The sequence below is a fragment of the Lytechinus variegatus genome, chromosome 6 (genome assembly GCF_018143015.1).
Source record: "Lytechinus variegatus isolate NC3 chromosome 6, Lvar_3.0, whole genome shotgun sequence".
NCBI classification, from domain to species: domain Eukaryota; kingdom Metazoa; phylum Echinodermata; class Echinoidea; order Temnopleuroida; family Toxopneustidae; genus Lytechinus; species Lytechinus variegatus.
Window position 1 is genome coordinate 16,885,994 of NC_054745.1, and position 72,089 is coordinate 16,958,082.

Genomic DNA, 72,089 nt, shown 5'->3' on the forward strand with positions numbered 1-72,089 from the left:
ACATCAAACCCCCGTTTGGAGAAAGACCGCAGGTCAGATTGCAAACTGTGGTTCTAGACCCCAATTTTCATTTGAAAATCTTAATAACATTTCCAAGCCCCGATAAACCCTTCTTGGCCAGGTAATCCCCGTTGTCTCAATTTCACCTCCACAGGCCAGTAAATTGAGCCAAGGCCGAAATGATAAACAAGAGCTGTGCTATTATGTAAGACTTCTCTGCCTGTAGTAGGACCATCGGAATGAAATTATTGTATTCGATATTTAATCACGTTTTCAAAGGCATATTGTATTCAGAAATCCAATGTTAGTCCATTTTCAATTTCGGACGAAGAAAATCAACCTCAAATAAGGAAAGTAAGTAAATAAAATGACAGCATGCTTTGCAGGGACCGCGCTCGGGCTGTTGTGTTATCTTCGGACCGAGGTCAAGAAACAGGTGTTTTGATACTTAAACATTATTGCTTGCTTAGGCAGTGGGTTTGTCGTACTTGGAGAAGAGAATTGATTGAGGGAAATTGGGGCATAGTGTTCTCAAATGGAGGTTTTCGTTATGGTAAATTCAATATCTCAACACCACAAATACGGTTACGAGCTCAGTTTTAGAGGAATGCATCGCCTGACTATATTTCAGCATGAGAAATCAATGTCATCAAACAAAATTGAATGAATATCAATCAAAATCCTTTTGGGGGGCATCATGGTCTAGTGGTTGTGACTCTTGTCTTTCAATCTGATGGACGAGGGTTCAATTCCCAGCCATGGTGTATTTTCCTTCAGGAAGAAATTTACCCAACTTGTGCTCAACCAAGGTCAGGTAAATGGGTTATTGCAAGAAAGAAATTCCCAAGATGCCAGAGCACCTGTAGGTGGCATGGCTATAAGCGGGGTAATAATAGCAGTGCTTTGTATACTCGGGCAAAAAGTGCTAAATCCAGCTATTCTTCATACAAATTAAAACAATTGAAAATATTGAATTACGTGGAGGGTGAATAAAAATAGTACATGGATAGAAAAAGGAAGTAGGCATAGATCTCTGCATGATAAAATACAGTAAATTTATATTCCATCATAAAAAAAATCACCCACACACATAGTGGGCATTTAATTCTTTGGAGTATAGTTGATGCCAGTGGGAGATTTATTACCTCAACTATGAATGGATGGCTTTGAAGAGAAAATATGGATGAATAGTTGAGGTTCGGGGAGGGCTAGTTGATATGAAAATCTATTGAAAAGGTTGAATAAAGGTACAATGTGGATATATGAATGAGCAGGTCATTTGGGAATGACCTTGCTAACCACTGAATGAATGGAAATGACTGGGACTAGGTATAGGGAGGCAGAGTGAGAGAGAGGGGGGTGGAGGGAGAGGGAAGGAGAGAGAAAGGGAGAGAGAAAGGGGGAGAGAAAGGGAGAGAAAGAGTAATAAAAAGGTGGGAAGGGGAAAAGAAATGAGAGAGGGGAAGGGGGAGGAGAGAGGAGAGGAGAGAAAACGGACAGTTAGTGAGGGACAAGGTTAGCAGGATATATATTGAAATATTGCACCATTTATTTCATAATTCATTGTGTTCTCTCATCTTTCTAAAAGTCATCTGTTACCTGCAAAGGATTTTTAAAGCAATTTCTAGCGCTAAAGCAAAGATAAAATGGGTATTAAATTGTACTTTTACTTGATTTTTTCCTCACATATTTTCTATGATTTTTAGGGCTCTTCTGTACAGCATGAAACCATAAAATTTGGTAACTTGTTTTGTATGTTTTACATTTTACAATTTGTGTGAGGGAGGTGTGAGGTAGGAATGGGGGGGGGGGATGTCTACCGTGATTGCACGTACATGTAGGTGGAATATCAGAGAGAGAAAAAAAGGGAGAACAAAAGTTGAAAAACACAAATAAATCAAAACTTCATGCCAATAAGTCCATTTCACGTACGGGTAAACAGAGACATTGCCGTATAAAAACAAGAAATCTGCTCGCATAAAAAAGAGATCAAACATCGTGCTATTGTGCATCACAGCAATAAAACTGCAAGTCAGAAATAAACACAATACCCTCCCAAAAATGGTCTCTGTTTAAAACCAAAAACCAGATCGCAGCCATTAATCATGGATGGGTTGCCGTGTGGAATTTTCTTCCTTGTTATTCTACTTTTCTAACGCACTATACTGCCCCCGTATCATAGTAAATTGGCAGCAGTACATGAATATAAAAGGCATTAGAGAGGAATATAATGTTTTTCAATAACTTCACGCATACTGTGGGTGTTTGTTCAAAGGGAATGCTCAATTCGAACTACATGTACCAACATTTCGGAGGAAGCTTTACAAAAGGCATCGCTGATGTTTAAAAGATTTCCTTTTCTGTAGAATGATGGGAAGTTTTCTTGTCCACTATTACAGTGTGTAATAATGGCAAATCAGGTTACGAGATGAAACAAAGTATTCTTTTAGATAACGTTTGAAGCTTAGAGTGATGGTATGAGCAATCGCGGAGTCCGTCTGTCCGTCTTCACTCCTGGGGAGCATTTCATCAATATGTTCATCCGACAAGTTGTCAGATCTGACTACTTTCCATGATTTTGATTGGCTAAGAGGCACAGTTCCTATGGAAACTGTCGGCTAAAATGGGACTTGTCGAATAAAACGTCTGACAAGTCCTTTCATGAAACGCCCCCCTGAAGACGGACAGTCAACCTGCCCGAACCATTGAGTCTACTCCCTGCTCCTGCTATAACTCTCTTCGCCGACTCAAGCCAGCCTTCTCTCACCTATTAAAGTCTTTTACCCAAGCCTGCCTACTACTCAGCTTTCCACTCCTGGTTTACAGTCCTTTTTATAAGCACCACACTCATTTTGAAAAGAATACTTTACTTTCAAATCATACTTTCTCACTTTTCCAATTCACCTCCAATTTTATCTACTTTTTTTTATCTGATTGATTGGTTGTGGGAGAGCGGAAATACTCTCATTTATTTCTTTCAATATTATATACAAGTAAAAACATACAAATATCATACATTATTTTGAACATACAAATATAATCATGAAACATTAAGATTAAAAAAAAAAATAATGAAAGAAAAGGTATCCCAAAAAGCCTCAAAGCCTACAGGACGTTACACATGGTGTCCCATAAACCTCTTTCGCGCAAATACATGTATTTCTGAAGTTAGAAATAATAAATGACAGAGAGGTAACAGAAAATGAGAAAGATAAATTACAGATGTGAAGAAACAGGGTAAAAATATATGGAAGATAAACATCCCAGATGTTCAAATTACCCATTACTTTTCTAGTATGTAATTGGTGTCGACTTATACCATGAGACAGGTAGGTTTTTTTTTTAGTCATTGTTCAAAGTATGATATCAGAAAAATGTATCATTTGATTTCTTACGATATATCATTTGATGCTCGGTGATTTAGAAATCATTTTATAAAAAAGAAAGTGAGCAAATAATTATGCAACAACTAAAATCCCCACTCGAAAAATAAATGTTCCAACTTCCAATGCGAAGGTCAGTGGGGTAGTCAGCCAAAAAATCACGAGGGGGTTCAACATGGCAAATGGAGCGAAACTTAAACATTAGTGAGCGAGAGAAAATATTTATCTCTTTAAAATTAAAATCCAATGTGACAGATTTTGATAAATTCACCCTTTTTCCTTTCACTGGCTATCTCTTTTTCCTTAGCTATGGAACTTTTGGGATCCACTGAAACCCCCCCCCCAAAAAAAAAAAAATCTACATGTATTCATCAGAGATGAAGGCATACTACTGAATGGTGAATACCTGCACATAATTTGTTTTCAAGCACCAGTGATTACGAAAAATGTGCCATGCTCTGTGTGAAAGATACGCCAGATACATGAGATAGATTCAAACACAGATTCGGAACATTTATCCCACAACAAGATACAGATGTAGTTCCTTTTTACTGCGTTTAGTGAATAGCTCCAAACGTGCCTACCACTTTTCACATTCATTGCTTGATTAAATTAATGTGTACTTGTATGCCTTACATGTAAAACAGATATGATATGAAGAGTACACAACAGTTTATGGATAATTTGTTATTCATGTAATGATCTGATTTATAAGGTATAAATATATTTAAATTAGATTATTAAATTGTAATTATATCATTTGCTTATTACATTATGCTAAGAAAAAATGATTATACTTGTATATGCTTTTGTTATTGAAATGTGGAAATAAATAAATCAATTCAAATCAAATACATGCAGCTTTCACATTTGACCTTTGACCCAATGACCTGACCTTCATCCAGATCTCTGACCCTATAGTACACACTAACCAACTTGAACTTGTTTTTAAATTCCCTCACATTTCCTTCCTGCACCGCTCAGTGCCCACTGATGATACAATACAATAGCAACAAGACACATAAAACCATCCTCTCCTGCCCATGCGATACCTATTGTCCTAATTATTGTCCTCAAACCCCAAATTTGATGTTTTTCTCTGTGGTTTTTACACTAAAAATGCCAAAATTGTGGGATTAAGAACACAATAGCTCAATGATAGGACAGCATTATACGAGGTCATAGCCTTCGCTATGCAGCTCGCATTTTGATTTTCAATGGCAATAAGTTAAATTGAACAAGTGATAAACAATATATTGAGATACAGAGATGAGTTTACTGATAGAATTGAATTGTTACACGTACATGTAGGTGTAAGGTATTTGTTCAATAGAACCATGTACAGGATATATTGTCCTTGTATAGCGATCAGAAAGACAATATACATGTACATGTTAGCTATTTTTATAATTATTAGGCTTTGGTGGTATTTACTATGAAATAATCATGTTTAAATATTGGAATTGTACATGTACCTTCAAGTTGGGAAATGAAAGTTTCTTATTTTGTAAACCTTTCATATCAAACTTGTATACTATTGAAATGCATTGGATGTATTTGTATGGGAAATGACATTGAAGCCAAATCCAATGCATAATGATAATACAAAACGTCAAGTTAAGGAGCCAGGATATAGAGAAGATAAAACATACCGTGGAAGGAATTGATGATGGATAAAGATAAGCAATAACAGAGGATAAACAAAAATGATAAAGATAGGAGAAGAAGTTGGTACAAAAGCATTCAAAACAGAGAGTCAAGGACAAAGCAAAGAGGAGAAGAATATCTATAGTCAATAGAAAAGAAAAGGGCCACATGAAAGAAATAATAATGATGATAATAATAATAATAATAATGATAATAATAATAGCTGGATTGATAAAGCGCTGCTATAATTACCCTGGCATTAGCTCTAGTTACCATCACCGACACTCGGTGCATTCAAGGAAATAATCCTGCCGGGTACCCATTCACCTCACCTGGGTCGAGTGCAACACAGTGTGGATAAATTTCTTGAAGGACAACACCCCATGGCTAGGATTCGAACCCATTTTATTCAAAAATAAAAGGGAGATCAGAAATTGAAGGTAAAAAGGAGGCAAATTCTAAAGAGCGATGATGCAGAAAACAAGAGAAAGACAAAAGAGAAATGAGAGGGAGAAGATTAAAGACAGATGGAGAGATAAGGGACCGTCTGAACAATTCAGAGAGGCAAATAAAGAAAATAAAATTAAGAGGGATATTAAAAGGAAAATGAGGAAGAGAGAATGAAAGGAGACATGAGAAAATAGAAGAGGGAAGGGAAATGGAAGAAGGAACAAGACATATTCTGGCAGATAGAGACAGAAGGATAGAAGGAAATGAGAGAGATGAAGAGAAAAAGGAAATATTAAAAGCAATTGAAAGAAACAAGGAATAAGCTATGTTGTGTCTTGTCCACTCGTGAAAATTACAAATATCTCGATTTGCAAGGGCAGGCAACAGAATTGTATCAAAAGTTCATTGTGAAATAACTGGTATGGAGTAACATTTGTCACAAGAATCTTGCATGTAGACTTTTATGCTGACCTCAAAATGAACTCTGACCTTACCATGTGACCTCTGACCAAATAACAAGTACATCTACCATCTAAGTTTGGTTGAAAAGTGACTTATAGTTGCAGAGTTACGTGTCATAATGTTTGTGACAGACGGACAACATTTGGATCCTCAAGTCTTCCCTTCACCTCTGGTGGGCAAGACAAAGATACAAATATGGAGAATTGAGGAAGGGAAAATTGTAGAAGGAAAGTGACGTAAACGAAACGAGGGAGGAAAAAAAGAGGATGAAAGGAATTATAGAAAGATGGGAAACTGAAGGAAAAAAGAATCACATTTTGAGAGATTAAGATAAAGGAAAGTAAGATTAAAACATCAATGTGGGAGAGAAGAATAAAGAGATTACCAATCAAAATCATCATCACAAAATGTTTTTCATTTCATGACTTACCTCCATTTTCTTGACGAAGACTAGGTGTTCAAGGTATCTGATGACAGCGGTGGGATAGGCGTGTAGATAGTCAATAATAACATCCGGTCTCATTCGCTCACTAACAGGTTCATTTTCTGGTCTATCAGTGAATATCTGAAATTATCAATTCAATGTCAACTTAATTCATATAAAATATGTATGTAGGATTATATATTAATCTTTTGCTTCTGTTAATTTATTGTAATTACTGTTTGGTATGATAATAGGAAGTTTTCGCTACCAATAGGTAGGATGAATCCAAGAACACAGAAAATGTATTGAAAATGCCTGTTGAATGACAAAGAACAGCTGGGAGGATTTTGTCGAAAATTTGTGAAATGGAACGACAGTTCCGTCCTGTTTCTGAGTAGACAACAAAATTGCAAATGTCGTCTGTCAAGGACGAAACTGCCGCTTTGATTCACCAATTTTTGACAGACTTCTTGGTTGCTTTTGTCATGAAGGGCACATGACAAAACATTATCTACGTTTGCGACTTTGTTTTGAAGCGTGGGAGCGAAATCATTATTCATTGCCTTGAATGTGGGTTTAACCTTTTCCACGCTACTTCGCACCAGTGCACACTCGGTGCCACGCAAACTTCGCAAATTCACACTCAAAGAAACAATCCATCGTATTTATCCTTTTATACCATAATGTGTGAAATTAGGCTTTATTTAGGAAATTTCTGATCATCAGTAAAAAAAACATGTTATAGTCAGAAAGCTTGTGAAATTCTTTACAACTTTGCTGTGAATCATTTCCCCTCAAAATGTTGCAGTGAAAGTTAAAGTAAGTCCATTTCATTCACCTCCCCTGACCCAACCCTGAAAATAATTCAGCATAGAGGGGTTCATGGCCCAGCGCATAAAGACTTAATAATCATCTTTATCATCACCATCAGACCTGCCAACCTCTGTGAATGAAAAACTGTATTCTGTGATATAAAAAAAATTATTTTTCCCCCAAAAAGTGTATTTTGTAATAAATTGCTTGGCGCACTCGCTCATCGCGGCGATCAAGCTGCACTCAAGCTAAAATGTGCACTGCTCTTGCAGATGAAAAAAAAAACATTGAAACATGTGCATATCTTCACCCTGGTTTTAACAAAATGATTAAAAAAAAAAAGTTACCTGAAATTACATGTACATTGATCTAATAACCATATTTGTTTATTTTATTAAATAGAGACATATAAAGATGATTTTTCTCAATCACGATTTTGTAAAAAAAAAAGTATTTTTTAAAGAAAAAAATGTACTGCCGTATTTTGGTTGCAAAAACATACTAAATACGCCTGAAACATACTGGTTGGCAAGTCTGCACCATCACTCTTACAACCAACACCAAACCAGGAGTGATTAAAATCAATTGGTCATTACCTTGGTTGCACTCTCCGGTTCCTTTCTCATGACCCAGTCCACATACCTCCATACCAATTCATGATCTGATAAACTGTAAAAGAGATAATATTCACAAATTCCAAGACATATATAATAATAATATCAACATGCTTATATAGCACATATCACTGCCAAAAATGCATACCTATGCACTCAGTTGGATATTATTACCCTCTGTGTTTAGGCCCGTAGCCTTATACAGTGCGGTGGCATTTCAAAGAATAAATTCCTGCCAGGTACTCATTTACCTCACCTGGGTTGAGTGCAGCACAATGTGGATAAATTTCTTTCCAGCCATGGCTGGAATTCGAACCCACTACCCCCTATTTCAGTCAGAAGACTAATCCACTGGGCCACAACGCTCCACGTGGATGTAAGTCCGACCTCTGTATGCGTTGGATTTTGATGAAATGATTCTTCTCTGTTTTCAATTTCATGTAAAAATATGTAATGCTCTGAATGAAATTATGATATCTTGGGTTATTGTGAACATATCATTGTAACAAGTGGAATGCCTCTGGCCGTCTCACCTGCATCACGCGGTTCAATATAGCAGCAGTGCTGACTTTGAATACTACTCTAACTCGCACATGATGTTCAGTGATACTCTTATGTCCACTTTTTATGAACTAGACCAATAAACTTACAGAGATATGATGGTTATTCAACAAAAAACCCCAACATGGCCAAAGTTCATTGACCTTACATGACCTTTGACCTTGATCATGTGACCTGAAACTTGAACAGGATGTTAAGTGATACTTGATTACTCTTATGTACAAGTTTCATGAATCAGATCCATAAACTTTCAAAGTTATGATGGTAATTCAACAGATACACCCAATTCGGCCAAAGTTCATTGACCTTTGACCTTGGTCATGTGACCTGAAACGTGCACAGGATGTTCAGTGATACTTGATTACTCTAATGTCCAAGTTTAATGAACTAGACCAATAAACTTTCAAAGTTATGATGGTAATGCAACAGATACCCCCGATTCAGCCAAAGTTCATTGACCCTAAATGACCTTTGACCTTAATCATGAGACCTCAAACTTGCACAAAATTTTCAGTGATGCTTGATTACTATTATGTTTAAGTTTCATGAATCAGATCCATAAACTTTCAAAGTTATGAGGGGAAATCAACAGATATCCCTAATTTGGCCAAAGTTCATTGACCCTAAATGACCTTTGACCTTGGTCATGTGACGTGAACCTCATGTAGGATGTTCAGTGATACTTGATTAACCTTATGTCCAAGTTTCATGAACTAGGTCCATATATTTTCTAAGTTATGATGACATTTCAAAAACTTAACCTCGGGTTAAGATTTCGATGTTGATTCCTCCAACATGGTCTAAGTTCATTGACCCTAAATGACCTTTGACCTTGGTCATGTGACATGAAACTCTAATAGGATGTTCAGTAATACTTGATTAACCTTATGGCCAAGTTTTATTAACCAGGTCCATATACTTTCTAAGTTATGACGTCATTTCAAAAACTTAACCTCAGGTTAAGATTTGATGTTGACGCCGCCGCCGCCGTCGGAAAAGCGGCGCCTATAGTCTCACTTTGCTTCGCAGGTGAGATAATAAAAATGAACAAACAGGTTGCTTTAGTTTATGACACTGCCCAATTATATAAATATGTACAAATTCATCAATGTTTTAAAATGATTAGTAATAAATACCTTAAAATAATCAAGGAATGACAAAGTTCTATTTCTTTCTTCAAATAATGCTTGAATTTCAAATGAAGACATTTGCTACCTGTCAGATTTACTCAACATTCTTTTTCGTTTGAATCCCAGCCATGGCGTAATTTCCTTCAGCAAGAAACTCATCCACATTGTGTTGCACTCAACCCAGGTGAGGTGAATGGGTACCGGTAGGAAGAAATTCCTTGAATGCTTGAGCGCCTAGGCAGCTCAGCTAAAGCCGGGGTAATAATAATAGTAGGGCCCACTGGTAGAACAGTTTTGGAAACTGAAGTAGTTACCCTGGGTAAATATACCATATTACTATTATCATTATTATTACTATTCGTTGATGATCAGTCAGACATAAATAAGTCTTTTGTAAATGATGTGATAGCTATGGTAGGCAAACAATGAAAATGCATTATGTTCAATGAAAATATGAAATTCCAAGCATCATTTTACAGAAACAGAACTTAAATCCTTGGTTATTTTCTTTGGGGTATCGTATCAAAGAGTAGATATTTAATTTTCTACACATTTTTTTTCTTCTTTCAGATGCAGTCTGCCAAGTGACTTTCAATATCCCTTCTTCAGATAGTTTTTTCTCACTCACTAATGCCTGAACAAATAACATGGAAACAACTACATGGGGCTCGAGGCAAAAGGCTGAAAAAAGCCCTGGAAAATCCCTGTTGATTGTTAAAGATAAATTCCAGTTTGGTTACGATCTCAAAATGACTTTTGACAGAATCTAATATAATGACCACCCAAGAGTCTGTTTGTATGAATAAAAAATATGTGCCAAAGGATTCTGGAAGAAATCGTGTAATTGCTGAGAAATGAGCAAAATAAGCGCGGATTCGGTCACTTTCGTCGGGTCTTTATTCCAGCATTATTAATACACTGTCCCACGTGTGCCTATCTGTGTTGGTGATCTTCAGTGTGAACATTTTTCAACGTAGATTTCAAGATTTCACAAAGTTCAGTTTATGTAACTGTACCAGATCTAGATCCTCGATGATATTCTGACAATTAAACCTGATTTTACAGATTTTCTCATGAAATCAGTGTTTACTGCAACTACTGGCATTTCTCTTTAAAGCTTATCAATTGCATCAGATTTAGGCAGTAGGCTATGAAAAGAACCCCCCCCCAAAAAAAAAAAAAAAAATTAAAAAAAAAACAATAAATTAAAAAACAAAACAAAACGAATAACCATGTAATGTATACCAGATGAAAGACAATACTCGAAGTTTTACAATCATATATCATCCGTCTATTATAGTTAAAATTAAGTTATAAATAATAATAATTTTTGAATATATATAGTGCTTAATGCTTTGTGTTTCTAAGTGCTTCACATTGTAATTATCATTAGTACCCTGATCATGAATCATTGATTCTCAGTTTTGTTTAATCTGGTTCACAATGTACATTAATATAAGAAGAATGGTGTTGAAATTGATTTTAATTAACATAAATAGAATGGTGTTGAAATTTATTTTACTAAATATAAGAAGAATGGTGTTGAAATTGATTTTAATCAATATAAGGAGAATGGTGTTGAAATGATTTTGATTAATATAAGAATAGTGTTGAAATTGATTTTAATTAATAAAAAAAGAATGGTGTTGAAATTGATTTTAATCAATAAAAAAAGAATGGTGTTGAAATTGATTTCATCAAATATAAGGAGAATGGTGTTGAAATTGATTTTAATTAATATAAGAAGAATGGTGTTGAAATTGATTTTAATTAATATAAGAAGAATGGTGTTGAAATTGATTTTAATTAATATAAGAAGAATGGTGTTGAAATTGATTTTATCAAATATAAGGAGAGTGGTATTGAAATTGATTTTAATTAAAATAAAAAGAATGGTGATGAAATTGATTTTAATTAATAAAAGAAGAATAGTGTTGAAATTGATTTCATCAAATATAAGGAGAGTGGTATTGAAATTGATTTTAATTAATATAAGATTGGTGTTGAAATTGATTTTAATCAATATAAGACTAGTGTTGAAATTGATTTTATTTAATATAAGGTGTTGAAATTGATTTTAATTAATACAAGAAGAATGGTGTTGAAATTGATTTTATTTACCTTGATAAGAAATCAATCACAAATCCTAGTCCAGGGAAGGTATCATCAGCAATGTCTCCATCAACTAATCTAAAATGGTTTATAAAGATAAAAACATTATCTGAAACATATTTTTAATGATAGTGATAATGAAATGTGACAAGAACATAAGAATTAAGTCCTGTTACACTCAAAAAGGTGGTGATAATAATGATATTCATAGGCATATACAAAGCTCCTTCTTTCTAGAAATATCATATTCCCAGGCGCATATTAAAGAAAACAAATGAACACTAAAGTGCTTATACATATGTAAAAAAATTTATGTGCCAAATGATTGTGGTAGAAGTATGTAATTTCTGAGAAATTGCTGACAAAAAAGCATGAAATTCCAGTCCAATGTCACATCTTTTTCAAGCCATCATAATGCACTGCCCCACATGTGCTTATCTGTGTTGGTGATTCCCAGAATGGTCATCATTCAGCTTTGAGTGATGTTTTCACAGGGTTAAGTTTAGAAGACATGGATCTTTGTCAAAGAAAATCATGGAGGGAAAAATGAAGGAAAAAGAGGAAGGGGACGTAAAAGAAAAAGCTGGCTTGGAAATATTGAAGAGATGACAGGCAGAATCAATCAGTGATTCCCGCACAATGTGTGCACACTACATTGCTTTTATTTGTAATGATCCTAACCCTTTGATATCTTATAGTTAGACATACATTTTAACTGATTGCCATTTTTTTTCACTTGATTTTCTATTGTGCCAGAATTATTTCATTGTTCATTGTTTTTATCAGCGAATAAATCATACAATTAGTAGTATTAAAATTAGTTACTGTTCCCTTTTAATAATTTAAAATATTTCAGTTTGACTAATATTACCATTTAAGTAACAATATTTGTTTATATATGTTACTAAGTATTGTTATCCTTGATTTAGATTTTGACTTTATTTTCATGTATGATGTGATGATTTATGTTATTCTTTATGTTTTCATCAGGTCATTGATGATAAACAGTTTTATACTGATCTTTTGTACCTGATTAAATACGTTCAAAAAAAAGAAAAAAAAGGATAAACAAATGCTGCAAGAGAGCACTAGACAGAGACAGATAGAAAACAATGACATCCAACCTCTTTAAAGAGATGGAACAGTGGTAAGGGTAAGGATTTGGTTAGTATAAAACCAAGGGCCCATCTTACAGAGAGTTACAACTGATCCAATCAATCGTAACTCTATGGAAATCCATCAGTGTCATGTGTTTTTCTACAGGAAATGTGCAAAATGTCCTTTGTAAACAAAGGAGAACACACCGAGCTTTCAAGAAATCAATGAATTTATGGATATACATTCATATCTAGGAAAAAAATGAGCAAACATGCATAGAAAATTTTGATTTTGGTGGCTTACCATAGTTGCAATTGATCGGATCAATCTTAACTCTTTGTAAGATGGGTCCCTGATCTACCATGATGTGATGCCAATTTGACCTTGGGTCTGTTGCAGAAAGAGTTGCGTTTAAACGCAAGTCAAAAAATCAATTGCAAGTCCCAAATGCGCACTGTTGATTGGCTGAAAATCAAGTTACGCATGATTTTTAGAGTTGGGATTGATTGCAACTCTTTCTGCAACGGGCCCCTTGACTTTATAGACTTCCTCATGAAATCCATGATCGCAGCAAATACACTTCTTTGCCTTTACCTACAGTGAGACAGAGTCATTACCTTGACCATATGACCAAAGCCTGTTCACTGTCCCCCTGGTACTTATGGAGAAGCGCCAGAGCATGATGGCGACCGAATCGCTGAAGGTATTCACGACTGTCTTCTGGGTCAACCGAGTTCTCGCTTGAGATGAGGGTAATTAACTTGGATGGGTTGGACTCGGCGTAGAGCTTCATTAGGGCTGTATCTACCTCCTAATGCAAGGAAAAGGATGGAGAGAGAGAGAAAAGAGAGAGGAGAGAAACATTAGTCATTAATATGGATGGATTTGATTCAGTGTAAAGCTTTATTAGAGCAGTATCAACCTCCTAATATGAGAAACAAATGGAGAGAGAGAGAGAGAGAGAGAAAAGGAGAGAGAGAGGAGACAAATGAAAGTATTTTTATTGCTATTGGGTTAGATTCAGCGTAGAGCTTCATTATATGAGAAACAGATGGAGAAAAAGAGAGTAAAGAAGAGAGGACATAGAGAGAGAGAGAGACAAAGAGATTGAGAAAGTGCTAACAAAGGTAAGCAGGAGGGATGAAAAGAGAAACAAAGAATGGAGAGGATATTATTTTCTTTTTAAACAAAACTAACTTTAAGGCCTAAGATACCCATATGTCGAAAGATGGACCGAGGCTAGTCCAAAGGCGGCTCAATGTGTGTGTATATGCTCACTATTTTTTATTGCCGAACCGGACTGAGTACACCTAAAAGACGGCTTAACCACTGAACGAGAAATAGGTATAACAGCAAACAATAGAAAAAGTTGACATGAAAAGACAGGCACACGTGTCACTTGAGTAGTCGTCATGGATAAAGAACCTCAAAGCAGTTCCAGTTTAGTTCTGGTGTATGTGTATACGCACCAAATTGCAGGCTTGAGGCCAGCATCGGAGGTGGATTCAAACAAGACGAATGAGTATCTTCAGCATACTAACCCTCCCCCCTGGTTTCCTGAAATTATGTGCAAATTAGAATTCCTTCCAATGTGAAAGCACACTGGTTAAAATTTTTTACTCCATTCAATCACAAACCCGATGATAACAATGCGCTTACTTTCTACACCACCTTACCAGTTTCATTCCCACTGCTAGGTCAGTCTCCCTCACATCCTCAAGGAAGTCCATGAGAAACTGCTTACACTCTGTCGCCTTGTCAGGCTTTCCTCTCACAACCTGGCTAATATCGGCAAAGTCGTGAAGCGGAGGAATCGCTCGGTGGAAGTTGGAGTTGGAAGGCAGCAGGTTTGGGTAGAGGCAGATCAGCTTTGCCAATGAAGAAAAGAAAAAAAAATTACAAATTATATCACCTTTTTTTCAGGAATGTTTTCCACTGTAACAAGGGTGGCACTACCTTGCAGGCACAGACCCTGATTATTGAAATTTATTAAACAAAAGGGTCTTCACAAGAGACTAGCACAATTGAAAAAAAAGAATAGTATTTTTCTTCCTTCTAAATGATTTTTTTCCAGATTCCAGGTAAAAAAATCAGAGCTGCCACCCTTAACACAAACATTTTAGTATTTGAAAAGCTGAAATCAGGAATTTAATATTACAGGAAATAAATATTTTCAAAGAAATGCCATAAGACAACACACACAACTGAAACTTTAGAAATCAGTATTTTGTATGAAACCATCAGTATCGCAACTTCTGCAGGTTTCAATGGCGAGGAAGAATAGTGTAGTAGTTTTCGCGGTACACCATGTATCTTTCTTGGGCAAGTGTTGGTCCTGAAAAGGTGGTCCTTGTTAGGACCAACACTTGCCCAAGAAAGATACATGGTGTACTGTGAAACCTACATGTACTACACTGCCATCAGTACTACTTGGATGCTCTGAAAAATTGTACAACACCAGCGTATGACTAAAAATGTCTTTGTTATTGCTTATTCACATTTTCTCTGATTCCGTTATGATCCCAATCGAGTTATCTTATGGGATATAGATCTTGGATAGAGATATAGAGTAGTTGAATTTAACTAGGCACATCATTGCATATAGAGAATAATGAAAACTGGGCCCTGTATTACAAAGAGTTACAATTAATCCAACCAATCATAACTCTATGGAAATCCATAGGTGTCATAAATTTTCTTTAGGAAATTCGCACCTTTGACCTTTGTAAACAAAGAAAAGCACAGTGTATTTCATGAAAACAATGAATGCATGAATATACATCACAGTTAGACAATATTTTGAACAAACATGAATAATAGATGTTGACATTCCTGGCCGTCCATAGTAACGATTGATCGGATCAATTGTAACTCTTTGTAAGAAGGGACCCTGGTGACACATAACAGTTTTTGGTAATATCATTTCTTTTTAGCTGCTCCCCGGTGCTTACCTCTCTCACATCAAGTTTAGCTTCTTTGAATAATTCCATGGAGTCAGCGAAATTGAGCTGGGCAAACTGAATAAAACCTGCCTGTTGCTGTATGCGATTGTACATCTGAAAAAAATAATATTATTGGGAGATGCCAAGTTGTAGGATATATCTAAACAGAATATTAATGAGAGCTTATAAGTCCTTATCATGATATTTGGTAAGAATTGTAAAAAGAGTATTTTTTTTTTATATATATACACAAATTAAATCTGTCATATTACATGCAACTCCTCATTCTATTTCTTTTTATACTATTATAGCATTTTATACATAATGTTTTTTCTTCTTTAATGTTCACTGCATGTTATGTATTTATTCATTTCTTTGTTATGTATTTTTAAAATGTAAACTCACATTGTTAGTCCTCGGACTTTTTGATGAGTATTTTTTAATAAAACCGAATTGAATTGAAAACATGTATACATTGTAGCTCTAAAGGACTGCTTATAATATGCAAAAAGTATCAAAGTATACTTGCTTACTTTAATTATTAAAGAATTCGTTCTTACTTGTACATGTACATGAAAAGCGAAACACGATTAAAAATGTGCAAAATTAACAAATCATTCCATAACAAATAAAGGACTTGAATTTTACTGTACTTTGTATTGGGATCTTTAACGTGGAATACATGCTTCAAAATGACTTACTTTCGTGGACAACTCTATTTGTTTCAGATTTCACCAATTATATTTTAAATTGTATCTTTCCTCATTCTGAGCTTAACATATGTCATGGGAAAATATAATTCACACCACATATGTGAAGGTCAGGAGAAATATGTAACATAAAGGCAAAAATCCGTGAAAAAAACAAATCAGCCCTTTTGATGCATGTTTGCCAATTTGAGGATCACAATAGAATATCTTGAAAGACTTTTCAGTCTTCCATAACTGTCTGATTTTCTAACCAACTTTGATGTAACTTGTTTTAAATCGCTCCTTTCATGTTACTCTTTCCAATCAATGGTCCTCTCTCTGGGTCATGGTTCTTTCAATTTTGATTATTTTTGAGTGAATGGGTTTGGAAATTATCATTACCTGCATGAACTTATCCTTCCCAAGTCCAGCTTTCCTGTAATTCTTGGCAAGGTTCAGGGCTTCTTCTACTCGTTTGTCAGCAAGCAATGCTTGTACCTGTTATATAAGTGAAGAGGGTAAAAACAAAAAGTTAATCTGTTACCTACTGGAACAGAAGGGTTCCTACACATTGAATATGAAGTGCAGATATTGGTATTCAACAGGTTAAAGCTAAATCCCACTGGAAAAATGATAACAATATGATTTTTTTCAGGTTCTAGAAAAGAAAATCCAAGGAAAAAAATTTCTTGGGTCGAACCCAGACTTATATTGAAGGCTTTTCGGAAAGATTTACTGTCTGTCTTCAGGGCGGCGTTTCATGAAAGGACTTGTCGGACGTTTTATCCGACAAGTCCCATTTTATCCGACAGTGACCATATGAACAGTGCCTCTCAGCCAATCAAAATCATAGAAAGATGTCAGATCTGACAACTTGTCGGATGAAAATATTGATGAAACGCTCCCCAGGAGTAAGATTGTGAGGAGTATGAGACACTTCAACTTAAATATCTCTCATATATCATTGAGCCTGATTGGCTCGGAGCACATCAGTTTGTGTAAATCACCAACTATTTGTTTTGTGAAACCCACCTGCTTCTCAACTGGAAGTGGAACCAATGCATAGACCTCTTTATTGGAAGCGACAAACATCTTTCCTTCAAAGTCACCCAATAACTTCCCTCCCTGAAATGGAATGGTCTGCTTCTGCTGCTGGTCCAATACACTGTTGAATGAAAGAGTGTAAAGTTGACAGGGTGGTTCCATTCGAGATGAGGGGTGCAAGAACAGAAATTAAATTGTAGATTATTATTCAATATTGAGAGGTGAGATGCTATCAATAAATGTACATCATTTGATTAAGTTAAAGTATCTAACAACTAAAACATTAAATCAATAGTCACAATTTAAGATCGAGCATTGTGCTGTCGTCATTCACATGGGAACAACAAGAACATAAAGATTGAAAATTTGAGAAAGAGGAAAAACGACAGTGCCTAAATTGTGGAACCAATATAGCTAACAAGCTTTTGAGTGATTCGAAACAAGGCAGCTCTAAGAGTGCTTTGAAAACTTTGTTCTTCATGAGGAATTCCTACAAATGATTCAAAACATAGTGGTTAAGTGGTCCCGAATCTCAGATTTTAAGAGTCAAGGGTTCAAATCCCAGCTATAGTGTATTTTCCTTCAGCAAATTTCATCCACAATTGTGCTGCACATATAAATATTATTGTTTTTGTAGGGCAAAAATAGAAGCATGGAATTCATTTACCACAGGGAGTATTATTAATACGTTGGTCAGCACGAGACTGAAAAAAATTCTGTAATTCAAGTATTTGACTGACATTTGATGCAATACCTTTTCCATTCCAAAGGTACCAATCCCCTCTCTGACAACTAAAATACACTACATCCAAGGTAGTGTTAGCAACTTCTATGTGTATATTTCTAACATTAAATCCCTTAAACCCACCTCATTTTTGTCAAATGTTCAGTTTTTTAAATTTCTTCCATCAAAATATTCCCAGGTGACAACACTGCCTCTGAACTAAAAATAATGATAATAATAATAAAGGGTATTTTCATAGCACACATATCCACTTTAGGTACTCAAGGCGCTGTGCATTACCCTGGCTAAGCTGGTCTATAAATTGGGTTGGGTGCAGCTGAATCAATTTCTTGTTGAAAAACATGGCTTGGTATCAAACCCATGACCCTGCTTCAAAGTCCGGGCCCCTGTTGCATAAACTTTGACATCCAATGGTGACTTCCCTGAAATCCTTGATACTAATTGGCTACCATGTTAGTTACCTTTGGATGGAAAAGTTACCAAAATGGTATCTTTCATGCAACGGGCCCAGGAGACAAATCCACTGGGCCACATTATCATTATTTGAGAAGAAACCACATTATAATCATTATAATTATCTGAGATAAAATATATATATTTTTTTTTTACCTGTGGACTGTAAGGAATTCATCATCCAGCGCCACCACGTAAGGAAAGGTGTAACTGACCGCTGAAACAGACTCCGCCCACTTCAGTGGCGGCCTCTGAGACATGCCCCCGGAGGTGACAAACATTCCAAGGGCACCGGGACCGGCGAGTAAAAACTCCTCCTACACAGAGAAAAGAATGAAGGAAAGAAACATTAAAATCCACTGTACCAGTGATTGCAGATCACATGTTAATGGAAACAAAGATTAATCTTGGGAAGTGTTCCATCAACATTTGTTGTCTAGCAAGCTGTCTGGCGCCCGTTGCAGAAAGAGTTGTGATCAAATGCAACTCAAAAAATCTTGCACAACTTGATTTTCAGCCAATGAAGCACCCGTATTCGGGGACTTGTGCTTCATATTTTGATTTGCCTTTAAACACAACTCTTTCTGCAACAGGCCCCAGATCTTACAACTTTCCCTGAGTTTGATTGACTGAAAAGTACTTTTACTTTGGTCACTGTCGGATGAATACAAGACTTGTCAGATAAAACATTAGACGAGTCCTTCCAAGAGACACTCCCCAGAAACTATCACGCCATTTTATTCTTAAAAAATGGCTTGATAAGAAAAAGAGTGGCTATTTCCAAACAAAGTTTTACGTAACAAAATTACAGAAACTGGCTAAAGTAAACATTTACCTTGGGATTACCAGCAATTTAACCTATAATGAGTATGCTGCAAGGTTGCATAAAAGGGTACTAGGGTATGTTTTCCTTTGATACCAGTATATATCATGAAACAACGAGTCAGTGATTTTCACTTTCTATTAAAGCTACAGCAAGTTCATGCGTCTGATTTGTGTACACCAAATTAGTGAGTGAATATTATTGAGTATTTGTTTTACAAAACATTCCCCTGATTTTGTGAGTGAATGTGAGGCCCCGTAACACAATAATCAATGAAATCAATCTTAGGAATCAGCACAACAATCAGTCACAAAGCTTCATGTACCAGGGCCCAGATTAAAACCTACCCTTCCAACACGCTTGATGACAGGCGTGGTATGCTCCGTCTCGATGGGAAAGAGGTCCGTGATTTGACCCGTGTCATAGTTCACCAGGATGTACTGGTTGCTAAGGGCAACACAGACGCAAAATGAATCGATGCCCTATGGAAGATACAATCAAATACATTTCGATTTCAAAAGGGTGAAGATTTTGCAAATGCAGAATGTGTACTACTTAGCTTGTGCACCTAAAACCATAATATTTCTACAGAGACAGCATTGTAAAGCCTACTATTATCATACAGACGATATTGACAGAAATACAGTATGTGATATGAAATGAATACATCATCATCCTAATCAGTCATCTTCATCATCATCATCATCATCGTTATCATCATCATTATCACCATCTACATCATCATAAATTTAATTCTCATAATCACCATCACCACAACCACTACAACCCCCATCATCATTGTCATCATCACCATCGTCTTCATCATCAACACCATCATCATCACCGTCATCATCAACACCATCATCATCATCATCGTATACTCACAATATTGACACTCATATCTGGTATGGATACATCTTTAACCAGGACCATCTTGTCTTCCGTCACAGAGTAGACTTGAACCAGACGCCTCTTTGTGGCCACAGCGATCTGATTGGTGAGAGGGAAGGGGAAAGTATGCAGGGATACAGAGAGAGACAGGGAGGAAAGAAACAGAGAGAGGGAGGAGAGAGACAGAGAGGGGGAGAAGAGAAATGGAGAGGGGGAGAAGAGAAACTGAGAGGGGAGGAGAGAGAAAGAGAGAGGCGGAGAGAAAGAAAGATAGGAAAGGAAAGAACGAGATACAGGGACAAGGAGAAAGAGAAAAAAAATTACATTACATTTGAAGCAGCCACTCCTATATGACGTCACAAACTCATATCTTTGAAAATTCTTATTTCTCTATTATTTTTGATAAATTTGTGTCAAACCTTACCAATATAATCCTCATTTTTTCCTGCTTTTATTATTACGTCCTTATCATAAGGATGAACGTCCCCTTTAAAATATTGTACCTACCTCAACGCTGAAAGGACTACCACTTCTTGGATTCTCATTTACACAGAATGATGTCACCTTGATATAAAGAGAATTGAAGAAAGAACAATAAAAAGAAAATTACCACTATTAATGTTACTACTACTAGTAGTACTACTGCTGCTGGAACTACTACTACTAAAGCTTCTACTGCTACTACTACTACTTCTGCTGCTACTACTTCTGAAACAACTTCTTCTTCTCCTCTTCTCCTTATTTTCTTCTTCTTCTTCTACCACCACCACCACTACTACCATTACCACTACCACTACTACTACTTCTATTACTACTACTACTACTACTACTACTACTACTACTACTACTACTACTACTACTACTACTACTACTACTATTACTACTACTGCTACTACATGTACTTCTTCTTTTACTTCTACTAATATACTACTACAGGAGATCTCTCCAGAAATGAGCAAACTACCACCATCATTCAACATATAATGATGAAATCCTTACAAACTCAGATGATATGCGTCAGGACACCAAAACGGAACTATTATGTCATGAGCTCTTCCACGCAAAAATAACGCTCTTTGAACCCTTTGCCTATTACTGAATTCGGTAAACGGGTCTAACTTGTGAGCATAGAATGAATGTTTATAACGGTACTATTTCACTCCCCATATCTGCAGCCTGTTTCATAAACTATGGTAACCTTGCCATTATTGTAACTACAATGGAAACCTTGATTGGCAAGTTGAAAATCGCCACAACTCATAATTTTCAGTTAAAATTGCTTTACATGTGGGGTAAGGAATCCAACTATGTAACATCTATTCATACTCACTCCTTTGATCTTGGCACCGCTTAGAATAGGCTAGGCAGAAAAGAAAGATATAAAAGAATGGGTAAATTACAAGGTTTGGTATTACAGCACATTTTTAAAAATTCAAATAATGAATTAAAAGTCGATTTGAAAATCATCTCTGATTGTGTTCCTCTCATTATGTCATTATGATCTTATAGTGAGTTGGGTTCTGCAAAGCTTGAAAAAAAAGCCTTTTACTTTAGTTGAAATGTCAAAGTTTATTCAAGATTCAAGATAAAAAGGTGGGTATCAGAATTGGATAAAAATGTACAGCAGAATTCTCAATGAATCAAGCCATTTATAAAGTTTTAAAATCAACAAATGAGAGTGAATAAGGGTGCACACATACCTCTAGATTGAACATATGGAGCAACGTCAGAACATTATCACACAGTACAAGTATCCTGGTTAGGGCAGAGGCTGCCTGAAGTTGTTGAATTGGTTTTCTCTGTAAAAATAATCACCAACAATTGAATTTTTTATCAAGTGTTAAATACATTACAGGGCAATTCCATGGTAACGGAATTACAAATCAGAGAAATTTTGCTGTTATTTTTGCTCACAGCATCCAGATATCTCAATATTTTCAAATTTTCTGAACCTAATACTTGTACTATGCATGGCCACTAGTGCTATATACTGAACCAAGATTTTTAGAAAACCCCTCACACGTTCAGATGTGAATGACGGATATGTGCTATGGTAACGGAATTACCAGAGAAATGAGTCATTTTGCAACCCAAAGTTTAGTAAAAGTTTCTCTGAAATCTACAACACACTAGCTCCAAGTTAATGTCTGATTCAATTCATTATAATGTCAACTATATTTTGAAAGTAATTTATTCACAAATATCATCAACAAATTTTCATGATTGGTCTTTCTTTAGGGCAAGTACATGGTAACGGAATTACACATAATGGTAACGGAATTACGCCTCTGACATTTGGGAAGGAAAATTATATTTTTAGGCATTTAGGACTGGTGAAATGCCTCAATAAAGCTTGTTTATACATTCTTCTCTAATACTTAACACAATCTAAGTACTTCACGTCTCTAATATTAAATAAAATATAAGTATATAGTACGTAATAGGTGGCTCTACCATGAATAAACATGATTTTACAAAATATTAGGGATCAGTGGTAATTAAATTTTAGTTCATTTTCAATTTTAGGGGTATTAGGACTTACTAGCCACTTTTTGCCTCCTGTACTGATGGAAAGAATTATGTAAAGGCCAAAAATCATCACTAGTAATCATGGTAACGGAATTACATGGACTACAGCCATACGTATACACATTAGGAATTTTACAAAAACTGAGGACAGCATGTTATCAGATCTGCAAATTTTGTCAAAGATTTGTGTAGATGATAGTTTAAGATATTCTAAAGTATTTGAATACTCAATAGAAACATAGTTTCACATACAATTGGCATCTTAAAACAGTTAAACTGAAAACTTTCTATTTGGTTGTTCAATAAATGATTTGAAAACAAGAAACAATGCTGAAACCTCATGAAAATAGTGTTGACATTTATATCTTGAAAAAATGTTGTGGACAACTAAGCAATAAATTGGTTCTTAATCAGTGCACCAATCTAATTTTTTTTAAAGGTAAGGATTCATTTTCTGTCTATATGTAGCTCACTGAGGACTGCAATTATAGCAGATCTGAGTATAAAGTCAATATCGGACATCTTCCTGACAGATGTATTTCCCAAATGTGACCCTAAGAAACTGCAGTGATTTGATGATCTTATGTCATATTCATGAAATTAGTTGGTTTTCTTGGGCCATGATTTTTTTTTTATTATATTGAAATTTTTATCTTTTATATAAAATATGAAAATTTATCCGAGATGCATTTTTATCTTCCGTCTCTAAAGATATGTGACAAAGCAGTGCCTAGGATATAGACATGTTTATCGCGTATCCAATCATTGCATCACAGATGATGTGCCTGCACCAAATTTCCTTTGAAGAAAAAAAAAGAACTGCAAATAAGGTGGAGGCTACATGTATTCTCTCTATACATTTTCAATTTCAGCAATATTTCTAGGTCAATTCGCTCAAGACTTTGAAATAAGAATAAAGGAAAATGATAAATCATTTAATCATTAGAGTACTACTCTAACATTATTCTTGTAGATTAAAGAAATATTTCAAATAATTTTATTGACTAATGTTGTTTATGAAATGAAATGAAGTACAAAATGATGTGATATTGACTTCATATTTTTGTTCATTTTTTTTCAATTAAATCCCTGTAGGCACAGAATTTGATTTAATGCCATCTCACTCATTTGCCAAAACTCATGGCAGAAAGGCTTTTAATTGGTTGAATGAGATGAGTGCTACAAAAAACAGCCTTTCTCATTACAAATTGGTTCAAAAATAGGTTTGTGTCACAGAGATAAAACAAAGACAAAATGGTTATTGGAATACCATTTCGGAATGAATTTTAGGTGATTTTATATCACTTATTTTAATAGAGATAAAATATTTCATTTTATATCAGAATGTATATGAGAATACTACCACTGTCTCTTAGCATTTCTCTCACAGCAGAATGCTGTACATACATTTCTACCCATTTCAAACTGAGTTACATGTATGTTGCTGTTCTCAGATGTTTTGTTATTAATGACTTTGTTGGTCTCAATATTATCACCATCCTCTCCTTAGAGAAGTGTTCACATTCTGTGTATCATCCTCACTTGAAGGGTCATCGTCGTTACTCACTTTATCTGTGAAGCAGTGATTATTGGATGATGCTGACTTTGCATGTTTCTGAGCATCCATTGCATACATGTAGGGGTGGAGCACATTATTGGTTTGGTGCTAATTAAGGCATCTTGAATATCTGTCAAATCCACCTTACTTTTGGAAATGTCATCTGTATAAAGATTTAGTATGATTTTTTGGCATGTGATTCTTGTAACATCTGTAAATTATGGATCTCACTTCAATCTTTTCCACTCATTACTTTTTACTGCTCGCTACACTGTTCGCCAATCAATGCCAGAGTCTGGTCCCTCACCATGGCTTGTTGCAAAGAATATCCAATCTTCCGTTGCAAGGACAGTTACACAGAAGATATCGCTTAAATTAGTAGGCGGTCCCTTCTGAAAACTACCCATTTCTTTGATGCAGAGAAATACTCCCAGCCATCCCGGAATTTCTTTTACTGAAAAGTTCACTAAGTCTGTTGAGGGTGAATTGATCAGAGGCAATTACAAAAAAAAAGGAATGCCATTCTTTTCCAAGGCACACACAGTGAACATGGTCACTTCGTGATTGTGCGTCCAGTAATTTGGATCTCATTAGAATTGGTATTTGGCAATGACATTTTTTGCAAAATCAATCTGAATGAAAATTTTGTTAAGATCATCCTGCATAATCATTTTTCTACTCCTCCCCAAGAATTGATTGCCCATTAATCCTTTGTAAGGCATTCACCTACATTGTATGCTCCATCAATATACTTTATTGATGCTAATGTACATTATCTTGCCCTTTTTCTGAATGTTATACTCAGGCCATATTGAATGGGACTTGTTGTCAAGTAATTGTATAATTTCATCCTGATTTGGAGTGTAATTACTAATCAGAAGGCTTTTAATGTTTATAACTGTGATCTACAGCTAAGATATCAACATGCCATTGGAACAAAATTGGCTAACGCACACCCCTTTAAAGATATGATAATGGTAATTCCGTTACCATGTAATTCCGTTACCACAGTTACAGCAGAATTAGAAATTATATTTCAAAAAAATGTTGCTCAGTCTTTAGCAAGTCACATGAAATCAGAGAATTCAGAATTATATAAAATTCAAGCAAGTATTTAGTTCATAGGAAAAACTTTTCAGTTTCATGGTAACGGAATTACATCCGTTTTTGTAGTAGATTGCAAAATTTTCTCTGAGAAATTTGAAAATACCCATGATAAAGACATTTGCTACTGGTAATTATTACACCTTCACACACAACATTAGATGATTTTGAACCAAAATTGTAAAATATTTTTTTAGTTATCAAATTTATCCAAAATAATGTAAAATACATGTTCTGTAATTGAAAATGGTCATCAAATTCAAAAGATTGCTCCGCAAAAACCGTAACAGATATTTGAAAAAGGTTTTCAGTTTCTTAAAATATAAGGTTTTGTGTAAAAAGGACATTCACATTCAGATGCTTATTATTAATTTTGAATTTTACTGTTTTTACCCTCTCCCATGTGTAAATACATTACATTGTTACAAGTATGCATCTTTCTCCAAGGCAAATTTGTGCATCTTATTTCAAATTTTCTACAAAAAAAGAATGAAGTACTTATATGAAGGCCCATTTTCATAAAACCTGGGGGGTGTTTCACAAAGATTTAAGTATGACTTAGGTCGCACTTAAATGTTGACGCGTACATGATATGCAACACGCAATCTTATTGATCAATACGCAGTAGTGCGCGTCCTCTTGGCATGATCTGACCAATACTGTCATACCTTTTATACTGCGCGCAACTAGACATTTAAGTGCGACTCTAAGTCATACTTAAATCTTTGTGAAACGCCCCCCTGTTATTTTAAAAGAAATCATAGAATGTATACCACATTCATTCTCAATTCTTTTGACAGATTATTGTAAACACATAATCCATTACTTTACACAAAACAGTAAGTCAAATTAAAGTTTATCTTCAAGAAAATTACTTATTGCAGTCTCTTTTTACAATTTTTCCTCACCTACATGTAGAATACTAGTAATCATGCATGGAATATGATTGAGCAAAGTATACTAATAAAATTACACCATTTCTTACAAATTATGTAGTACTGTTGTTGAATAGAAACTTACCATTACATACATAAAATTGACATTGATATCTTTAAAAAGATTTACAAAATCAGTAACTGGCAACTTTTGTTACAATTCTAATTCATGTCATATCCATATATTGATTTCCAAGTATGTAAATGTTGCCAATCTGAGGAGCAAATAAAAGAATGTTACCAATATGAGGAACAAAAAAAATGGTACCAATTTGAGGAGCAAAATAAAAAAATGCTACCAATTTGAGGAGCAAATAAAAAATGTTGCCAATTTGATGAGCGAAATCTGAAATAATTTTACCATATGAAAGGTGTATATCTGTATTCAAACATAAAAAAGAGACATAACATACCACAGCCAAGTATTTATGCGACTGTTTCTCAGAGAAGAATGTGATCTTGCCATTCGGCTGCGTTTTCTCTTCTATCAAATAATGGATCACGAAGCTGAAGAAAATTGGAAAACAGAAGAAGAAATATGAAATTTAGTTTCATTTCAAGTACTACTACTACTATGTTCATTTATATATAATGTAGTTCTTGTCAAGTGCACATTTTAAATGGGGAGATGTTTTTCTTCCATTTGTATGTAATTAAAGACAATTTTATTTTTTAAACCGACATATTTTTTCTCACATGTGTTAATTTACCAAAACAGAACTATTGAAATGAAAGATAAATATGATTTAAATTAATTACTGAAGGAGTTGTCGAATGATCATTCTTTATGGATAGACTTTTTTGGTTTTCTCTGTACAAATGAAGACATCTTTCTTTAGACAAGACATTTTCCTAGTCTGCTGTGCAAACCCTTCACTTGAGTAAAGGGTCTGAATTGCAGCCTACTCATTCGTTGTGTACTGAAGACCCTCTCGAATTGAAACAGCAAGTTTTGTATGTGCTAGTCTTTGCGAGGGGACACACTTGTTGATCAAAGTTACAATCAGGGTCTGTGCCTGCAGACTAATATTTTCCCTGCATTTGCTGCGTTATTTGTTACCACAATAATCATTATGATGGCATTTATTTCCATCTACATCTGTCTTTGGCAACTTGTAAATTGAAGTTGTAGTATTACTAGTCACTATGGAATTTTACCATGTCTTTTACACATTCTCTTCCTTAACATCACTTTGTTTAACATCAACTAACCTTTTCACTGTCCATTTGCCATTTTGAAGCATATTTGCCAATTTGAGGATCCCCAGAGAAAGTACAACAAGACTTTCTAAACGTCAATAACTTGCTTATTTCATAACCGATTTTGATGAAACTTGTTTTAAATGGTTCCTCTCATTTTACTCTTTCAAAAAGGATTTTTTTTTTAACATCAAATTGTACAATTGTACAGTATATATATGAATACAACATCAACCCAAGTCCCATCTCATGGATGAATTAAATTAAACATGAGATTAGAGAAAATGATATACATGTATGACCCCATGATTGGTTGTAAATTTTCCGAAAAGGCCACCTGGATATACCAAAACTGAATGAAAAACAAAACAAATCCTCACTGAACAGACAAAATCTCTTCTTGTTTCTAATATTGACTTGAAACAAACTGTCATGCACTTGGATTCTTTTGATATTCAGCTTTCCACACTCCCTTTTTCTTTTCTTTTTCATAGTATGCATAACGAACTGGAGTTGGCTTTTCAAAATGATGTTAAGGAGGTATTGTTTGACACATGTATGTCCTACCACAATGTAAGTAAACATGCTAAATTCAGGGTAATCCTTGGAAGTGGCAGGAGTATCACAATAATTCACAAGTGTTACTGGAAGAACCCACCCACCAATAAAATTATAATCTTACCAGTCACTTGTCCCAATGTAGAGATTCTTCCCACAGCATTCTATACATTCAATCTATAGGAAAGAAAGATGAGACAAAAGGAGGATAAGACAAAACAAAATGAAAAAAAATTTGTATGTATACAACCATTCTCTCATTTCCCTCAACTTTTTCTTGTTTCTACCTCTTAAACTTCTTCAATTATTCTGCCCTCCTTCTTTGTTTCCCTTTTTTCCCCCCTAAAAATATCTCCCCATCATATATCCTACTGCTGGCTCAATCAAAGTCAGGATATGTAATATAAATTTCCTGGTGATCACATTGCAATTTATTCCGAATTCTTTAAAGACTACTACACTAAAAGGTCCTTTGTGTAACAGAAGTTCCTTTTTTGTACCAGAAGGCAACAGTTTTCCTTCAGAAGGCTCAAATCATTATGAAAATGATATTTTATTGATCAAAGAAAACAAACATTATTTGCTATTCTTTCAAGCATGTTAGCTCCAGCAACATACAAACATAACATCTACATGAAGTATTTTAAAGTATTTTAAACTTACTGAAGTTTTGCTTGTTCTCTCCCCAAGCAGTTTCAACCGCTCTACGGCTGGAACCAGCTCAAAAGCTTTCACACTCATCCTTGAAGTTCCTTATGATAAGTCTGGGTAATTTTTCTATGATAAACAAGGCCAGAAAAAAGATAAAAATATTTATTCAAATCCAGGCAGATCGGTTTTAGAAGCTTCATTTAAACACTCATTCAATGCAGATGACTTTTTTGTGTTCTTTTTTTCTTTAATTAGTCATTTTGAAGGTATATTATAATACTCGCAAAAACAAGGTTGGAAATTCCAAAACTAAACCACAGATTTCTAGGTTTATTTTGGAGTTTCCAAAATTGCTTTTTTTTCTTCCTTTCTGCTCGAGTGCCCTCTTTTCGTCGATCATGTTGAGTTGTTTATGCAACTGTTTGAAACACTGTTTCTTTAATATCTGGCTAACGTTAACGATTAAGCCTCATGACACGCACTCCTAGTACCAATAAGGTGAAAACACAACAATTTTGGGCTAGAGTGCCCCCCCCCAATCTTTTTGTAAAAACAACTAAAAAAAAGAATGCCAATGTGCTTCATGCCATGTCCGGGCCCCCTTGAATTTTTGTCTCAGAGGCTCAGTCATACTACTTGAATTTAAAATTACTAGACATTACCACACACTAGACTATCAGTATCACATTGACAATAGAGGTGCTGGTCCAAAAATTGGGATTGTCCCAGAAAACAAGGATATCCTCATAAACCAAGACAGATCATGTCTTGATAAATTGAGATTGTCCTTGTTTATGGGACCTTTTGTTTCACTTACCCCAGCAGAACATAGACAGCAATTACAGGGATTAAGAGCACTTGCTTAAAATAGATTCAGTGACCTTAATCCCCTCAGTTCACTGTCTTCCAACAATCTTTTATGAAACCTGATGTTTACATTGACTAGTGCACTTAATTGGTGTCGGCACTTGACAGGTGAATGTACTTTCCTAGATTTCTTGTGTGGAGAAATCTTTGAAAATTGAGAGAGTCCCTGTTAGCTGGGACGATCCAAATTTTCTGACCAGCACCTCTACTAGACTACTTACTCACTTCCAGAATACTGCCCAACTCCTCTAAAAGGGGCCAAACGAGCAGGGGTAGGGTGCGCTAATGGTTGTTACGTGGAGGTAACAGGCATTGCTTGGTATTGGTTTTGCTTTAAAGAGAAATACCAGTAGTTGCAGTAAACACTGATTTCATGACAAAGTCTATAAAACCAGGCTTAAATGTCAGTAAATCGTCAAGGATCTAGATCTGGTACAGTTAAATAAACTGAACTTCGTGAAATCTTGAAATCTACGCTGAAAAATGTTCACACTGAACATCACCAACACAGATAGGCACACGTGGGACAGTGTATTATTATTGCTGGAATAAAGACCCGACGGAAGTGACTGAATCCGCGCTTATTTTGCTTAATTCTCAGCAATTACACAATTTCTTTCAGAATCCTTTGGCATATATTTTTTATTCATACAGACACTTGGGTGGTCATTATATAAGATTCTGTAAAAAGTCATTTTGAGATCGTTACCAAAACTGGAATTTATCTTTAAGTGCTTCTGGATTGTTACTTTGAATATTTCTTTGAATATGAAATTACATCAGTAAGACACAACACGGAAAGAGTTCCTTTTGCGAAAGCCAACCTACCTTTAACCCCAAGGTGGTTGTTGAAAAGGGAAGCCTTACCTAGTCTTGAGGACTCTGTGATGAAATTTAAAAATATTTTTACATATACTTTTACATCACAGAGCCTTGAAATGGTCCCCATACATGCCTAAGCGAGACATGTAAACACGGATGGATTTCCTTAGGGAAATCTATCTTTAGAATTAGAAATCATTTAAATTTGTGGGATTTTATTTATCTATAAACCTTAATATGCCTAATGCATATGAAGGTTTAAAAAATCTCATAGTATAGATATGAAAAGTGAGAGGTTTCTTACCAAACCCATCTTGTGGATCCATTCGTAAACATCATACAATAGGCTTGACCCTTGAACTGCTTTGTTAAAACGTAGCTTTGATGGGGTATGTTACAAAATGCTGTTTTGAAAACAATTTATAGATCTAGATGAAAATTATCATTTAACAAAAAATAAAGAATGAAGTTTGATTATAATTACAATAATAATTATTCATAATCATAATTCAAATTTTATTCTTAAAGGATAACTTTATCTATAAATTGTACCTTTGATTAACAATGTTTCAAAATGCTGTTTTGAAGAACAATTTATAGATAGATTAAATTTAATATGTGATTATAAATTGTAATCACGATTTTGGTATTGTTAAACAAAATTTTTTAGATTGTTCATCAAAACGGCATTTTGTAACGTCACTAATCGAAGGTATGTCATAACGAAGCGGTTCAAGGGTCAGGCCTATTGTATTTGCTTTGTTGACAAACAGATCGAGGGATCTACACGAGATCAGTCTGGTAAGATACCTCTCATTTTTGCCATTTGTAGCAAAATAACTTTTGTCCATTTATACGCGTTAGGCGTATGAAGGTTCATAGACATCTAGACATATTTCTTTCCATCAATAGAGAGCATACACAAAAATATGCCCCAAATTTCTTTCAAGCACTCTGGTGAATCAAAAAAGTACTCCCAAGTTACTAATGAAACATAAATTGCAACTATTATATGGAAATCAGCATTTTTGGTCACAAAAGTGACAATTTAATGATTTTTGAAATTGTGTGCTGTGTACAGTGTTGGCATACCATACTAGTCCTACCTGTTGATTCCCATAGGCAGGATGGTATTTATGGCAATGAACCCGAGTGCACCCATGGTTTAAATCATCTCGCATGCGAAGGATTCATATGCACCTGGTGCACACAAATCTTTCACACCCTTTTTACTAAAATAACTATGACTTTACATCGTAGCTAAGAATTATAATTACGCTATGACACTTACCGAACCATATGGATCATTTGTTGACTTCTCTTTGCTGTTTTTTTAATAAAATAAGAGCATTTTTTTGTGATCTTCACGAAGATACCTCCTGCTCAGCGTGGATATCAATTATTGCCTAAAGAGGGCGCGCGATATTATTCACAAGCCGGTTTGTTTACGGTTTTGCAGCTTGTACTGCTAGCTGCATTCTAGGCGATCAGCATTATTTTCTTGCTCGTTCAATCCACTTTCTTCATCATCTTGTCAAAAGATGGCGTACTTTAACTGTAAGTATATACATGAGATGCAACCTGTTGATTTTTGGTACAATTTCCTATTTATATGCGCCGACGACTTGAATAGAGAATGTTCGATACGCAAAATTGAATTCCGATTGTTGTTTGCGTAATTTCCACCGCAGTATTAAGGATAACTAAGGACGGATTGAACGGTTGATATTTGGAGGTAAGCGATAAAAACACTTTTATAAATAATTCCGTTTTTAAAATGAACTTAAAATACGAATGTAGAATTACAAGATTAACATAGTGGAGAAATATTAAAAGGTTTGGCATGTTTTATTCCCTCACATTCGTGTGATGAATGAAAACGTCAAAGTCCACTATGAAATCACATGCGTTGTGCGAGGTTAGTATTACTAACCTCGCATGTTGTGTGAGTGCCCGAGTGGTTCATAGATAAATAAAATTCACCCGTACAAACCGTTTTCACCCTAAAGACGGATTTCCTAGGTAAATCCATCCGGGTGTGTAGGTCTCACTTATGCGTCTATGGAAAGAATGTCAAGGCGTCATGATGAAGAAGTATATGTCAAAATATTAAAAAATATTATCACAAAGTCCTCAAGTGCAAGGCTAGCCAGTCAGAGACTTGCCCGAATCAAATGTTTATGGTTATGCCGGCATCTTGTTTCTCATTGTTGATTGCTAACGTTATGCGGACTCGGAGTCCAAGTAAGCATACGTTAGTAAATGATTTTTACTCTCTAGGAGCCTCCTGACTAACCGCAACACATAAATACAATTCGTTGAACCGCACCCGTCACGTGTGGCTCTCGATCTTGCACAATTGCAGTTGCAGACAACAAAGAACATACAACGCCCACTTTTCTACGCACGCAAAATTGGATACATGGGACCGTAATCAATACTATTACTAATAGAACAAACCAATTTTCAAACGACAAATAACACTCGTACGTGTACCTAGTGTCTGTAAATAGCATTCCAGAGAGAGGTAATTATAAGGAAATGAGGCTCACCTGTCCTGCGGCCTAGTTTGGCTCATAAAGTGGATCAAATTTTTTATTCTGGTTGCACAAAGTACTTTAATGTTTCATGAACACCGTCGGAGAGGGCGGCAAACATATAAAAAATTGACCCAAACTGAAGTTGAGTTTGATCTTCCTGATAATAATGTTCCTATCTGAAATCGAACTAAAAAAGGAGGGGAAAAAATGACTGTTAGTTATACCAACTGGCTCCATCTCAACAAAATGTTGATTTGAATGAGAAAAACAAAACAAGTATAATACCAATAATTTATTTTCATCGTTATGCTTGTTAAACGCTTCAAGATTCAAGATTCAAGATATGTTTCATTCAATTTAGCAGCTACGAAGGCTGAATTGACATTGAATTTACAATAAAAACATATAAATTGCACATAAACATGATAAAATCTCAATTACAATAATAATCTTAATTCAATATAACCATAATAATTCAAATATACAGTGATAATTCAAATTTACAAAAATAATGATTCTAATTGCAATACTAATTTCGATTAACCATAATTATTTAAATGAACAATAATGATTCAAAATAAGAGAAATGATAAGTTGAGTGTGTGTGTAAGGAAGCGTTTACAAGTAGAACGTAAAGAGGTAAAAACAGTCCTGCTGAACACAAAATCGAAAAGGTTCAACATAATGGGAATAAAGATATATGGAAGAGGGTGGGGGTAAAAACTATCTTTCAGTAAATTATTATTCAAGTTTCAAAATAGATGGGGCATATTGTTACAAAATAGGATAAAGCCATAATTGGTAAAATTGGCCATTGTTTCGTTCATCTGGTGTTTGGAATACAATGAATACATAATTATTTGAACATACATAGGAAATTGATAATATTCAACATGGATATAAAAAGGGTAATTAATACATTATAAGATCATTCGGGGAAATACATAGCACGTTTAAGCTTCATAGAAACATTATATGTGTTAGTCATCTATCATTTAAAAGCCTGATTAGATAGGGCATGGTACTTTTCTTGTAACATTCTGTGCGGCACTTCGTCAGTCTATATTTCTCGCTATTTCGGAGGGCTCTAAATTCAGATTGTTTGGGGGTAGCCAATGAGGAAAGAACTTTTCAAGGGACAGTGCAAATTTCATACACAAAGTGACACGTCTGTCATATAAGGTTGTAAGGCCAGAAGTTGAAAGTGCATTATCATATGAGTAATAATCATTGCCAAAAATGATACGCATTGCTCTTTTCTGGATAGATTCTATTTGTTTTGATTCATTTGCTGTTATGGACGAGTGCCACACAGGTGCACAGTACCGTCTAGTATGGGTCGTAGATAGCATGTAAAGATAGTTTGCAGGTCTTTTCTAGAGAGGTTGAACTTTTCAGACTACGAATCATGTACAGTTTTTTACTTGCTCTGGATACGATGTCAGTGATGTGAAGACTCCACTTCAAGTCATTTTGGATTGAGACACCCAACAGTTTTACATGATTTGAATTTTCGATGACTTGATGCTAATTGCTTGTGGCAATGGGGGTTTTCTACCAAAAGACACTTGAAGGGATTGACATTTGCTAGGGTTTAGCTTCATATTAGCGTTTCTACACCAAGTCTCTAGTTTGTGCACAGCGATTGAAATGATGCCAGTGGATGTTGATAGTCGACTCTCTGCCAGTGTAAGATCATCAACGTACTTCCACCTAGGGACCGATGATTCAAGGAGGGCATCATTCACGAGTGCGAGGAAGAGCAAGGGGCCCAATCGTGTCTCTTGAGGGACGCCAGCATGTGTTACTCGCTGGTCTGATAATTCACCACACCCGTTGGGTTCTTTGGCTTAGGAAACTCGACAACCATGGGATTGGTTCAGGTGTAGCTCCAAGAGAAAAGATTTTGCGAATAGCAATGTTGTGATCTACAAGATCGAATGCTTTTGAAAAGTCAGTCAGTACTACTGTTGAGGTATAACCAGGTTTGTCAGCATTGGAATGGAGGAAGTCTAACAAGTTGACAAGGTAGTGCGTGGTAGATGTCTTAGCCCTGTTTCCATATTGATTAGGGTCCAATGTGCCTTCTATGTCTCGGAGCATGGACCTATCCATGCTCGGAGTAGCCACCGGCAAACAAATTTTTCAGCAAGCTATGGCTGGTGAGGGCGATCGGTCTCAGTTTATCAATGGTAGCAGGGGAAGATTTAGGAACAGGCACTATTGTTGACTCTTTCCATTGTGGTACAATACCTTGTTCCAAAGAAGCATTGATTATTTCGCAGATCGGTGTGGAAAGTTCGAGGGCATATTCTCTGATCAAGCGGGTAGAAATGCCGTCTGGACCAGCGCTCTTTCCTACTTGAAGTGTGTGGAAAGTTCGAGGGTTTATTTGATGTCATCAACTTGATATATTTGTACCAAGCTCTAGGATTCTTTTTCATTTTATTCATAAATTTACTTTTTGTTAAGGGGGGGGGGGGTTAATTACTTTACAAAGAATATTCGTCTTTCTTATGAAATAAATAATAGAGTATCTATCTAATTAAAGAGGAAAAGTCATTTCATTTGAAAAAATATAGCCACTTGAACTTTTGGAGTCTAAAACGAAATGTTGCCCATTGGCATTCTAGATTGCAATACACTACAATATTGACCAAAGTGAGAAGAAAGCTAGATTATTTCCTATAATAAAGTGCAAAAGAAAGAGCGAATGGATGACGTCATCAGTCCCATTATTATTTTGCATACCGATCAGGATGTGCATATACCTGTTTCGTGAACTTAAGCAAAACTTTAAAATGTCATAACTTATTTTACAACCGATTTTGATGAAATTATCAATTTTATGCTTGTTGGATTTTTCTCTTCTTATTCAAATCAACATTTTGTTGGAGTGGACTTGCCCTTTAAATTTTCAACGGTTGGTTTGAATACTGTCATGAATCCCCTTGCTCGAAGTGACAAAAAAATTCAAGTCGATCACCTCCTTAAAGTCATCATCCCCATTTAAAATCATTAGTGGAATGAGCAAAAAATCAGGGCAAAACACGACATATGAGGCACATTTTCGGCACAAGTCGCGAGCGATCAGAGCTTTTGGCCTCATTATAGAGATTTTATTTCGGAATATAATATGAATTGACTGGGAAAAAAAATGAAATCAACTCTTTCCCATTCAGACTGTTCTTATTCCCTTTTCTTTCTTCTTCTTCCCCCTTCTTTCTTTTAAAATTTGGTCGTTGATATTTTTTTGGTCAGAGCAAAAAATTATACCCAATTTGTACACCTGTTTCAAAACAATTGGCGTCGCTTTATTTATTGAGAGGCTTTTTGACAATAACTTCGATTCTTGCCATTATACAAAACAAGGTAAATGTAGCAAGTGGATCGATTTGCATAATTGATCATCATGATTGTTCCATATAAGGGACCAGGGACTGCGTTTTAAAAAGATAAAGGACGGCCGTAAAAATGACGACATCTATATTCGTCTTGCCACTGACCTGTAAAGATATAATGGTCTAACTTGCCCCATGCACCATGTGCACCCCGACCCCTATGAATACACGTACTGGCCCCGCCTCTGCATGTTTCATGAATTTACTAGTGGATTTCCGTTCAATGCTCTCACGAAAAAACAGAATTCAGCATCCATTTTCCCAAACAATAATCGTAAGTCGGCATGTATCTTAGAAATAATCCCTTCACAGACATTATAGCCTTTAGCATGTTTAGACCGTTTAGTCCCGTATTTAGGCTAAGTCATGATCCGGGGGGGGGGGGGGGGCAGTCAAAATAATATATTGCTGTACACATGTGTGGCCCCAAAACGCGTTTAAAGCTAGGGTGTTTTTCAGTTTTGGACGCGGACAGGGGGTGCACTCGTTAAGGATATCAAACACATCGATTTTCAAATAACGGGTGGTTTGAAAGACTGGTCAATGGTCAAAATATTAAATGCGGATTCAAACGTATGTATATGGTATTATGTTTTTCTCTCCCGAGCTATTTAAAAAGACTAGCCAAACGTCTGTAGGGTATGTATTTTTCCCCGCGGGATCATATTTTGGCGACAACTTAAGGGCCAAAATGTGTAAATGAAGCCCGCGAAAAACTTGTTAAGGGGGTCAGTCTAGGGGGTATTAATAATTAAATAATTTGGTCACGCATTTGTACAGCAATACCTTTGACCCCCCCCCCGGGCGGTCATGATTCGACTGCGATATGCGCGGCTACTTCGACAAAGAAGCCAAGTCTGGTTTCTCACTTTTGTATGATTGGTACCAATCCCTGCTGGAAAGAACACAGTGTCCCACAGTGTGTTCACATAGTCGACTCTGTGAAGATGTGATTCACAATGTTAAAACGCTCCAATTTAACAGTGTGAAGATGATTTCACATTGTGGACACCTCCACAGTGTGGTTTACCACAGAGTGTTCACTTAGTGATGTTTGGTTTCACAGTGCGAATTTACTCGTTCACAATGTGAAGATGTGATTCACAATGTTAAAAGGCTCCAATTTAACAGTGTGAAGATGATTTCACATTGTGGACACCTCCACAGTGTGGTTTACCACAGAGTGTTCACTTAGTGATGTTTGATTTCACAGTGCGAATTTACTCGTTCACAATGTGAAGATGTGATTCACAATGTTAAAACGCTCCAATTTAACAGTGTGAAGATGATTTCACATTGTGGACACCTCCACAGTGTGGTTTACCACAGAGTGTTCACTTAGTGATGTTTGATTTCACAGTGCGAATTTACTCGTTCACAATGTGAAGATGTGATTCACAATGTTAAAACGCTCCAATTTAACAGTGTGAAGATGATTTCACATTGTGGACACCTCCACAGTGTGGTTTACCACAGAGTGTTCACTTAGTGATGTTTGATTTCACAGTGCGAATTTACTCGTTCACAATGTGAAGATGTGATTCACAACGTTAAAATGCTCCAATTTAACAGTGTGAAGATGATTTCACACTGTGGACACCTCCACAGTGTGGTTTACCACAGAGTGTTCACTTAGTGATGTTTGATTTCACAGTGCGAATTTACTCGTTCACAATGTGAAGATGTGATTCACAATGTTAAAACGCTCCAATTTAACAGTGTGAAGATGATTTCACATTGTGGACACCTCCACAGTGTGGTTTACCACAGAGTGTTCACTTAGTGATGTTTGATTTCACAGTGCGAATTTACTCGTTCACAATGTGAAGATGTGATTCACAATGTTAAAACGCTCCAATTTAACAGTGTGAAGATGATTTCACATTGTGGACACCTCCACAGTGAGGTTTACCACAGAGTGTTCACTTAGTGATGTTTGATTTCACAGTGCGAATTTACTCGTTCACAATGTGAAGATGTGATTCACAATGTTAAAACGCTCCAATTTAATAGTGTGAAGATGATTTCACATTGTGGACACCTCCACAGTGTGGTTTACCACAGAGTGTTCACTTAGTGATGTTTGATTTCACAGTGTGAATTTACTCGTTCACAATGTGAAGATGTGATTCACAATGTTAAAACGCTCAAATTTAACAGTGTGAAGATGATTTCACATTGTGGACACCTCCACAGTGTGGTTTACCACAGAGTGTTCACTTAGTGATGTTTGATTTCACAGTGCAAATTTACTCGTTCACAATGTGAAGATGTGATTCACAATGTTAAAAGGCTCCAATTTAACAGTGTGAAGATGATTTCACATTGTGGACACCTCCACAGTGTGGTTTACCACAGAGTGTTCACTTAGTGATGTTTGATTTCACAGTGCGAATTTACTCGTTCACAATGTGAAGATGTGATTCACAATGTTAAAACGCTCCAATTTAACAGTGTGAAGATGATTTCACATTGTGGACACCTCCACAGTGTGGTTTACCACAGAGTGTTCACTTAGTGATGTTTGATTTCACAGTGCGAATTTACTCGTTCACAATGTGAAGATGTGATTCACAATGTTAAAACGCTCCAATTTAACAGTGTGAAGATGATTTCACATTGTTGACACCTCCACAGTGAGGTTTACCACAGAGTGTTCACTTAGTGATGTTTGATTTCACAGTGCGAATTTACTCGTTCACAATGTGAAGATGTGATTCACAATGTTAAAACGCTCCAATTTAATAGTGTGAAGATGATTTCACATTGTGGACACCTCCACAGTGTGGTTTACCACAGAGTGTTCACTTAGTGATGTTTGATTTCACAGTGCGAATTTACTCGTTCACAATGTGAAGATGTGATTCACAATGTTAAAACGCTCCAATTTAACAGTGTGAAGATGATTTCACATTGTGGACACCTCCACAGTGTGGTTTACCACAGAGTGTTCACTTAGTGATGTTTGATTTCACAGTGCGAATTTACTCGTTCACAATGTGAAGATGTGATTCACAATGTTAAAACGCTCCAATTTGACAGTGTGAAGATGATTTCACATTGTGGACACCTCCACAGTGTGGTTTACCACAGAGTGTTCACTTAGTGATGTTTGATTTCACAGTGCGAATTTACTCGTTCACAATGTGAAGATGTGATTCACAATGTTAAAACGCTCCAATTTAACAGTGTGAAGATGATTTCACATTGTGGACACCTCCACAGTGTGGTTTACCACAGAGTGTTCACTTAGTGATGTTTGATTTCACAGTGCGAATTTACTCGTTCACAATGTGAAGATGTGATTCACAATGTTAAAACGCTCCAATTTAACAGTGTGAAGATGATTTCACATTGTGGACACCTCCACAGTGTGGTTTACCACAGAGTGTTCTCTTAGTGATGTTTGATTTCACAGTGCGAATTTACTCGTTCACAATGTGAAGATGTGATTCACAATGTTAAAACGCTCCAATTTAACAGTGTGAAGATGATTTCACATTGTGGACACCTCCACAGTGTGGTTTACCACAGAGTGTTCACTTAGTGATGTTTGATTTCACAGTGCGAATTTACTCGTTCACAATGTGAAGATGTGATTCACAATGTTAAAACGCTCCAATTTGACAGTGTGAAGATGATTTCACATTGTGGACACCTCCACAGTGTGGTTTACCACAGAGTGTTCACTTAGTGATGTTTGATTTCACAGTGCGAATTTACTCGTTCACAATGTGAAGATGTGATTCACAATGTTAAAACGCTCCAATTTAACAGTGTGAAGATGATTTCACATTGTGGACACCTCCACAGTGTGGTTTACCACAGAGTGTTCACTTAGTGATGTTTGATTTCACAGTGCGAATTTACTCGTTCACAATGTGAAGATGTGATTCACAATGTTAAAACGCTCCAATTTAACAGTGTGAAGATGATTTCACATTGTGGACACCTCCACAGTGTGGTTTACCACAGAGTGTTCACTTAGTCATGTTTGGTTTCACAGTGCAAATTTACTCGTTCACAATGTGAAGATGTGATTCACAATGTTAAAAGGCTCCAATTTAACAGTGTGAAGATGATTTCACATTGTGCACACATCCACAGTGTGGTTTACCACAGAGTGTTCACTTAGTGATGTTTGATTTCACAGTGCGAATTTACTCGTTCACAATGTGAAGATGTGATTCACAATGTTAAAACGCTCCAATTTAACAGTGTGAAGATGATTTCACACTGTGTTTCACACTGTGGGACACTGTGTTCTTTCCGGCAGGACGTGACAGCTCAAGGAACAACTTTTGATTGGGTGTGATTTGTTTAATGGTCATCTTGACCATTTCAGGGGCCAAAAGTGGGTCAGTATAAGGGTCGCTTTTGAAAATGTCTTGATCGTGCAATGATTGACACGTCAAATTATATCAACGACTGAAAAGAGACATCGAAAGGGGCAATGGGTGAATGTGAGTTCATACAGGATGAAGTCCTTGTCAAACCACACGCTTACATAGCAACATATTTATAGCAACAGGGGTATAAGAAATAGCTGCATAATAATGATCTGTCGTTGATACTCCTCACATTGACCATTTTTTCCAACTACTATTTTTATCATAGAATCCATTTCAAGCAATATACCCATACCAATGGGCGACGCACAGTGGGCCAGAATGAGTTGAAAGTGTGCCAAAATTATACTCCGTGTTATATATATATTTCTATTTTGTTATATTGATTAAGGGTCATTATGGGCGTAGAATCGACTGACAGAACATAATTTAAAGCCGATATAATTATAATAATAATAGGCATTAATATAGCGTCATCTATCTAGAAATATTCTATTCCGAGGCGCGTTGTTATTATTATTATTACCCCGGCTTTAGCTCGAGCTGTCTTTCAGCGCTCATGCATGCTAGGAATTAATCCTGACGTCACTTTGATACCAAATTTTGTTTGGCTACTTAAAACCTATATGTGAAAAGACAAATTATGCTAAAATGTGCAGTATATAAACTTTGTGTTATGTACTGTTACTTTAAGATTGACCAGAGTGAATGTTGGTTTATGCTTCTCACATGACTAAAAAGTGTGTATGAGATCCTGATAATAATGTAATGGCATCAAAATGATCATTAGATTTAAAAACATACTTAAAAATCTGAAAAATATTGCTTTATCAAGCGGCGTATAGACTTGAGTAAAACGCAAAGTATAACACCGCGAATATTTTACTGCGAGGAGGGTTTTTGGCTGAAATTATTCTACAGGTAACTTTTATCTCTGGAAGAGGGGCGTGTAGCCATAATATGCGTTATCAACATATTGTTTGCATTATGCCCGGAATTCATGTCATTTTCATGGAATGGAAGTCGTCCTTGCCGTGCAAAAATGAACGGCAATATATATAGGTACACCCCACACGGTGTGCTGCGATGACTGCGCGGTATAATAATGACCGTTTTTTAACAGGTTTTAGGGATGTTGTGTCAAGTAAAATCGGCTCTATTATGAAAACGGGCAGCTAGATTAGGTATTGACTTGAAGCTTAGACATCTAGTAAAATGATGATGATAGAATATAAACGGAAATATCCACGGAAAATCTAGACATGTAAATGCAAAAAACATGGATTATCAGCCTATTTCGAGGAATAATTATCCTATAAACCTCCTAAAATGTGTCTTTTATCTAATTTGAACCCTTTCACACGAAAAAAGAATATATCAGGAATATGTGGGTGCCATTTCAGATTCCGACTTGAAAAACCTCATGTGAAATGGCCGCTGTTGTAAGTTTTCAGTACGCGGCATTTCGCAAAATGTCACATTTTACGATTTGAGATAGGAAATTAACAACCTTTATGCAAATTTCCGAATGAAATATCTTGCTGAAGTATTCTTCAAAGTGTTGTCTTTCAACTGGGCATGATAAAAATAAAAAAAAATCTGAAATTGCCCAAAATGACTTTTGGCGCACTTTTGTTTCGCCCGGCGGCCCACTGTGCGACGCCAGAGACAACCTATCCAGTAACTTTTCAAATAGTGATTTTAAAAAGAGGGGGAAAGAAGAAAATTAGGAAGAAAAGAAATTACAAAAGAAAGAAAAACCATAAAAAGAAGAGGGATTGGTCGTCTAGATATATAGCTGCAAATTAGAAAAGAAAATATCTGCCTACCCGTAGGACTTCTACCCCGTCCTCCGCCCCTTCCCTCCTCCTCCCGTTTATCAAAATACCCTTCATGGGGCCTCCCAATACCCCCATGTTGGCGTGACTAACATCAGATGCAAATATTTTTATTTGTCTTGTTTGTGATAAAGTGGTAATAAAAAGATGTAATCTACAGGCATTTATAAATGAAGAGTTTAGTTGCAAAAGGGGTTAGGTCCACTTTGGATCATTCCGAGAAAGACCATGTTTTTTATTCTCACTTATTGCAATATTCTTATGAGAAACTAAATTGTCATGATGTACTACCCTATCATGTGAACATAAAATTGGGTATAAAAAAAATCTTCCTGTCCTCATTTTTTCTATATATTTAAAAAAAAAATAATCATTGTGGACTTAACATCTTTTGCAAGTAAACTGAAAAGAATCCGATCTCTACTTTCATTCACGTTTTCATTTGATTTTCAAATTTTCTTTGGTATCATCAGAGTGACTAAAATTTAGAGGTTTAGAGACAGAAAAGAATAACATTTATGAAAAATGGACGTAACCCCTTTTTACAAATGAGCTCTTCAAAAGAGTTTAGTTGCAAAAGGGGTTAGGTCCACTCCAATAAAATCATTTTTTACTTCTCCCATATTGCAATATTATTATGCGAAACTGAATCTTCATGATACCCTACCATGAGAACATAAAATTGGGTATAAAAGAAATCTACCTGACTTCATATTTTTTAAAATATTCTTTTCCAAAATAGAATGTGTGGATCTATAAATAATTTTGCAACTAAACTGAAATGGACCTAACCCCTTTTAAAAAAAAGGTTATTTTTCTTTGCCATTTTGGTTCATTTTTTAATAGGAATTTCAACTTTTCTTTGTTGCCATCTTATAGAGCTACTAAAAATCTATACATTGAGACATAAAAATCAAGTTTGATGAAAAATGGACCTAACCACTTTTGCAAGTGAGCTCTTCAAGTACTGTATGATATTTTCTAATCTATTTGCGATATCGTCATGTTACTAATGACTATATAGCCCGGAAACTAATCAATGTTGCTATATCACCATGTTGTAAAATAATAATTCACAGCATGATGTGGCATCGCAAATAGATTAGCAAATATCATTTTTATAGATGCAGAGAGGCTAATCGTTTGATATTTTTTTCAATTTTTTCCCGTTCACTTCCTTTTATGCTTAGTCTGACTTTACGATACATACATACATAATCATTCAGTAATATAGGTTATACATTGCAGATCGCCTGTATGCATGGTATGGTACGGAGGTGACCTAAGCTACATGACCAGACTCCAGCGTCGTAACCTTTCCTACCTCACTTTTCCCAATCTTATCAACATCATATTATTATGATTTTTTTTCCCAACCTGGTCTAACAAATCTTCATAAAAAACAACAACATAGAATTATAATCTGGTTTAATAACCTTCGAACCTTTTGTGAAAGAAAAAATATTTCTTGACTTTCATTCTCTTCAGCCAATTATATTTCCCTTTTTCCAATTCCTTTGCACTTGACATAAAACGTTATGACACCATTAATTTATAGACAATATATTGAAATAAGCTTATTATAGACTCTTGAAATTTGTTCATGTTCATATTTGTTTTCATCTCGCTTGAGGAAGACGGGTTGTTATACACTCTTCTGTACAAACTCCATAATATACACACTTCACGGTGGCAGAAAGTCGTCGTAAAGTAAAGTTCGTACCTAAATAAACATAAAATCTACTTTTTATGATAAGGAGTCAACTGCTCTGTACGATATGATTGGCCTATATACTTCAGTTGTTGAATATTCTTTCAGGTGAATTTGTGATCATAATAATCATGATTATTCTTTGCAGATGTGTCGTGATGATGGCGCATTTACCGTATTACTTTAAAACATATACACTTGTTACATGCATCTTCATCTTGTGCTTCAAGCACACTTGGAGTCGTAAGTTGTTTTGAATTTATTTCACTATTAATTGGGGGCATTTCCCTCATTCATGTTATTCATCTTTTGGGATTACAATAAAAGAAGAAAAAGCGATTTTTATTGGGTAGTCATGGCATTAATTACAATTTTGTTACTGGTAGTTATTGCAGATTAACAAGCCTACCTTAATTTTTATTGAGAATATGACATCGTCACCATCATTAATATCATCATAATCATAATAATCATCATGATCATCATCAGCAGCAGCAGCAGCAGTAGCAGCATCATCATCAGCATCATCATAATGATTATCACCATCGTCATCATCATCATCATCCCCACCATCACCATCATATCGATGTCATGACCATCATTATCATGATAACCCTCATCATCATCATCATCATCATCATGATCTAACATCCATCATCAACGTTATCCTCACTATCATTAGCATAATCATCATCGCAATCATAAGAATCATCAGTATGATCAGAATCATGACGAAACACGACACCCCCCTCACGACCTCTTCTCATCGTCGTTAATTGGAATAATTGTCATCATTACAATCTTCGTAATCATCATGCCATCATCTTAATCACTGCCAACATTGTGATTACGGTGTACATTCATTACCGTGACTACAACATGGTATTATGATAACTGTTACCATAGCATGTATGGTAAGTATCCAAATTTTATGCAATGTAGGTTACGATGGGGGAATTCGGGGGGGGGGGAATCGTTATCTACAAACCAGAGCAGTGCCATAAAGTTTTTTTTTCTAGATGCTTTATTTCAAAATGACACAGGATAAAGGCAGAGTAGAAAAAAAATCATGGTTATACAGCCCATCATTCTGATCCAATTATCATGCTTTTGTCAAAACTGATCTCTTTCCTCCTCCTCCCCGGATCACCATGGAATGAGATCCGTGATGATCCACGTTGCATCCTTAAAGGTGTAAAAGGTGTTTAGGCACATATGAATATACGATGATTATTGGAAATTTTGTTTTTATATTCAGTTGAGTGTATACCCGATCCTTGTGAAAATGGAGGAACTTGCAGCACATATCCTAATGTCAATGGATCTATCTGCACATGCACAGACGAGTTCAGTGGCGCAAGATGCGAATCCCGTAAGTTTAGTTTTTTTTAATTTGTTGATCGCTTTGAAAGAATATTATATCAGGATACAAATACAAAGAGCTTCCTTATAACATAAAAAACAAAGGCTAATACAAACAATTATATAGTAAGCTTCTTTTTAAAGTCCAATTTGCTTGAAGATTATATGATTGAGCCGACGGTAGAGGCGGTCCCAGAGGCTGAGCGTGTGTGCAATGGGAGGAGGGGGATGCCCATGCAGAAATCACAATCAGATGATTATTTATTATTATCATTTTTTTTTACAATTTTGAACTCGGTTTTGAAAAAAAAAGTTTTGGGGCCGCCTTAGCCCACCGCCCCCGTTCAGAATAAGAGGGGTAATCATAACATTTCAATAATCGTAGGGCCCATTAGAAGATCAGCATAAAAGGGGAAGTTCACCCTGAAGGAAATGTTTGTTGCATAAGCAGCAGAAAAATGGAATAACAAACATTGGTAAAGGTTTTAGTTAAATTCATTAAAGATTAGGAAAGTTGTTGGTATTTTATTTTTGTTTATTTGGGTCGTCATGGAAGTGCAGCTGCCCCATATACAATGACACTCGAGGATCTGGCTAAAACTATTCGCATCGAAGGAACATCACATAGTACTATTCTCCCGAGGGCCATCGGCCCGAGGGAGAATAGTATTATGTGACGTTCCTGAGTGCGAATAGTTTTAGCCTGTTCCGAGAATGGGTCATTGTATATTTGTTTTATATCCCTTCCACTCATACCATTTTACAGCGAAACTATTTTTAGTAAGTCGATATAGAACAATCGCTGAGAAGTTGAGAAAATAAGTTGCTGTATGGATCGTCTGTTTGTTTTAGTTTAGGAATGGGTGTGATTTAATCTGTCTTATGATATACTGAAGGTACACTAAAACCAATTTCAATTTTCTGAGAAAATTACATTTCATTGATGATTCACCACATGTGTAGTAAAGCTGCTCGCATATAACGTCACAAATCAAATAATTAAAGGGGTACTCCTGGCTGAAAAAATAATATCTAAGTAAATAGAATCAAATTCACAAAGCGAAATGCTGAGATTTTTATCAAAATCTGATAAAAAATAACAAAGTTATTGAATATTAAATTTTAGCAATAATCTGTAAAAACAGTTATATGAACATCATCATGAATATTCATTAGGTGATGTCACATGATCCCCACTTTCGTTTTTATTATATTAATACATGACATCAATATTATTTCCTTTTTCATATATTTGTGAGTGATAACATGTCTCTATTATAACGAAATAAGTTGCATAAATTAACATATCAGTTGTCATGGTTTTTAGTTCTTCGCGAAAAAATGAATAAACCAATTATTTCACTTTAAAGTACTATAGAACAAGTGGAGATGTGACATCATCACTTTGCTCATTGGATATTCATAGATGGGTAGAACTGTTTCATCTGAATAATGCAAATCTTTAAAATACCATAGTTTCGTTATTGCCCGATTTTGATCACCTTTTCGGTGTTTTTTGTCCACTTTTTCTTTATCTTTTCAAATCATATGAATTTCAGCCTAAAGTACCCTCTTATAAAAATCTTAATAATTTTTATATTCAAAGATTGATTTTTCTTAAACCTTCGGCAGCATTATTTTTTTCTCCTAATTTACAATAAACTTTTGTCACGGTAAACTTCCCCTCAAATGGTTTCCCGGTGTATTATCAGCTTTGGCCAATTGGAGTAGCTTCCGTATTTGTGACAGGATCATCAAATGGTTTTCTTAATTCAAGGTTCGCGGTATGCAGCTCTCATGTTTCTGTGCGACTCCGGAGCTAATCTGATTTTCGAAGCCAGTGGTGACGAGCTCGAGTTTCATCCGCTTCCCTTGACCAATCTCCGACAACCGGTGGCCGTCGGCTACGACTACGAAGACGACCGTGTATACTGGGTCAACGCCGAAGATGGCAGACTCAATCTAGCGAGACGCAATGGATATGGGCATGGACAAAGGAATGTCCTGCATGGTAAGTGGTACGCTTGGAGGCAGGAATGTATTCGATGCCGTCCTCGGGCCAGATATTGCCGGTCTTGGCCTTGGCCTCGACCCGATCGACTCCGAGTTCTATGATGGGAGGTTTTCTCCAGCGATCGACCTTTTAGTAAGAAGTATCAGCCTCAATTGCAGCCGTGATTGTAGGCCTATTTATGAAATGTATGGACCCCTGAATCAAAGTATAATTCACTTTTCTACTTTTTAAGCAAAAAACAAAACAAAAATAATAATAAACCACAAAACAACCCTCCCCGGAAATATTGAGTAAAAACTTATGATATTTTTTAGATTAAAAACAGAAAAACAATAGGTGATCAACTATTTCAGGACTGAAATTTCTAAAAAACAGGAAAACGGTGAAGCTTTTTCATTTTAACCGTTTTTATATAGGCCTATGCTGACTTTTATTTTTTTTAAGGAATTAAGTTGAACTTCTCTTTTTTTTTCTTCCCTTTTTCGCTTTGACAAAACAGAAAATTGAACGCGTTTTTTCTTCCTGTTTTCCGTTTCGAAATTAGAAAAAAGGGAGTGTCTTATTGTAACACCGCCAATCAATGTATATGTTCGTTTTTCTTGAACACGAGCTAGGCCCTATTGAAACCAAATGCAATTCCGCATGTTCAGAGAGGAATTAATCGTTGTTTCACTTGATAATGAGGAGAAAAATCAGGCAGCTAAGCTACATGTATCCATCATTGGTCCTGTTTTTATTCATATATTGTTAATCATTATTGTATATATTGTAGTTGTCGAATTAATGATAAATAAATAAAACATTTCATATTTTATAAAATAAAATACAACAGAAATAGTGAGTGGATGACGTCATCAGTCTCCTCATTTGCACATCCCTACTCACCGGGATGTGCATATAATTGTTCTATGAAATTAAGCAAAACTTTAAAATGTCATTACTTTCTAATTTTATTTACATCTGATTTTGATGAAATTTTCAGTCTTATGCAACTGGAGATTTTTCTCTTTTTATTTGAATCAACTTTTTATTGGGGTCCTCAAAATTTATTCCAGTGATATTCATGACTAGTTTTGTATTATATTTCATGAGCTGGGGTACGGACCAAAATACATCATTTAATTCGGTCATTACTGTTCTAAATATATATTAAATTTCATAATTTTTGTATCATTTTAAAGAAAAGAATTCATTCTGTCAGGTCATGTGTTTGAATTTAAAAGTGAATATTGTGTCATGTACGTGAAACGTTTGATTTAAAACATGCTACAAACTAATTATTTTCACATAACAAAAATTATTATTTTTACATTTTATTTCGGTTTGAGCCAAAACGATTTTAAATCATGATAATACTGGAGATCTAAGGTTTAATATGATATAAGTTGTACAAGAAGAGGGTCATGATCATTAATACTGCGAAATATTTTTTTGTAATGCTATATGCTCGTGATAGATATGAGCGGTCAGCGATCCACGATGGGTTCGCGCGAATCTCGGCTATTTCCAAATCTCGCACGCTTCAATGAGGGGGGGGGGGTGCTCACACATAAAAAGGCACAGAACACGTTCGTGAGGGGCACATTTCTTGGGTAAAAAGGAGCACTTATACGAGAAAGGGTGCTTGGTAATACCTAAAACGGGTCCTCCTCAGGTGAAAGGGCCACAGTACACATTAGTGAGGGGGCATTTTCTTCCATAAAAAGGCACTTTTTCAGCGCTTCAAAAAGTGGGAGGGGGGGGGGCACTGTGCCCCTGGACCCTCAGGATTGCTGCCCCTGTATCTATTTTATATTATTGTAAATAATATGCACACCATTAATTCTCCTTTTAGGCATAGTGCAGCTTAAATCAAGGCCAATCAAAAAGCAGAAATAAGAGAAGAAAAATGAAGTACAGGAAAAATGAAGAAGAAGAAGAAAAGGAAGAGAAAGAGGAAAAAAGAAGAAGTAAAAGATAAAGAGGAAAGAGAAGAGGGGGAGGAAGAAGAAGAAGAGGAAGAAGAGGAGGAAAAAGAAGAAGAAAAAGGAGAAGAAGAAGAGGAGGAAGAGGAAGAAGAACCATACGAAAAAGAAATAAAACACAATTGGTCGTACCCCTCTTAATCTGATTGAAAATTATGGTAAATAGCAGAAATTCAACTAAATCACCTTAATATCTTAATCAAAAACTTTTTGTTCTCGTGACCGAAATGACCTTCCTTTTGTAGTGAAAACCTTATTATAAGTTTTCTTTTCTTATCAAATTTAAACCAGCACCCCCTTTTAAACAACTCCAAGTACACTGCGCCCTGATTCCGAAATCAATTACTATGATCATTATCATTATTACACTTTTAAAAAATTTTAGGCAACATACTATCCACACAACAAATGGTTAAAACTTTATCCAATTCTGTGTAGTTTTAAACCAATAATGTGAGCTTTGGGTGAAAACTAGACAGTATTGGTTGAACACTTTACCCAGAGTTTCAATAATTTTTAAACCAATTTTTTTGTGGACAGCAAGTTGCCAAAAATTTTAAGGGTGCATATTTGATTTTTAACCAATTGTTTACCAAATTGTACAACTAACTGAGGGTATATTTTGTTGAATTTTCTGTCCGACAGATATTGTTGACATGGCAATCCATGTCCCATCAAAACGTATCGCATGGATCAACGCTGACAGAACTGTATCAGGCCTTTATCATTACGCTTCTGGACTCAACGGACGAACCTTTACTGGCAACAACATTTCAGCTATTGCTTCTCATCCAAATGGGTAATTAATAAAAATCATGGATTTTGATAAAGTCGGGTTCTTTCATTTCTTACTTCATCGATCAATTTGCCTTTTTATTCATTTATTTTTACTTTTATTTCATTTGTCCTCTGCCTTGGCAATAAGAGTATCATATATTTATAATCTTCATTTAGTGGTTGATTCATTTTTTCAATCATTTACCCTTATTTGTTCCATAAATATGATAAAGTTTGATATGCTGTATTGTTTTATTTTTGTTCACAGGAGTTTCATTGTTGTAGACAGTAGTACAGCAGTAGATATCTACACCCTTGACAATTCTTTTAACGTAATAGCGTCAAGGGAAGCATCCACGCTTGACTCGACCAGGAGTATCACATTCGACAGACATGGTGATTAAGTTTTGAGTAATCATTTTGGTTATTTGAAGAAAAATACAGGAAACTTTAAAAAAAAACTGTATTGTTGTTGACTGCTAAAATTAATGTTAAGCATTGTGAAGGTGAAAATAAAGATAAATGATAGAATTGATAGAATACAGCACATCTAGCCAATATATTCCTAAAGGCATATAGACCGTTTTGGTTTAAGTGTATGGTACCATTCCAATTCATGACTATACTGATTATTCAGTGTTATTAGTTTTTATAGGATATATCCGTATACAATCGCGTTTTATGCCTGGAATGGACTGAATGTGAGACTATAATGTTTATTTGTAGTTATCTTACAGTTTATCACAAAATGTGTCGAATAAATAATTTCTAATGCGCCATTTTGAATAACAGTACATTACAGAGAGAGGGCGCCAGATATGGATGTCTATACGGGGTTCAATATTTCAAGAGAGATGATGGCCTTTGTTATCACCCCCCCCCCCCAGTAATTTGAGGTTGAACATTGCAATATCTTCATATGATGAATCACATAATAAGTATGATCATGATATGTGTGTGTATTTGAGTTTTGTCAGACGCGTATCAATCAGATATGATTATTTACGTCTGGGACCGACCTTTAACGTCACCATCCGAAAGACGTGACCAGGGCTCGAACCTCGAACCTCTGCATCAATTTGTAACTTCCCCACAGCTTGGATTACAGGCGCACGCCACAAGGCCCAGTTCTGATAATTGTAATAACAATTATCATTCAAATTGTTATTTTATTGTATAGTTATGATGTTTATTGTATTTGTGCATGATGACAATTGGTATTGTTTTCTCATAATTTTCTTATGTTTATTAGATAACCATTTCTTTGCAAATCTTTATTGGGCGATAATGAGTTTATGTATGTATGTATTTATTTAGTTTTTTGTTTATGTATTTGTTTATTTCAATAAAATCGTCACCGGCAGGAGCACGCCTTTATGTAATCGATGACCAAAAGCAAACGATTGAATCCTTCGGTCCAGAGGGAGAAGATCACGTGACTCTTTTCACGACAGAAAGGACATCCCCTATCGGTATCACGTGGTACAGGGGGACTCCCCTATGGACAGAGGCGACACAAACAAGGGGTCTTATTCTTCTCCATGGAAACAGAGATGTATCGCCTGCGTCAACCAACCTCATTCATTTTCAAAATCCCGCAGGAATTCATACCTATCATGGTAAGATCAGCATTATCACGGCTTCCCGCTTTGAACTGCCGCCCCATGAGCCGCTAAAAGATCTAGGGAGAGTTTCATCAACATTATTTTTCTGACAAGTTATCAGATCTGATAAATTACATTGACTTTGATTGGCTGAAAAGCACTGTTACTCTGGTAACTCTCGGATGAAACCTGACTTGTCGGATAAAACGCCCAATTATGAAATTCTCTCCTGGGGTCTTTTGACACTAAAGCCGAATATTTATTGTACCCCTGTACTGGCGGGAACTTGTGTAGTATCCTGATTGAGATTGCCTATGGCATGCGTATAAGACCTGCATGTCCGTTGTTTAAAGCCTTTTTCTTGCCATTGATCGTAAAGCCTATGATTAATGCTTCTAATAATTCAAATCTTTCATAATGAATAAATGAGAGAGAACTTTCATCTGTTTATTCATCCATTTATTAATTCACTTTCTCAATTTTATTTCTTTATTTATTAATGTACATATCTATCTATTCAATCGTTGAAACATCCGTACATTTGTCAATCTATTCAAGTTCCTTCTTTGCGAAAATGTGAATGGCTGGTTTTTAGCACTTCAATGCAGTGACTAAGAAATCTCATTATAAATTTCCTGACCTTCTCTCCTTGGATTCCTTGTTGAATACAGGCCAGTCATATTCTAAGGCACTGTATGGAAGATGTCTAGAAGACGAGTATTCCTGCGAAGATCTGTGTCTTCCTCTATCGTGGCAGTGTGATGGCCTTCCTGACTGCCCAGATCAAAGCGATGAACTCAACTGCGAACCAACAGAAGATCCAGGTGGGCAGTGGCGTACCGTGGGTCACGGCATTGGTGGGGGGGGCACCAGCAAAAATTTCGGGTCACTTAGGGAGCGCGCGAAGCGCGCTCAGTTGACAGGTATACTGACCTAATATAGATATTTTAAGGACATGCAGTGCCATCAAACGAATATGTATCTCACCGATTAAATAATGCGAGCGCGAAGCGCGAGCTGAACATTTTTGATATTGAGGGCTAAAAATTGACATTATAAGGAAATTGTTTTGTAATCATGATACTTAACTGTCTCGTTAAACAAACAATGCGAGCGCGAAGCGCGAGCTAAAATTTTTGTATATACTGACCCTAAACAAGGAAATTTTAAGGATTATATTTTAGAATCCATTAAGAGTATAAATATCTCACCATAGTCATCTAATGCTAGTGCCATCCTTTGCTGATTTTGTTAGAATTACATCTAAACACAGTCATGAAGCACCTTTTGTAGTCATGTAATCATGATTATCATACGTATCTTACTAATCAAATACTGCAAGCGCAAAAGCGCGAGCTGAACATTTAGGAAATATAGACCTAAAGAGGGGCATTCTAAGGGTTGTCTACGGGGGGGGGGCACTCGACCAAAAATGTGGTGGGGGTGTGCCGCGGGCGAGACAAAAAACGGGGGCCTTGGAGCGGGCTTATTGTAAAAAGGAGGGTCCTCGGAACGGGCTTCGGAACGACAAATGTTTGTGAAAACGGGGGTCCTTGGAACGGATCGCCAGCGTGTGAGTGCGTATGCATCCCTATGGAACGGTCATGCGTGCATGATGCAGCTAGCGCGGCCTCCGCCAGGGGAGCTCTGCGGCCGCTTTTCACCAAAATTCGACTCATTCAATGCGATCGGAGCGGCGTAACGAAAAATATGCGAAGCTTTGGAGCGGATTTCCCTCTTCTTTTTCTCGATAAGAAGAAAATGCTATGCCTTGGAGCGGCTTTCTTTGTTCTTTTTCTCAACAAGGCAAAACTGCTATGCCTTGGAACGGAAATTTGAGTGTGAAAATGGGGGTCCCCTCCGCGGCACATACCCACTATGCATTATATACTGAGTGCCCCCCCCCGGGGGTTGTTTGTAGGAATTCTCTAAGACCCTACGTATTTGACTAACCAAATGATGCGAGCTCGAAGCGCGAGCTGAAATTTTTGTATATATTGACCTCAAAACATGGATATTTTAAGGACTATAGTTACGAATCCATTAAGTCAGAGTATACATATCTCACCATAGTCATCTAATGCGAGTGCCAAGCGCTTGCTGATTTTGTTAGAATTACATCTAAACACATGGAGCACTTTTTGAAGTCATTGTAATCATGATTATCATACGCATCTCACTAATGAAATACTGCGAGCGCGAAGCGCGAGCTGAAAATCTAGGAAATTCAGACATGAAGAGGGGCATTCCAAGGCTAGGAATTCACTAAGACCCCACGTATTTCACTTACCAAATGATGCGACAGTCGCTCGTCACACCCATCAAGGTATGTTATAAGAAAGTGCGAAGCGACGAATACATAAGATCAGAGGATATAACTCTTTCTGTATTTTCAAGTTTTCTTAGATACGCAAAATAGGTTTCTAACTCATTATTTGACGACGCAATGTTAAAAGAACGAGTAAGTACAGGAGTTCTCACTTCAATCAAAATACGGGCGAAAAAAGAATATTCAGGGGGGGGGGGCACTTTCATTGGATACCATGCGCGACCACGGGGTCTTGAAAAGCACCCTAAACACCTATCCTTAACAAGTATTGGAAACAAATACTATTGGCAAGTATTCCCAGAACTGAGCCCCTAAACAAGTACAGCGCTTTTCCATATTCTGAAAATGCACCCCTTAACAAGTCATTGGAAACAAAACGATATTCTTAGCAAGTATTCCCTGAAATGAACCCCTAAACAAGTACAGAGGTATTTTATTGTTATGTCACGCGTTCGTCGGTTTTACCTTTCGACACCATTATTTTGGACTCTAAATCGAACTCTAAACACGTAGTGTTGGAGCAAAAAAGACCTTTTTACGTGTTTTTGGGGTCGCGCATGGTATCCACTCGTCAATGTAAGTGCCCCCCGGGCTATTCATAAAAAGGGAGGGTTACGTACGTTCACTGGAATAACACTGTAGTTGAGAGCAAACAATTCCTCACATGTTGTCTTGCCCCCCCCCACAATCTGATGATTATATGCAAGTAGAGGGACTCAACTTTACGTGGCATTTGTAGGGGTAGCTTTTAGCGCCCAAGGTGACACTTTAAGAGGGGCGCAAAAATCGAAACATGAATCTGATGAGAACAGTAGACCGATTCAAGGTTTTCAAGTCAAAGGTCATTTTACCTATCCTGTAGATTGTAGAGGTGGGGTACAGGTTTCAAGTGATAGCCTTCTTTACCGAAGTGCGTATACTTTTCGTCAGTACTTCCACCAAAGATAGAAGAGGGCGTATATGATACACAGAGATACCATCTTATGAACACGTAATCTCCCCTCGTGCAAGAATCGTTGCATAAACGGTAATAGTTTTATATTTGCAATGCCTTATTTTGCTGCTCTCAACCCGGGTGCTCAATGTGTACACAGTGATCAGTGCGCCAACTTTGACATTGGCGTATGCATGTGCAAGATGGTGACTCGACTGCCCAATGCTGGAATACTCCGCAAGGAGTGGGGAATGTGGACAAGGGTTCATGCCCCTTCCGCTATTGCACCCTCTTGTGTCTGTGCTGGAAGTACTGCCCACCCCCCCAAAAAAAAGAGCCCGGGCCAAGACGACCGTCCATTAAAGTCTCAAACGTTACCTGTGTGGATCACGCCAACAACCGATGACCGATATAAAGCATTAAGATGTATGTTTTATTTGTTTAAATACGGGATAAAAAAAACATGCTTTCAGCCGCAAGGCTGTTTTTCAGCAAGTTCGTACATAAAAGTACGTCCTGGGTCCCGTCTTACAAAGAGATACGATTGATCCGATTAACCACAACTATGGACAGCCATCAACGCCAACATCTAAAAGACATGACTTGTTCGTTCAAAATTATTTTTAGAAATGTATTTTGTACATTCATCATTGTCTTGACAACTGGGCATACTCCTCTTTATCAGTTACGAAAATACATAATGTACATTTCCTGTAGAAAAAAAAATTATGATGGATTTCCGTAAAGTAGAGGTTCATTGGATCAATCACAATTCTTTGTGAGAATGATCCCTTTAGGGTCCATTCTCTCAATTCTTTGTGAGAATGGACCCTAAAGGGATCAAGTGATAAATGAAGAATATCATTGTAATTGTTATCTCCTCGGCAGGTCCTCTGATGTTTCTAACAAGCCTTAGCGGAGGAGCCATCTATGTTTCACACGCAAATACCCTCGACTTCAGAAAGCTGCCTTTTCTATTTGTAGAAAGCCCAGTTGCAGTGGGTTATGACGTCATTGGCAAGGACGTTTATTGGACAGACGTAGAAAGGAAGATTTTGAGTGCAGCTCAAATGGACGGGTCTAATCAAAGAATAGTTGCACAAGGACTAGGAGGTTTGTTGTTCATTTATAATCATAATAAAAGTTATGTTTATATGGGGCTTCATATATGCTGTCTAAGCGCTCTACAGTAAGTATTATCAACCCAGTCATTGGATCCATTACTATTCCACACAAAAGTGCGCCACCTCCACTTTACTGGGAGCATCCTGGCATGGCAACCGGCTGTACCCGTGCACACATGCAAAGCTGTAATCACCTTGATGTATTTCACATCCTAACTTTATTCGAACCCCAATATCCATTCATTTTTTTCCAGTTCCTGATGGTTTATTTGTCGACAGCGAAAACGGAGTTATTTTCTGGACGGATGCGGATTTAAAAACCATCGAAACTATTAATTTTGACGGATCCAACCAGAGAGTATTGATGAACGATCTGGACAAGCCGAGGGGTATCATAGTTGTTCCGACCAATGGTAAGCTTTATTGGACCGACTGGGGTGCCACACCTAAGATTGAGATGTCCGATCGGGACGGATCGGATCGTCAGGTGATCATAGATACGGAGATCGGCTGGCCTAATGGTATCACCTATGATATTGAAGGTACATTCTAGGGGCCTGATTCATAAAGGACATGCAACTGTTGTAGATTTGTCATTATGGTAACCTTGATTATGATTGGCTGCTGAGCCCTGTTGCCGTGGTATGACGAAGTTACAACAGTTGTAAGTCCTTTATGAAACGGGCCCCTGGTTGCTGAAAAGAACCCAATGTCGCAAAGTGTGTTTGGAGTACGGAAAAATATGAATATCCTTTCATCGTGATAAATTTGAGCATTTTAACAGTGTGAATCAGATTCTAACAGTCTTCATAGTCAGCTACGAGCCTACGTGAAAAAAGAAACTGTGGACACACACACACACAACCACACCAAAGACGTGTCCACTTATACAGTACAATATTATCTCCAAGCTGTTAAACTTGGACCATTTAACAGTGTTCATGATTATCTATCTTTTCCCAACCACCCTTAAAACCAACAATACTTCGCCGAAAATGAATTTTGAGATATTTATTGAGTATGAACAAACACATCCTAAGCTTTTCTGATCAACAACAACTTACTAAAATACTTGATTGAGTGCAGAGAAAACAAAGCGTGAGCTTCAGAATGTAAGGTGAAAGCAACATTTGAAGCTTTGTCATGTTTGTTCACTCAAGGATAAGATTTTCAACGAAGCTTCAAAGCAGTCCTCAAGAACTCAAGAATAGTTAAGAAAAAGAAATATTTTTTTCAGACAAGCTATTTTTTTTAAATTTTGGCTTCTTGCATACCAATTTATAATTTTATGTTGGCTGTTAACAGAGAACCTTCCCTGGCGATTTATTGATAGTTGTGGGTCACATATTGTGAACATATAGGTCTTTTTACAAGAATAAGAATGAAATATTTGTTTCATTATGTGAATTGTAGGAAAATCATTAATTTACGAAGTTTTAACAATCCTCGAAAACGACACGGATCTCTACCTCAGGGAGCGACTTGGGGCCTCTGAGAGCCCCTCCTATGAGTAAACTTCAGCAATCCCATCGTTTTTCGCATTCACAGCGTTTCGAAATCGCGACGGCGACTGATTCTTCCACATCCAATTCTACTATCAAAAGCTCTTCAGTAGAAAATACAGAAAGATCTTAAATTCTGCAGATGTCAACGGGTCATCAGCAGCACACCAGGGATCACAGGTGTTTCGGCCATTTGAGTGCTGTACACCTCCCCCTGGCTGGCCAGTGCTACGCTGGAATACCCTAGACAGCACCCCCATTGACACCTAAGTGATCTGGATTGTCCAGAAAGCACTACGATGCCTTCTGAATAACCCAAGCCGAGCCCGTCTCGGCAGCCCCACACATTCTCCTCACCCACTTCTCCCCTTCCCTACCACTGAACCCCATTGCTCGGATCCACCTTCTTACAGAGACACCCGCAAACCCCCTGACCCAGTCTCACACTCCTACTTCAGACTAGCATACTTATCCATACTTATCCATTTTCCTCTCCCTCGCCTCTTCTATCCTCGTCTCCCATGGCACCGTCAACTCAACCATCACAATCTTACGTGCCGACCTAGCCACTAGAACCATATCTGGCCGCAGGGCTGTGACTACCACCTCTTCCGGCATAGTCCTATTCCCCTCATCCACACGTACCTCCCAGTCGTCTGCAGCAGCTAACAACCCACCCACATCTTGTCTTTGCCTAGTCTTCCTACACCTTGTCCCCTTCTTGACAAACTCGATGCCCCTCACCCTCGGGGGTCCATTCTTCTTTCTCGCCTCTACCGCTGCCCTTGCCAAAGCTCCCATCTCCTTCAAGACCTGGTTATGCCTACATGTATATAGGCTTGCAATAACCCCTCCGCAAGCTGACAGGACATGCTCCTATGACCCTCTTGCCTTCCTGCAAACCTTGCAGCTGTGGTCCTCCACACAACCCCACCTCTTCAAATTCACTGGCGTTGGCAGGACATCAAAGGTGGAACTGATCATGAAGCGCACGGCTCCAGACGACATCGTCCTGAGTTGGTCCCAGGAGACCTTCTGCTCCACCTCTTCCCAACGAGTTCATGCACCCTGCTGTGCAGCTTTTGCCAACCGACATTCCTCCTCCTTCTCCTTGACTGCGTCAACCACCAAAATCGCTCTTACCCTTCCTGCCTTGTTTGCTATACCATCTCATGCCAGGACGATAGAGAATTGAAACAGCAGCGTTGTCCTGCACTCTGGACAAACGCTTATTTGCAATTTTTCGTCAGCTCAAAATCTTAGGACGATTTGCTGTCCAGGTTCTTCAATCATCAAAGACCTCTTTGTTGTTCATTGTGATTTGACGGGCATTTTCAATAGATGTTTTATCTGGTAAAATCCGTCACCGTTCCACTAGCGAATACTTGCTACAATCACCCCCATCAATCAAACGGACTCCGAACCTATCGATCGCACATGTCATTGGAAATAACGTAAGAGATTGGGTTGGTTTGGAGTTGCTTGTGTCGGTGCGACTGTGGGTGTTTCATAAAGCTTTGGTAAGTTACGAATGGCTTTACAAATGACTGGTGATACCGTCCTGGGTGTTTCAATCTGTTTCTCATTCAATTACTTGTCTTGTAGCGCAAGAAGGCATCACCAGCCATAAGTCGTTCGGAATTTACGAACATCTTTATATGGAACATCCACCAGGATCTTTACTTTAAGTGCGAGCCATGGGGCGGTAAATCTCCTATTCGTCTTTTGCCATCTCGTCCATCACATGGTCTACTTTCATTTGGTCTAATACCATTCCGTCCGTGAACATTTCGTCTAACGACCATTTAGTCCTTTAAACATTTTTTGATCCAAGCATCACTTTGTCTAATCACCAGTTTATCTATGACCATTTCGTCTCATAACCATTTGTTCTAATACCTATTTTCCTTTCATTCGTTTCGCCAAATTAGACCAAATGCATATGGACCAGTGGGCTACTAGACCAAGTGGTCATTAGACAAAGTGGGTGGACGAAATGGCAATTTGATGTTAACCCATGTGGATAGTGGATGAACTGGTGGTAGACCAAATGATAGTAGACGAGTTTAATTTGATAAATTGGCATGAGACCGAGTGAAACTAAACCGCTGAGACGACGAATTTGTAGGCTGAGGAAAATAACGATGTGGAGCGGGGTAGGAATTCAGCCTTGGCCATAAAATGTTTTGTTAGGAAGGAGAAAAATGGAAGAATATTGCAAGAAATCGGAGAAGCAATAAGACAGTTATAGCTGTTTTAAAATTTATATTACTAAGACTATGTAGATTTCAAATTTGCAACTGGGTAAGTAAATTATGACAAGGGGCAAGGACAACTTTTACATAGGCCATGTACTTCATCATGATTCATGAATATGTCGTTTTCTCCTAAGTACCCTCTCCCCAGGGGCAGTAATCTTAATATAATCCGGGCAGTATATCATTTAATGTCCTCATGAAAAAAAATGTAATTTGAAAGAAAATTTTGGGGAAAATGACTTTTATAGCCATTTTATATATTCGAGTACATGGAAGAATAGTCTTTGCCTTACATCATTATGACATCACATATGTGGCCAATTTGAAGTATGATTACCAATATTTACAACTTTTCTTATATTCATACTTTTCTTATTGTTTGTCCGATATTGTTCAAACTTGCACCTATCAATTTGTCTGATTTTTCTTTTTCCTATAATAACAAGTTATTATTTGGATTGGATTCCCATGTCGTTTATGGCACTTCGTTCTTCTTTCCAAACCAGGAAATCGTTTAATATGGTGTGACGCTCTCCTCGACAAGATTGAAACGAGCGACCTCGATGGCAGTCTGAGGAGGACCCTCCTCGGTGTCACCCACGGTGTCCTCCATCCATTTGGTGTTGTGGTCTATGAGGGGACACTGATGTGGAGTGACTGGGTCATGTACGGTGTCGGGATAATGGAGGGTCAGAACCATACCTGGCCATCTCTTTATACGAGTATTTTTATTATCCAACAACCAAGTGGCTTCTATATCGTAGGTGAGTAACGTTACGGTAAATCAATGAGCAAATCTGTAGAGAAAAGGGGTGGGGTCCGATCACTTAAGTAAAATAAGACCTATATCTGAGGTCTTCAATAATTTGTTTATTCATTGATAAGAAACAAACATTTATCAAATATTTCGTAAATCGTACTCGTACTCAAAATATACAACAAATGTTATTAAACAAATAGGCAACATCTAGTGGAAGAAGGATACATTTATTGTACAGAATGAAGCGATAAACACTTTTTTCTGTTCGAATGTAAAAAAAATGTATGCATCAAATAGAGAAACACATATTCTTTCTAAACATTTCGACATTAATTCTAAACAGAGTAAGCATATGACATGAAATATTCTTAAAATTGCTGTCTTGTGCGAGCAAACAAATGCTGGGTATATCCTGTGTGCGATTGGGACAATTTTCGACAATAAGGTTTACATTTCAGGAAAAAAAATGATTAAACAAATTAAGATTATATTTCACTGCTTTAGTCGAAGAATATGATTATATTTCACTGCTTTAGTCGAATTGTGGATGATAATATTAATTTAATGAAGAAATCTGTTAAACATAAAGAGGAATATAAAAATGGAATAAAATGAAAGAAATCGGACACTTAGCAGCATTCCCCAATTCTAGAATGAGTTAAAAAAAGGATTTGTTAGACATATATCCATCAAGTAGTAAAATATATTGTGGTAATTGTCATATTCTTTAGTTGATGCCTGTACTTCTAAGCCTTGCCAGTTCGGAACATGCCACCTGTTTAATGCGTCTGATTATGTGTGCCATTGCATGACTGGCTATACTGGAAAAAACTGTGATACAGGTAATTTCTAATTTCGATTGCATTTCAAATATTTTAAATAAAAAATATGATAATAGGCCTAATAATAATAATGATATGATAAATGATAATAAAAAGTGATAAAAGATGATGATGATAATAATAATAGTAATGATAATATAGTAATAATAATATGTTATAATAATAATGATGATGATGATAATAATGGTAAATGTAAGAAGAAACAATAAGAGGAGAATTATAAGAAGAAGCAGTAGATGAACAGCGGAATAAACTGCCAAATTTGATTAGGAATGGACATGACGGATGAGAAGGAGAAGGCAAAGAAAAGTGAATGAAAAGATGAGTCATAATAGATATTCAAATTATCTTACCTCACAGATGTCACATGTGGTTTACCGACTGAACTCCCAAATAGTCATATTTCTAATCCGAAAGATGTTTATATTCCCGGAGAGATCGTCGTCATCGTATGCAATATCAGTACGACCAACGGGACTCCAAGAACAACATGGATTTGCAATGGAACTACGGGAAAATGGGATATTAGCGAAGATCTTAAGTGTCCAGGTATACGGGGAAAAATGGGTATCGGTTGGTACACAGACTCGCACTTTGTTGTGGGAATAATATAATGTCATGAAAAACATGATGGTATATGAGCCCGGTATATGAGAAAAAGAAGAAGACTATATAAGAAGAAGAAGAAGAAGAAAGAAAAAAGAAGAAAAAGCAGAGGAAGAAAAAAAACAAGAGAGAAAAGAAGAATAAGAACACGAAAAGCAAACGGAGCAGAAGGCATATAGATGCCAAAATGTGGATAAGAATAATGATAACTGAAATGGATTATTTCAAAGTAATATTTTTTTTGTAATAACTTATTATATTTTTATTGTGCATCGCATCCAGGCATCAACGTTACAAATTGGTTTTCAAAAGAGCACAGCCCTGCTCTTAATGGTTTATTGACCTGTCTACATAACCAACGCTGTATTTGTGGGAATTTTGTCAAGATAATATATTGAAAAAGAGGAATAAAGAAAAATAAAAGAGAATGAAATAAGGAGTAAAAGAGGTTGAGAAACATTTCACTTATCTTTCTTCACAGACTTCGCATGCAGTTTACCGACTGAACTCCCAAATAGTCATATTTCTAATCCGAAAGATGTTTATATTCCCGGAGAGATCGTCGTCATCGTATGCAATATCAGTACGACCAACGGGACTGCAAGAACAATATGGATTTGCAATGGAACTACGGGAAAATGGGATATTAGCAAAGATCTGAAGTGTCCAGGTATACGGGGAAAAATGGGTATCGGTTGGTACACAGACTCGCGCTTTGTTGTGGGAATAATGTCATGAAAAATATGATGGTATATGAGCCCGGTATATGAGATAAAGAAGAAGACTACAGAAGAAGAATGAGAAGAAGAAGACAAAACAAAAGAAGGCAAGAGGGAAAATGAGAAAAGGAAGAAAAATAAGAACATCAAGAAGGAGAGCATAAAAAAGCACGCGGAGTAGAAGGCATATAGATGCCAAAATGTGGATAAGAATAATGATAACTGAAATGGATTATTTCAAATTAATTTTTTTTAATAATTTATTATATTTTTATTGTGCATCGCATCCAGGCATCAACGTTACAAATTGGTTTTCAAAAGAGCAAAGTCCTGCTCTTAATGGTTTATTGACCTGTCTACGTAACCAACGCTGTATATTATGTGGGAATTATAATATTTGAAATAGAGGAATAAAAAGTAAACAAAAAGAAAGAGAATGAAAATAGGAGTAAAAGAAAATGAGAAATATTTAACTTATCTTTCTTCACAGACGTCACATGCAGTTTACCGACTGAACTCCCAAATAGTCACATTTCTAATCCGAAAGATGTTTATAGTCCCGACGAGAGTGTCGTCATCGTATGCAATATCAGTACGACCAGCGAGGCTCCAAGAACAACTTGGATTTGCAATGGCACTACAGGAGAATGGGACATTAGCGAAGATCTGAAGTGTCCAGGTATATGGGAATAGGGTATCGGCTTGTGAAACAGCTCGTTCTGGTAAAAGTAAAAACGCTGTGTTGTGGAATGGTGTCATTAAAAACATACCGATGTAATACGATAAGAACATAAAGAGGAAGGGGTGATGATGATGATGAAAAAAGGGGAAGAACAGAAGAAAATGCATATAACGGTAGCTGCCAAAACCGTAGATAATTTAATGAATAATTTCAAAAGTACGATATTAAGATTTGATTTTTGTCTTTAATGTGCATCACTTTAGGTATCCATGTTACACATGGGTTTTTAAAAGAGCACAGGTTTGGAACGAACGCTGTATTTGTGGGAATACAACAATATACTGAAAAAGAAGAAGAAAAAGACAAAAGAAAATGCCAAAGACGATGATGCTGTTAACAGTCGGATGCTAAAAATATTTATTTAAATGTATATTAATTTTTACAAGAAATATCTGATATCAATAAATTTATAACAGTTCCTTTTACAATACCAAAATAATATCAATGAAAGCTCCGTCAACACTCGTATCATTTACAATTTCTTTTTCAGAAGAATTACCAACGAGTTCAATTATATTACCTTTGACTCTCGGAATCAGTGGCTCCTTAGCGGCAGTGGCACTGATTGCTGTCGTCTTTTTTTGGATTTGCAAGTAAGAGAGTTAAAATATTACTGACCTTTAATCATGGTCCATATGCTGGACACGAGGAAGGGGTGGTAAATTGCCCACCGACTGTAATTTAATGTGATAATAACAATAACGCAGTTCTTGTATAGCGCATATCACATTATGTCATAACGTCCCATGCCCTTCCAAAGGACTTGGATATTATTACCCCGGTTTAGTCCCGTAGCCTTTTACAGTGTGATGGCATTTCAGGGAATAAATTCCTGCCGGGTACCCATTCACCTCACCTGGGTCGAGTTCAGCGCACTGTGGATGAATTACTTGCTGAAGGAAATTACGCCATGGCCGGGATTCGAGCCCACAACCTTCTGTTTCAAAGTCAGAAGACTAATCTACTGGGCCACAACTGATTTTTGATGATGTTTCTTTGGGGTTTTTTTGCGTGAAAGAAATTGATCCCATTCTCTCTCTCTCCCCTTCTCTTTATAATTACCATAAATTGTTGCCGGGAAAGTGTTTCCTGAATGTGACCTTTTATTTGAGGGGTCTTGTATATATGTTTATATATATGATGGTCTTCTATCCTTTGTTTCTTTTTTACTTTAAACGAACATGATGAACCTTGTAATTGTTTTTTTTTATTTGTCTTATACATTCTGTTGAACATTCTTTTTCATTCAGTGATTCATGCCCGCCTTCCCGCTTACCTCTTCCTCTCTCTTTCCCTCCCCCTCTTCTTTTCTTGTCCTTCGTCTTTTCTTTGTTTACTGTATTAGATTTATGTACACAGGTTTATCCCGCGCTACAAGAATTTGCTTTTAGGGTCGTTCGCCTTCTTCTAAACTTAACATGCAGGCCTACAATGTATATTCGTCATGACAAACTGATTTTCGTATGAATTTATATGTTTATGAAGAATGTAGAAATTCATGAAATTGAAGAAAAATTTCTATTATTTGAAAGATTTTTTGAAAGATTATTTGAAAGATTTTGTCCCTGTCGAAGATATTTCAGAATATCTGCCGGGGTATAGTCACACTCGTAGGCCTATCTTAATATGTTTTATAAGATCATTATGCCCAATTCTATCCCGGGGGGGGGGGCACTTCCATTCACGAGTGGATACCATGCGCGACCATGGGGTCTCGAAAAGCACCCTAAACACGTTATTTCCATATTCTGAAAATGCGCCCCTTAACAAGTATAGGCGTGTGAAACCCTACCCTTAACAAGTATTGGAACAAAACGATACTCTTGGCAAATATTCCCTGAAATGAACCCCTAAACAAGTACAGGAATGTTTTATTGTTACGGGTCCTTCGGACGTCGGCTTTAGGTTATTTGATTTTGTATACGACCTCAGCTTCTACATCTCGTTTAAATCGGACTCTAAACACGTAGTGTTGGGGCAAAAAGGACATCCTTTATAAAACATTTTAATTTTGTTTTATCATCCCCGCAAATTTGACCCTAAACACGTAACTATGCTAGCGAAATAGATACCCTTTTTCATTATTTTTGTGTTTTTGACACCCTTATTACGTTACGTACGTAACGTGCCCTATCGTGAAAAAGACATCCTTTTTACGTGTTTTTTTTTTGGTCGCGCATGGTATCCACTCGTCAATGTAAGTGGCCCCCTGGGAATTCTATGCTATTTACATAGCACTTAGTTACTATCATACGTTACTTAACATTGATCCCCAACTATATTTGCATCTTTCATGGTTTGAATTATTATTTGCTAGTTTTAATATTACTGTTTTTATTGTTACTAATTTTCTGCAGATGTATGACACAAAAGGATATATCTCGAGTCGATCACAGAACTACCCCGAAGCAACTAGATGACCGCGGCCCTCTTCCATGTGTCCCATCCGATATTGACGAAGATGACCATTATTACAGCGGAATAACAAACCCGACCTCTGATCATGGTCACATATACATGACCAGTATTGCGGATGACATGGCACAACGGGATTCCATCGATTCAAGATATAGCTACCTAAGACCAAATTCCACTGCGTAAAATCATAATTTTTCTTATATCAATATCGGTTGGTATTTGCGTAGTGTTATTTCCTTTGACCAAAGTATATCAGTCATTATTTTCAAAGTATATCAGTCGTTTTTTCTTCTGTCTTGCGCAACATATCCTTTACAACGAAGACCTCGTTGTGAGAAAAGCTTTGCATTTGTTCAGTAATTATGTTTGCATCAATATGATTTCTTTTGTTTTCTATTTCTTTCCTGTAATACATACATGTACGCATATAAGAATAAGTCGACTATACTTTCTTCATGTCCAAGGGGATCCACACTTTTACAAGCTTTGCTTTTTAGTGGATCCCCTCATTTCCATTTATGCTCTATATTATACTGTTTTTTATGTTTGTTTTACGAAGTAAGAATGTCCTTCTGTAAACTTGTACTTGATTTGTACTTGTACTTGTAATTGTACTTTATATTACTTTGCATTATGTTTTGAATGGAAATGAAATAAAGAATTGAATTGAAAAATTGAATTGAATTATGCCGTGCCACCCCAAAGTAACCAATAAGTATGTATGGTAACTTTGAGAAAAAGTGACGTGTAGAGGAGAATTTCATCATGACTTGTGTTATGTCATAGTGGTTTCAACATTCAAATGCTCATAATCTTATTGTTTGTCTTATTTTTCTCCAACTTCCATTCATCCTGTTCTGCGATTTTAATGCTTGTACAAAACTAACTCGTCCCAATTAAGGTTTCCTCCTTTCTGATATTAGAACTGAGTACATTATGCAGTCTATGCCATATTATTACGTGTAGTTAATGTTCTTGTGTGCATTATATTAAGATACAGCATTTACGTCAAAGTATTCATTATGTATTATAAAGATACAACATTTACATCAAAGTGTTCACACGTTAACGCCAAAGCTCACATGTTATCTGTTGCATATAATTTATACATATGCGCGCTTCGGGCAAAATACTGTCCCTTGGGAAAAAAATATAACTCCGTCGGGGAGAGGAAATGTTTCATTTAAACTCTAGGTAGGCAATATCTGTATGATACATTTTATGTTACATTACATAATAAATATTTTTTTCATAACCATATGAAACATAATTTAGCCAGGGCCTATATATGTTCATCGTTCCCCATGCTTGCATTGTCTTTAACGAAATATATAATCATGTTGTACTAAAACTTCAAGTCAATGTACATTGTACACCAAATGTGTTTCCTCGTACTTCGAGTTTTTGTTTTATGTAGTGACATAATGTTTCGATTCAAAGCGATTGCCCCCTTTTAAGGTCTGAATATAAAACACTTCAAGTCCGTGCTTACGTTCGCATTAGTGTATTGGTGAGATATGTCTGCTCTTCATGAATTCCTGAAATCAGTCCTTAATTTTTTTCTGATCTGATTTTCGTAGATTTTCAGTTCGTGCTTCACGCTCGTAATATTTTAATAGTGAGATGCGTATATTAATCATTACAATGACTACAAAAAGTGCTTCATGTGTTTCAATGTAATTCTAACAAAATCAGCAAGTGCTTGGCACTCGCACTAAGATGACTATGGTGAGATATAAATACACTCTCAATGGATTTCTAAAAAATAGTCCTTAAAATGTCACTGTTTTAGGTCAATGTATAGACAAATTTCAGCTCGCGCTTCACGCTCGCATCATTTGGTTCGAGAAATACGTATGATCTACGTGAATCCCTACAAACAAGCCTTAAAATGTCCTTCTTCACGTCTGAATTTCCTAAATTATCTATATTTTATTAGTGAGATGCGTATAATAATCATGATAACAATGACCACAAAAAAGTGCTTCATGTGTTTCAATGCAATTCTTACAAAATCAGCAAGCACTTGGCACTCGCATTAGATGACTATGGTGAGATAATGTATACACTTAATGAATTCCTTAAAAAATAGTCGTTAAAATTTCCGTTTGGGGTTAAACTATACAAAAAAAAATCAGCTCGCGCTCTTATTGTTTGTATAGCGAGAAAGGTACGTATCATGATTACAAAGATTAGCTTATATAATGTCCCTTTTTATGTCTGAATATTAAAAAATTTCAGCTAGCGCTTCGCGCTCGCATTATTTGATCAGTGAGATACATGTCCGTCTAATGGCACAGTCCTGAGAATGTCTCTAACAGGTCAGTATACTTGGCAATTGAGCGCGCTTCCTAAGTGACTCAAAATTGTTGATGGTGCCCCTCCCATGTCGTGACACACGGTACGCCCCTGATGTATGTGGGTGTGTATAAGTTGTCATCTGTCTCGTTTTTGTCTCACTTGCATAGCAGAGTGAGACTATAGGCGCCGCGTTTCCGACGGCGGCGTCAACACCAAAGCTTAATCGTAGGTTAAGTTTTTGAAATGACAGCATAACTTAGAAAGTATATGGACCTAGTTCATGAAACTTGGCCATGAGATTTATAATCAAGTATTACTGAACATCCTGCTTGAGTTTCATGTCACATGACTAAGGTCAAATGTCATTTAGGGTCAATAAACTTAGACCATGTTGGGGGAATCAACATCAAAATCTTAACCTAAGGTCAAGTTTTTGAAATGTCATCATAACTTAGAAAATATATGGATCTAGTTCATGAAACTTAGACACAAGGTTAATCAAGTAAGGAAATAGAGTAACCAAGTATCACTGAACATGTGAGTTATAGTAGTTTTCAAAGTAAGCACTGCTGCTATATTGAATCGCATGATGCAGGTGAGACGGCCAGAAGCCACTTGTTAGGTCTAGGAATGCCATTGTTTCATTTTAATCTGTTGTATAATGGGGCTGATGTTGACCAATAAGTGTTCTTTGGACTAATATGAAGAAAGAGAGAGAGAGAGGGAGAAGTATAAAGAAACAAACAAAAATCATTGATTAAGGTTAAAGTAGTCTTCCGGGCTGAAATCAATTGTATCTTACTAAGTGGAGTAAAATAAGCGAGCACTAAATACTGAAAATTTCATCAAAATATGATAACAAGTAACGGAGTTATTGAATTCTGAAGTTTATCAATATTTTATAAAAACAGGTATATGCATGCCGTTATGAATATTCATTTAGGTTGGCTTATGACATCACATTCCCTCTTTAGTTTTTTTTTGTTGCATGAAATCATAATTTTATTTCGTCATGCAAGTGCGAATAATAGTTATTCACTAATAACTACAGCAATGAATTAATGTATTATAACAGTTTTAATCCGTTTATGTTTAGTTCTTCGAGGAAAAAACAGTAAAATACTTTCATTCATTCAAATACAAAATAAAATTTGGGGATATGACATCATTAGTTTGCTCATTGAATATTCATGAGGGCATACATAGAACTATTTCATATTAAACTTCATAATCGTCGGTCATAATTTGATCAAATTTGCGCCGTTTTTTGCATGAATTTCTTTATCTGTTCAAATTATATCATTTTACCCCTCTTAGTAAAACTTTATTCTTTCAATGAATGTTTGATTTCTTTGCCTGATTAATATTATCTGCTTAAATAAAGACACATGAACACGATTGGTAACACTATTTGACTTTTACTATTTCATTACTTTATACATATGCATTTAAACTACGCAATCATCATCACCATTATAATCATCGCTTTTTTATCTAAAGTAGGTAAATGGTGTAATGTAATTTGAATAATTAAGCATAAGTAAATGAAAAATCACAGACAAATAAAAAAAAATAAGAAGAAAAAATGGTTATCCATTGGCCATGAATCGGAATATTAAACTTCATTAGGCCTACGATTGCCTAGAGGCATGCGAGTCATCACAGAAGACCATCTTCTATTGTTTCTTCCTGTCTACATGTAATGTTCTAATAACCACGCATACACCTGGGGCACGTTTCATAAAACCTGTACTATTAATAAAACAAAATGCCATTTAAAAGCTACTGAAATCATTCAATTTGATTGGCTGATAACCAATTTGTTACAGAATAATTATGTGCATTTGCTTCTGAAACAAGTCTTCAAGAAACTGGTCCCTGCCTCACTACAGCACAGCCCATGTTCTTTACGCTGGTTGATCGCGACACTGGCGATGATAGTTGGTAGTGAAGTTGATTCCAAATAATTCCAATTGTATTGAGCAGGTACAGGTAACAGGGTTACGCATTCCAAGGGTTCTTCTGTAAATTTTGTTAAATATATGAAATGAAAAGGTTACGAAGCCAGACAAGAGAAAGGAAACATAACCAAGAAAGCGAAACCCTTATCTGTTATCATGATCTGATAGAAAAGACTATGCCTGAACAATTATATATACATGTGTATACACACACACACACATACATATATATATATATACATATATATTTATATATATAAATAAATAAATATAAATATATATATATATATATATAAACAAATATATATATATATATATATAAATATAAACACATGTTCCCCCTTAGTGTTGTGCTTCTGCAAAGCAAACAATTTTTTTTGACGATATCTAGATGATCATGATACCCCCAATAAAAAATAGTAATGGATGGAACTTATGGAGCCTATTACCGAAGAATATGGAGGTTTCTTTTTAGGATTTTCACAAAATATCAAAAGAATTTGCTCATTAAATGGAAGGTTACAGTCAGTTCTATTATATTTTGCTAGGTCTTGACCCCGACTTGTGATTCAGCACTATACTGAAAAAAATAAGTAATAATAATAATGCAAATCCAAATTATATGAGATGAGCACGTACTGCAACGTTAACATTATGTTTTATTTGGGAAAGACATTTAACGCGATATTCATCAATTGTGTATATAACACTGGAAAAAAAAGGAAATCAAATTACGAGCATGTACTGCAAAGTTCTACACTATATGTTTTATTTGGGCTACACATTTAACACGATAATCAATTGTGTATATTGAATAATTGTAATTTTACTAGATTTGGGTGACAAGACACTGTACATAGCCACTGTGTTGATAAAAAAGCTATTACCTCATCTGTAGAATAACAATCTTTTTCTTTTTTGGTCAATGACGAAGGTCCCGTCATCAGCCAGCGTAACGATGAACTTGTGGTTTGTGTTTTCTATTTTGGTAGCATCTGGATGGTCCAAGTCATTCTCAGCGTCTCTTCTAGTTTTGAATACCCGGACTCTAACTCTTTTATGCGGTGTCTGGTAAGTTAAACAGCCCTTCTTGTCAAGTGGTGAACACTGCGCTTCAACTAGATTTTGACACTCGTAATCGGAGAAAAAATCAACTGTTACATATCCTGAGCGTTGAGATTTGTTAAAGATTTTGGTTGTTCTCTGCCTCCTGATAGAACCCAAAGTTTTTGAGAAAAAATCCAAGATGGAGCCAGCTGCTGTTAGAAGTGCCACGGTTCCCGCCATCTGATCAGTCATCGCATCAAATCACAATCCAAACTTGATTTGTTGTAGGCTTAATTGATGAACGACCCGCAAATGTCACCATGATGCCGCAAGCTGTATAACGTTTTCTGCCTGATATCACACCAGTTCAGACAGGAACAACACTACTTGATCAGACCTACACATGCTAGAGGATTTTTTCATTAACATTGGTTTTGTCCTAGTTCAAGGAAAATGTGTTTTGTGACCTGACGTCACAACC

General features: G+C 36.3%; 2 protein-coding genes across 3 annotated transcripts; one reads left to right on the forward strand and one right to left on the reverse strand.

The window, feature by feature from the left end:
- Nucleotides 1-5,872: 5,872 nt before the first annotated feature.
- Nucleotides 5,873-33,145, reverse strand: LOC121417104 (transforming growth factor-beta receptor-associated protein 1-like). 2 transcript variants are annotated; one of them, XM_041610681.1, is made up of 18 exons: nucleotides 33,058-33,145; nucleotides 28,829-28,942; nucleotides 28,290-28,342; nucleotides 26,821-26,914; nucleotides 21,982-22,080; nucleotides 21,612-21,641; nucleotides 20,789-20,845; nucleotides 20,276-20,380; nucleotides 19,738-19,872; nucleotides 18,724-18,884; nucleotides 17,358-17,490; nucleotides 16,728-16,823; nucleotides 15,646-15,750; nucleotides 14,371-14,562; nucleotides 13,312-13,505; nucleotides 11,606-11,674; nucleotides 7,776-7,848; nucleotides 5,873-6,507 (listed from the first exon to the last, which is right to left on the reverse strand). In XM_041610681.1, the coding sequence occupies exons 2-18, from the start codon at nucleotides 28,904-28,906 to the stop codon at nucleotides 6,343-6,345; spliced, it is 1,839 nt and encodes a 612-aa protein (XP_041466615.1). In that variant the 5' UTR covers nucleotides 28,907-28,942; nucleotides 33,058-33,145; the 3' UTR covers nucleotides 5,873-6,342. The 2 variants fall into 2 exon arrangements, with proteins under 2 accessions (XP_041466615.1, XP_041466614.1); XM_041610680.1 differs by having other exon boundaries at nucleotides 28,829-28,958; nucleotides 33,058-33,121.
- A 23,079-nt stretch (nucleotides 33,146-56,224) lies between these two features.
- LOC121417593 (low-density lipoprotein receptor-related protein 4-like) lies at nucleotides 56,225-63,832 on the forward strand. Its single transcript, XM_041611330.1, has 6 exons — nucleotides 56,225-56,441; nucleotides 56,707-56,994; nucleotides 60,719-60,976; nucleotides 61,704-61,814; nucleotides 62,175-62,363; nucleotides 63,630-63,832. Exons 1-6 carry the CDS (start codon nucleotides 56,225-56,227, stop codon nucleotides 63,830-63,832), a joined length of 1,266 nt encoding a protein of 421 aa, XP_041467264.1.
- The last annotated feature ends 8,257 nt before the right edge of the window (nucleotides 63,833-72,089 follow it).

Coding starts and splice junctions, on each gene's coding strand:
- LOC121417104 (XM_041610681.1), bottom strand. CDS start 28,906: ATGAGTGTGAAAGCTTTTGAGCTGGTTCCAGCCGTAGAGCGGTTGAAA. Junction 21,642..21,981: donor TCCATATGTTCAATCTAGAG/GTATGTGTGCAC, acceptor TTTTCTGCCTAG/CCTATTCTAAGCGGTGCCAA. Junction 7,849..11,605: donor GTGATTGATTTCTTATCAAG/GTAAATAAAATC, acceptor TCTCTTTTACAG/TTTATCAGATCATGAATTGG.
- LOC121417593 (XM_041611330.1), top strand. CDS start 56,225: ATGTTTCTAACAAGCCTTAGCGGAGGAGCCATCTATGTTTCACACGCA. Junction 56,442..56,706: donor AGTTGCACAAGGACTAGGAG/GTTTGTTGTTCA, acceptor ATTTTTTTCCAG/TTCCTGATGGTTTATTTGTC. Junction 61,815..62,174: donor TGGAAAAAACTGTGATACAG/GTAATTTCTAAT, acceptor CTTACCTCACAG/ATGTCACATGTGGTTTACCG.